The sequence below is a fragment of the Cryptotermes secundus genome, unplaced genomic scaffold (assembly GCF_002891405.2).
Source record: "Cryptotermes secundus unplaced genomic scaffold, Csec_1.0 scaffold251, whole genome shotgun sequence".
Taxonomy (NCBI): domain Eukaryota; kingdom Metazoa; phylum Arthropoda; class Insecta; order Blattodea; family Kalotermitidae; genus Cryptotermes; species Cryptotermes secundus.
Window position 1 is genome coordinate 265,371 of NW_019744108.1, and position 60,948 is coordinate 326,318.

Consider the following 60,948-nt stretch of genomic DNA (forward strand, 5'->3'; position numbering starts at 1 on the left):
ATTTGGACATTGCTTTTGTTAAGGTCGGTATGTTTTAATTTTTCACACATCATTACAAAGAAGATGAACAGCTTTTTTTGTTTTTAAAACTTGAACATATTCAATATTTTTATAAGCAGATCCTTGAAGCATTACATAAAAACAGATTTCCCATGTTCACAATATTTATGATTTACTTTCAGTCGTCTGAATATTTAGATGGGGACAATGTATATATCTNAAAGGTAATAATTTAGATTTGTTTAATTTCTTGTTTGGGCCTTGATTTACAAAATGAAAATTTGTAGTAAAACTGCCATTGCCTAATGAAAAATCTTTATTCTGTGAGATTTTAATAACTAGCAATGTGTATATATTAGAATGTCCTTGTTATAGTATAACTAAGTGTATATTTCCTTACTGTCATAAGAAGATTTAGCCAGAAATTTGGGAGTGGATTTCCTCAACATACAGTTCATAACTCGTCTTGCCCCTGAATTTTTGTTTCCATATAGCATATAAAACACAAAATTCCAAACCAACTATATCATCTCAAGCAGAAACATCTTTCTTTCTGAGGTGTTTTTAAAGCATTATTACTGTCTACTGCCAGCTTCCTGGACCTGTGACAGCTTCATTGGAGCTACATTAGCCATTCTCCTTAGGGTTCCTGTGGGGGTCTTCTGAAATTCCACGCATGACTTAACCAGGCAGACTTCTGCTTCATGGTATCCCTTCCCATGGCACAGTCTCTGAGGTCTGCTCTTGGTACTCTCAAATTATGAGAGGAACAGTATGAAGTAGATGAGAGATCTGAAAACAGTGCAGGAAGCAATCTTTAAAGTATAATTTAAGCCGACACCAACATTCAGCATCAGAACATGTGCTCTTAAAAACAGAAACAGGAGCAAAATCCAAGCAATGGAGATTATATCATAGCGTGTAGACCATTACTGGGTAATGACCTCGAAACAAACAACGAAGCAACATGCGACATCTGTTACTAGGCAAAATCTGTGTATAAGTAAATACACCTGAGCTGTTATTGGGTAATACGTTCGCAAACAACATGTTCCCGTGGAAATGCTGGAGTACAAAAATGAATGGTGTTTTCTATGCAATCCATGCCGGGATATTATAAAGGAGGCAAATCAGTTGTAAGTAGTCAGCTGTAAGTCAGTCTATGAAGTGAAGACTTGATCAGTGCAATTAAAGAATCTCCATTGTTGATATTCGTTACCGGAAAATGACTAGTGAAAGCAGACTGAAAAGACTTAGCATATGCTTTAGTGATTTTTAAAGTATAGAAATTACTGATGGCTCTATAATTAAGTGTAATCTTGAGTCATGCACTAAATTAATCAGTAAATCCAATTTCCAATCCAAACCTCATCAAGAGTCATTCTATTATGTGAAAATATTTTCGTAACACGTTGAGTGACAAACACAAGGGACAGAATAGAAATGAAATTTTTTGGGAAGTCAGAATTCAGAATTTCTTAGGAGAGTTAGAATACAAATGACTAAATAATTTGGCTATATAAAATTAATATATAGAACAAGGATACTAATGAGGAAGTTAGAATTCAGAACTATGGGAGGGAGACCTATGAGTGATCTAGAACAAGATATTCATTCAGTCAGGTAATAGAAGACATCAGGAAGAAAAGAAAGAGCTGGCAAGAAACTGAAAAGGAAAGATTATAGAAAGATAGAAGAGACTGAAGACTCTTCATCCTTCAACTGTATAAAACAGTAACAATGGAAGAAGAAATTATTCTTAATCGTTTTAAGGATGAGTGAATGACTTGAATATCATGCCAACTGGCAATTGTAATGGCATGCAAGTCATACTGGTGTCAATAACTGGGCCTTGCAGGCCTATAGTGAAATTGACTTGCATTTTGTTCACTACCCAGCACAGTCTTCCTCAGAAGTCCAGTCTTGTACGATCACAGGAGTTGGGAGTTATGTGTTAAGATTGTCCTCATATCCATTGCCCTTGATATGAATCGTGAAAGTGATAATAATTGGATAGATCAGCTGAGTTGAGAGCACAACATGGTTCTTGCATTCCCACATCTACAAAGAGTCATCAGTTGCATAGTTAATGATCTACACTGATTTGTTTCATATTGAAGTTTAATAAAATTGTGGTATAGTCTGCACTTGAACATCATTCCCAAGCAAATTACAGGAATTAATTTTCTTATTAAGGTAATATCACAATATTTCACAATCTGAAAATTATTCTTTTTCTCACCAATAGAATAGAAGTGCTCTTCTGGGGTCTCCGTGACTTAAAACGGGTACATCTGATGACTGTAGACAAACCAAGAGTAGACATTGAATGTGCAGGACACATCCTCTACTCATCTGTAATACAGAACGCCAAGAAGAACCCAAATTTCAGCACACCAGTCAAGTTTCTAGAACTGGTAAGACATTTATATTACTAGAAATATGATAATTAGAGAAGTAAGGTGATACTGAGCCCTTAGCCTAGGGCTCAGTTTGGATTATTGCATCAGTACCTGGAAATGAAAGCACAGACTACTGGAAAAATGTGACAGGCATAGGAGAATTGAATTCTTTGAGAGGAACCTACCCCAGCACTTAATTTTCCACCATAAATCCTACATGAATTACCTGAGATGAAACTCGGGCTTCTACAATGAATAGCCACCAACTATTCACCTTGCTTGTAGAGCAGCTTTGTGGGATATGTAACAACACATTAACCTTTAAACGCCGGACTTTTGAAATGGTGGTAAGCTTGAGCTTGCCAGATTTTATTTAATTACCCTATATGAATTTCTTTTCCCCATTTTGTAAAATGACTCTTCTTAGATTATCAGGTAACCATATTTATTTAAGAACTAAAGATATTTGAAATTGCCTATCTATCTATTTAATCCAATTTACTTATATTATTCACGTGTAATCTGATGCAGGAATTGCCAGAGCAGGAGCTATATAGGCCACCTCTTACAATACGAGCTGTGGACTGCCGCAGTTTTGGTAGATATACACTAGTTGGTACACACATGATAAATTCTATACATAAATATATGTACGTGCCAATGACAAAGCGAGAAAGGGAAGCTGAGGAACGAAAGAAACCTTTACAGCAACTACAGAGTAAGTAGATGTACATGCTTTTGTCATTCTTACAGATGAAATACCTAGCTCTAAAAATTTCATCAGAAAATTCATTAATTGGTTTGAAGATTACTGTCTACTAGGAGTCAGTCAAATATTTATAAGCCTTATATGTGTTAGAGTTTGGGTGTTTGTTAAAGCACTTTAATGTTCATAGACAGATGATGATTTATATATTTACTTTAATGGCCGTTGCAATACCATGAATTATATAGTATTGAATAACAGGCTGATTGGTGAATAATGAATTAGAAAGGATGTGAAAGAAAGCATTATGGATTTACTGGATATATTATCCCTAATTTGCACAAAGGGCTCAAGGAACAATGCAAAAGACTATGGTCTGGATATCCAGTCTTCAGGCTATTATTTGAACCAGGGACCTCTCACATATGAAGGAAGAGTGATACCCCCTCAACTGTGATGTTAAAATATGTTGCTAATAATAATGATGTTAGCAGTGAGACTGAATGAACAAGTTATTGTTTCGTTTTCAGACTCTGATCCCAATAATGCACATCAGATGACGCCTGGAAATTTTGTTGTTGTTGACAGCGATAATAGAGAAGCAAGTCCTTTGTTGCCAAAGAATACACCAATCACCTTGGACTACGTGAGTTATTGCTTGAATTCAAAGTACTCTGCATTCATATTGTGAGACTTATTACCTGTATCAATTTCCACACTGTCTTTCAGGATTTTAATTATTATTTAAATATAAAATTGAAAAAATCAAAGTCATATATACGCCCACTAAGGGTTTATTTTGGGTGCAGGAGATTTCAACAATAAAATGAGGAAGATCTTAAATGGAGATAATCTGACTCTGAGATTATTGACTTGAGATCATTAAACCTGAATGCTAAATGAGGGAAAACTTTAAATCAAGGAATTCTCTGTATACACGTATATAAAGCAGATGAGAGTAAAATAACACTTTCTTGCCATCCTATAAGTAATATGGAGAAGTGCTAAATATTCATTTCCATGAGATATTTTCCTATCTATCTGCTTATTTATGTGTAGAGAACATATATAATTTTGCTATGTATCTTTATTTGCAAATTACCATGGTACAGGAGAGGCTCAGTAGAAAATCTAGTACACTGGAAGCTAATACTTTCGATCAAGTTGGTTTTGCCACTTAATCAAAATAAGCTTTGATGCATGCATTATATTTAGTTACTGGACAATTTTTTTGTAGAATTATTTCTGTTGGTAGAACAAATATCCTGGACTATATTGTGTGTTGGGAATTTATGTACCATAACTGCCATTATCAGCAGTCCAAAGATACAAATGTTAGGTCCTTGGAGATCAAAGATGACCACCATGCCTTGTCAGGACATGTTTAGGCTAAGAATTTTCTTTTCCTCAAGACAGCCTGTGGATGTTTCCACTCTGTGCCCTTTTCTTCTGGTTCACTGCATTGGTTTTAAGGTTTGTCACCATCCACCTGGCAAATAAGCATAAATTGAATCTTGATCACCAATAATAATCTTTATATGGGTTTGTGGTATTTAAAATATTCTTGGTGTATTATATATATATAATATGAAATGCGATCATGTTCACCCACACACATACATCCACACGTGCCTGCACTCAGTCACTCTCTGTCTCTGTTTATTTGGCAGATGGAATTATGATGACCACAGTTAGTTTCTTAACCCTCTTTATGCTTAGATTTCCAGGAAGTTTCATTCATTTAATTTATTTATTCACCTTCCATAAATCCTGTCGAGAGTACATGTGGAAATGTGGATATTGTCCTCTGTTCCATGTTTCATGGTAATGCGAATTCAGTTTGCATGATGCTACATGGAGTTACCATAATGTGTCAGGAGATATCAGAACACATTTACTTTTATTGATAATGCAAACTCTAAACATGTACATGAAAGGAGGACCACTTTTAAAATGATATATTTCATGTATAGCAATGAAAAGAATTAAATGGTATTTGCTGATGCATCAGAAGAAAAATGTGGCCATCGAAAAAGCTTTGGAGAAGGAATTTCGGTAGAGTAATAAGAATTCTACATGTTACAGAACAGATTTAAAAATAATTGAATATAATTTTATATATAATTTAATTTAATTTAATTTAGAAGCAAAGACTCTCAAACCAGATTTGCATTTGACAGCAAGTTTTGTCTCTTCATCACAGAAATATTCACTTTTGACAGTCTAACAGTCAATTTTTATGCCATTACAACTATTTTAATGGTGGAGGTAGATTGCAACCCTGGATTATCTGGAGACCTATAAACATTCTGATCTTCACAAGCAAATCTGTATAACTGCAATAGCAATGTGTCCATGTATTATATTCATAATGTGCTTTTATGCATTTAGGGGACAGGACAACCTGCTACTAAGAAGGAACTAAAGACCGAAGCTAACAAGAAGCGGAAACAGAGCTTACCAGAGGAGGTAGACAATGATGAATCAAGTCGGGATTGGTGGACAAAGTATTTTGCATCCATAGAGGCAATGATTGAGGTAAATAAACATCTTTAAACTCTATTATTAAGTGCATTAATTGATCTTTGTGTAAGGTGCTGGATTTCTGTATAAAAATCTTAGACATGAGGTTTGACTGATCCAATGCAGAATTTTTCTCAGATATTACATTTTCTCACCTGGGCCAAAGAAATGTGAAAGTAAGGAATAACTGGTTATCATCATGGTTTAGAGTCAAGGTCCCATTTATAGATTTGAGGTTCTCACAGCAGTGACTATGAAGAATACTGTCTTGCCAGATATAATGCCATGTATTTCAGTTGATATTCGCTAATATTCTCCAAAAACATTTGTGAATTTCTATCACAATCCACGGTGGTAGATCTCAGATTATAACACTCTTCAACGTTCCCTTTGTTAGCCATTATCATTTTATCATTCATAGGTGTAAAACACAACAATAATTTTGCCAATACTCTTGCAATCCTCGATATTATGAGATAAAATATCTCAGTCAGCAAATGACTGGCCATTGGCTGAACAACTACAGTTTAACATTTGGCACAGGCAGATACTGTCTTTACCATCTCATGCAGAGTAGCTGTGGAGTTCCCCCAGCAACCTGTGAAATGTATACCAAGTGCCCTTCCTCAGGATGGAAAAGCAGTGGTAGCATAAAGCTGAGCATTTAACTTCATCTAGTGCAAAGAATATGTAGAATTTTACCATCCTCTCATGAATTCCCAATATGTCAGTGAATGGTACTTAAGGAAAGAGACAGCTTTGTCTTGTCTTTGACTTGTCCTATATGATGCATAATGATCCATGGATATGAAGTAAATAAATAAATAAATAAATAAATAAATACTTTCACTGCATACATTCTTATGTGATTATTCACAACATGGAAAACAGAATGACAAGTTATGACACACATTCATATCTGTACTTCTCAACTTCATTATGCTTGCTCCTTATTGTGCAACTTTCTCCATGTCCTTTCATGGGTTTACACATTGTCCCCAACATTTTATTCTCAGACATTCTAAATCTATGCTCCTTACTCAGAGTGAGAGATGAAGTTTTGAATTCATATGTAGACAACATTATTAAATTGTTATACATTGTAATCCATAGCTGTCTTAATAAGACATATAGAAACATAAGATTCTAAACAGAATAGCAGCAAGCAATTATAGATTAACGTTGATCTTTACTTCCAGGAAAGCAAAGAGGCACGCAAGGAAATGGCACAGATGCAGAACCAGCAAAATGGCATGTTGCCTATCTACCTGGAAGATAACTCAGTGGCCGCTGGTACAGCAGCACTGCAGGAAACAAAGCGTGAGCTCTCATGGACTGGGAGTGAAAAGAGCGTTGAGAAAAAGAAGCACACTCTGAAGGGTGTATCTACAACTGCTAAGTTGGTTGCTCGTCTCAGTCCAAAGAGCTTGCGCAGGAAGACAGAACAGAGAACTGCACTCATGAAGGTTATTTTGTTTCAGTGTTTGAATTATGATGATATTCCAGTTTACAAAAGGAAGTTTAGGCACGAGCTTACGCACAGTGTTTCCATAATGAGGTGTAATGATTGTAATGTTATAGACCAAACAGCTCATCACACTTAAACTTTAAGGACTGAGAATTTTGGTGCCAGAGATAGGCTACACAGTGTGCCCCATTCCTTCATACAGGGGTTACAACCAAAACTTCAATATCTATTGTTGTCGCACAGTTTGAAGAATGTGTACTTCGATGACGAAGTACTCACCATGTCATTCACATCAAATACTTGTTCTTCAGCCTACATCTTGTATGTATAGACTATCTCAAATTGTACTGCTGAGGAACCCATGGTCAAGGTGTGGTGTTTTGGAAACAAACATTTCTCTTTCTTCCAAAACATTTGTAAGAAGTCCCAGTAGTTCCAGAAGATACTGCTTTCTGAATGATATTTGGTTCTGGATCTCCCATATACAAATCAGGAGAAACAACTGCTCAACTGTGATGTTTGGTTGCAGCTCCCAAAATGCCATGTACATTAAAATACCTAAAATAATTAAGAATTTCCAGTATATTTATGATGAAATGATTCAGTGTGCCACAGACTTTACTGAATTATTATTCATAGCCTAGTAATATATTGGTACATTCATTTTAGGCTGAGAGATTTTTGTGAAGTCTGAAAATAAATGAGGAATATTACAAATGTTAAAAATATTGTGAATCCTGCTACAGATCTATCCTAATGAGTTGGAGATGCAGCAAGAATACAACGGATTCAAGGAGTGGCTCCAAACTTTTGAACTATACCGAGGCAAGAAAACTGGAGATGACTTGGAAGATGAGAGCAGAGTTGTAGGAATATTTAAGGCAAGCTTATGGCATACACCTCATTCAGTCATACATGTATATCGGTCATAACTTAATACTTTACCATGCTAACATGGTACAACATAATGAAATTGAATGCACCCCACTGCACTTAATATAGTGGAACATAGTCTGTATACTGTATGGGGCATTTAAATTGACTGATCTTTGGGTGAGTATTTGGCATTGTTTTCTTAATTAAACTTGGATCCTACTGTTAGCTATGGATAGTGTAATGATAAAATTAAGTTAAGTAATGTGGCAAAGGGTTATAATTTATGTTAATGTGCTTCAAATCTACAAACCCACTGTAAGCTGTTTTACTGCTGTGTATATATTCAATATATTCAGTCCTACCTGTCTCGTTTTGGTCTAAAAATTAGGTTTCTTGATCTCTACTGGCTCCACATTTTCATAACTGATCTCACCATCTCTGAAAAGGTCTTCCTATAACATCCGAAACTTTATTTCACTTATAATTATTCTCATCTTCCACATTTCAGAGCCGTAAAAGCCAGAGGAACTGCCACTGGTTTCTGTGTATCTTTTCTAGTATTCTTATTGAACGTTTCTCTTTGTGGTGACACATGGAGTTAAACCTTCATATTGTAACATGTTTTGCTACTGAAGACGCCGTTCAGATTGTTAATTGCTTTATTTAACAATCTACAAGTTGTAACTACAATTACTGATAACACAGTTGCTTGTTTACACAATTTATAACCCTACACCATAATCTGTTCACTCTATCTTCACTAGTCTTCACGTATTCACAGTACAATATGGGAGCTATACCAGTGTCACTGTATTACACACTCCCAATACCTTCTAATCACATGTTCTGGTATTCTTCTTTCCGTGTTAACGATTCGCTTGCTACAACTGAACTCGGCGACTGTTCCAATTCATCTGACTCCTAAGGCAATGCAGTTCTCTTATAGACCCTCAGCCAGACAACGGAAAGCACCTCGCTTCCCTGTTGCCATGTCGCCCATTTACAGGTGTTGCTGGGCAACACTGTCTAGAGTTGCTTCCTGCTGTGCAGTAACAGCGGCATCCCCCGCCACGTCACCACGGCAATGGTTGCCTGACACCCGCTCCTCTGCCACCTCACTGTAGGGGAGGGGAGCGGAGTGTTGACTGGCCTGTTACTAGTGGTAGTGACAGCGCTCCGATGCTGTTACATCACCACTGGCAGGGGAGGGAATGTCCTCCACAGAGCAATATGTCACAATATTTTAATTCTTGTTTATTTATTGTTTATTTAATGATTATCTGAGTAGCTCAGACTAATAGCACTAAATGATAGAATAATTAGTAAATAGTGAACTAGGAAGAATGTACTCGTACATAGCAGAGAATGGCCATGGACTAACTTGAGGTATTATACTGGCATTTGCCTGGAATGATTGAGAAAAACTACAAAAAAGTCTCAGTCAGAACAAGCAATCTCCCATCCAAAGCTCAGTCTTGGAACTTTCTGAAAATGAAGTGAGAATTTTACTCTCTAGTTCATGAAAGTTAGTGAGATTTTATTCACATTATTAATTTCATTCTTTTTTATACTGTAGCTCATAGTTTACATCACCATATTTCTTCTGATACAAGGTGCACAGTTTCCACATTTTTTTGCACTGAAAAATTTTAGTGCATCTTAAATTAGAATAATGTATACCTCTATTTTTCCCCCCAAACCACACATATAAAAAACTGTGTGCATCTTAAATTTGAAGTTATCTTATATTCAAAGTAATACAGTATTAACAGTTTGTTGAAAGTGTTTGAAACCCATGGCCGATCATATACACACAGTCCTCAGGCCAGTAAATAAAACTTTATTTTTTATCCTGTCTCAGTCATTTTGGGATATATTCACTTGTGTAATTCATTGAAATGTGACACTTGTAGAGTTCTCCAATTAATGTATTATTTTGTCTCATATGCAGGGTTCTATCAAAGTTTACAAATGGCCACTCCCTAAAGACATTGAGGACCATACAATTATGGGATTTGACCCACAGTACGGGTTTTTCCAAGGACTCCCATCCAATGATCCCATTCATGTCCTGGTTCGTGTGTATGTAGTAAAAGCAAATGACCTGCACCCAATGGACCTCAATGGCAAAGCAGATCCTTATGTTGTACTGCAGCTTGGCTCCAAGAGAATCAGTGACAAGGAACACTACATCTCTAAACAACTAAATCCTGTATTTGGCAGGTGAGTTACATTTAGGTAAAGCCGCATAAGAGCACTGGTAGTATCTAGAAACCTTGTTGGTTTTCAGTGTATTATTAAGGCTTAGTTTCCCCATTTTATGCCATTCACCCATGCAGCTGAGGAAATATCTTTAACCTTTAACAAAATTCACCTTCCGCTTCAGGCTAAATATCTTGATAAGTATTTTGTTTCAAATATATTTTAATTCAACAGCCAATAGCTGCATTTTATTTTGCTTTTATCAGTTAAACAATCAGAAAAATATGTTAACTGAAACATTACTATTGATATTGCATACTTATTACATGCAGTGCTGATTCATGAGTAACTGCAGAGATGGAGACTGTGACACTGTACATATACACGATGTTTCATGACTTTAGGGCATAACTGCAGGAGGTGATTTCCTAGGTCTTTGTGATCAAAAAAGTTCATGTAAACATGTGTCCAATTTTGGATGGTTATGGAGTTATGACCGTTTTTTCATTCCCATACACGCCCTCGTGTGAACCGCGTCTGCCATCTGGTGGGTCGCTATTTTTAGCCAGCTATAGACAGAGCATTCTCGTTATCGCGACACTTGAGAGTACCTAAGGAGGAGTGGGTTGGTATGTCCAGCGCGGTTCAAACCGAGCGGCAGCCTGTGTTGCGGCCGGCAGTGGCATTTTCGAAAATCAGCTTTAAGCACCAATAAATTCAAATTAAAGGTAATTTCACGAAGTTAACTTTACATTCATACTTTAAATGTATCATGTATTATGCTGGTTTATTATTTTGTTCCGTTTATTGTCAGTAATCGTTACCTTCTATTCTGAGTTTAAAACAGTCATAACTCCATAACCGTCCAAAATCGGACACATGTTTATATGAACTTTTTTGATCACAAAGACCTAAGAAATCACTTCCTGCAGTTATGCCCTAAAGTCGTGGAACATCCTGTATTATACTGCACTGATTATTGTGTTAGCATTCAAGGAAATGTGCGTAAATTTGCACTGTTCAAATCTCCCTTTATAACTTTTTCATTTGTCTTTAGTATCATGATAGATACTAGCAGAAATTTTCATTCATATTTTTGTAGGGTTGACCCTCCTAATAATAAATTGTTACTGTTTGTGATACTTATTCACTTTTCTGATCACATATTATTGTTTGCTCCCTTAAGCTTATGCATGGAGTTCATTTAGAAGTATCTTATACTACAGCATGCTTATGAAATAATGTGTCATTTTATTCTCTTTTGGCAGATGCTTCGAAATTGAAGCAACATTTCCTCAGGACTCCATGCTGACAGTACAGATTCTGGACTGGGATTTGGTTGGTTCAGATGATATGATAGGAGAGACTCGCATTGATCTGGAGAACCGGTTCTACAGTCGTCACAGGGCCACATGTGGCATTGCTCGCAAATATGAAGAGTAAGTCACACCTGGACTGGCCTGTAGGTGCAGAACCATTGTAACAGATAGATATAAGAGAAGCTGATGTAAGATTATTACTACTTGTTATAGCCTTTCTGATATTATGGATTGATTCTTGTATCATTTAACAATGCCATTTGTTGATTTTCTTTATTACCTTTATTGATATTGCAGTTTGATTAGTTGGTTATTCAGTAGTGCTGTTTATTGATTTTATGTTTATATTTTATTAGCATTACAGATTGATTTGTCAGTTACATAAAAATGCTGTTTGTTGATTTCTATATTTACTCTCATTTGCATTAGAGATTAAATCTTTGGTTATTTTACAATAATCTTTGTTGATTTTCGTAGTTACAACTGTCTGCATTATAGACTGATCCTTACATTTTAAAAATGCTTACATGATCTATACAGGCCGCCTAATATCATAGGAATAGTGAATTCTAGGTTATATTTAGCTGGGCATGTAAATAGGATGAAAAGCGACAAGGAATATGTGCACAATTTGGATAAGGAAACTTCTTGGAAAACGGAAGTATATAAAAGGAAGACAATATTAAGAAGGATCATTGGAAAACAGGTCGTTTGACTCAAATGTGGATGGAACTGAATAAGAATCATGTCCAACTCTAGACATTGGTGTCAGCTATGTTAAACCTGCTAGCTTTGTTATCAGAAACTCAATTAGTCTGTACAGTAACTCCAGTGGTTAGTCTGGTTTCTCAGCATGAAAGTCCGGTTTAAAAACAAGGTAGTCCATGTAGGATTTAAGGTGGATAAAATGGCAATGGGGAAATTTATTCTCTGAGCACTTCAGTTTCTCCTGCCACCTATCATTTCATCATTAAACCATCTCACTGGGGGCTGGTACAACATATCCATTTGAGGCTGTACTATCAAGGGACTCAGCCTCACCCACTCTTAAATTAAAAGAAGGCAGGCACTATACATCCAACGATATGTGAGATTTTCTGTATTATGTAAATATCTTCATTACAGAGGTTTGTAAAACGTGTTTTACTTTATGAATTAAATATTTTACAATAAATAAAGTTTTTATTTCATATTAGTATACATAAATGTATTTGCTGAATAAAAGATTTAAATTTAGTGTAATTCTGTATATTATATTATAAATTTCCTTCTCCCAGCTTTGGATATAACCAGTGGCGAGACCCAATGAAACCAACTCAGATACTTGCAAAGTTGTGTAAGGATGGAAAGATAGATAACCCCTCTTACAGCAATGGTAAAGTGAAAGTTGGACGTCAGACATTCTTCCTACAAGCAGATGATAGTGACTGCAATTTGAACACCAAAGGTAATTCAAGGCTCAACTTTTTTCACATTTGTAATTGTACTGTTTGACTCCAAGCAGTAGAAGTATAATCTTGTGGCAGAAAATTATATTTTACAAATGATTTGTTTCTTTTGACTGAATGTGATCTCTGGAATTGAACCATAAGGCTATTCTATCCCATATTTCTATTACATATATTTGTTGAATTTACTTTATTTTAAGAGGTCTGATTTTTTAGATATAATGTCGTATACACCTGTGAAATTCAGCAAGCTTATCAGAGGAACCTATGGGGTTGAAGAGTAAGCCAAGTGGGGGGAACAAGCAGAGGATTTACTTACACTTTTGTCGCTCAGTTTACTCTTCAACCCTGAAAGTGGCGATAACATATTCTTTGAAGAATCAGTTGGCTTTCACCAGACTGCATGGCACTGTAACCCAGTGCATAGATATGTTCATAACCACCACTTTGAGAACTTCAGAGTCTACAGGATTCTTTTGTATCCTAAATTTCTAATACAAGGGAGGTTCAGTATAAGCCCATCAGAAGACAGTTATTGGAATTATGTTTGATCCAGTTACACACAATCTCTATAAGCATTTATTGTTTGTAGAGCTTATTAGGTAAAAATCAATGTATTACTTCTACTTGTGTTTAATTTTATACGTATATGTACACACCATGTAAAAAGTATTTCAAATAAAAGTTTTGTACTACAATGAGATTTCTGTTTTATATCAAGAACAGCTTTTATGTGTTGAGTCAGTTTTAGACTCATTTGATTTAATCATCATATGAAGTATACATATTGTATATATGGGGGGCATGCAGTAGTGTAGTTGGTTGAGGTGCTATGCTACAAGCCAGAAGTTCACGGGTTCAAGTCCGGATGAGGTCACTGGATTTTTTTAGTTGACCTAATCCTTCCAGCCGCACTAGGCCCTGGGGTTTACGCAGCCTCTAACAGAAATGAGTACCAGGAATTAATTAAATAATTTTCCTGGNGCATATTCCCTTTATTTCAAATTTAACCCAAATCTTTTTGGTGATTTTTTAAGTGAAATGTAGATGGACAGACACAACCTCCTCATTATGTGTACATTTTATGCACTATAAAAAAGAAATTTATAAAAACTAGGTAGCACCAGAAGAAAATCAGTAACTCAGTGCTGTAAACAAATTGAAGAAAGATTACTGTACATCATTACTAGCTCACTTTTGTCACTAACATGAAATTTATATTTGTTTTCAGGTTGTGATTTTGCAGTTTCTTTATCAGAAAGCAAATGTGTTACTTATTTTTCCTGCAAATTATTCTACCTTTCCTTCCATTAACATGACAGAGACCGTCTTTCTACTTGTAACAATCCTATGTGCAGGTCTGGAAGAGCACATGGCGCTGGCTGTCCTCCATCGATGGCACGAGTTCCCACGAATTGGCTGCCAACTTGTCCCAGAGCATATTGAAACCCGACCACTTTACAACCCTGATAAGCCTGGCATAGAACAAGTCAGTTCCTTTACTTAAATGCATGTAAAATATAGCAAAGGATGCTAGCCTTCTGACCAATACATGATTCATACTAATCTATCAGTGTCATCAACATTCACACATATTTCCTCCAGGCTTGATCATTCACTGTCAAAGCCTTCTCCGTTCATTTCTGTCCACCTGTAAGTACTCTTATATCTGTGTCCACTGTACCTGTTCTCTCTTTTGAACATATTCCCTCACATAGCCTTCCTTCTTGTCCTTAACCTCCCCAGTGGCTGCTTCATGCTATCATTATTACTTAGGCCTCGAAGGGACAGTATTACATGTCCATGCTGCTTAATTTCATCAGTGCTTTCATAATGTTTTCCCTACCAGGTCTCAACTAATATTATTTTTCAGACTTTGTTCCTCTTGTTTGTTTCTTGATACTCACTAGAAAGTTAAATTCTACCATTCGTATTCCACTTATATCCATCTCAGTGCATGTTCACATTTAAATCGCCTCACTCATTATGCATATGGCCATCTTTATAACATGCAAGAAATCTGTAGTTCCTGTGGCTATGATATTATACTGATAGAACAGGGTTCATAATTTTATGTTCATCACATAATCACAAACTAAGATGGCAAAACTAATTTTACCCATACATACTTATAAAACGTGTAGGAAGCAATATTAGGTTTCTTGGCTTTAGCCCTCTGTTCTTCAGTATCATAAACAAAATCAAAGAAGTGAATCACTACTGCCTTCCTGTTTTGATCTTTTATGAATTTGCAACTTCACAAAGACATTGTTTCAAACTTTGTGTTCAAGTCTAAGTTCCTCTGTTTCATTGCTATAATTAGAGTTCTTAAAAATTTGTCAGTCAGCACCAACCAACATACAGCCAGATATTTAAAGTAACAAAACCTTAAACATGCACCTGCATAGTATTCTTTGACATCAGCATCCTACCTAGGTCAGTGGAAGCTCAGGGAAAGGAGAATCTTGTGTAACAAAAAGGGAAGAATGCTAGAGATAAAGTTCAGAGGACATCATGTAATTTACATTTCCCAGTGGTTAGAATTTGGAAGGAGCATATAAGCTAACATAATTAGATAAATGATACAAACTCCGTCCTAAGTGCAAACAATATACATTTATATGTCTTTGATCTTGTTCTTTCTACACTACATGTTTCGGCCTCTATCGGCCATCATCAGGTGTATACTCTTAACGTTGCTGCCACACTGAACCCAGTCTAAAACTTAACATTTAAAAACACAATGTCACGTTCTTCGTATTATCAACATCTACATCGTTGATATGTGTCTGGTATGTAGATTATGTTGCACANAAAAACATCATAACTAAAGATTTTTAGAGTGCTACTACAAGAATATCGGGTTTGACGTGTGCAACATAATCTACATACCAGACACATATCAACGATGTAGATGTTGATAATACGAAGAACGTGACATTGTGTTTTTAAATGTTAAGTTTTAGACTGGGTTCAGTGTGGCAGCAACGTTAAGAGTATACACCTGATGATGGCCGATAGAGGCCGAAACATGTAGTGTAGAAAGAACAAGATCAAAGACATATAAATGTATATTGTTTGCACTTAGGACGGAGTTTGTATCATTTATCGTGTAGAGTGCAACAGGATGCTTAAATATAATATTGTAACATAATTAGATTCTGGAATGTGAACTTCCTCCTAGATAGGGGTAAGATAGTGTGGGTTAACAGGACCTTCATACCTATAGGTAACTTAGAAGCAAAACTTCTAGTAGAGTTGGTGGAAAAGGTTATGAGAAAATAGTGACAGTTAGTTAGGAATCAGTCACAATGAAAGACACATTGTAAAAAAAGACTTCATTTTTCATGGTGGTTTTCCACACATGTAACGTTAAGAAATAGATGGTTTCATTAACTTTTGATGCAATAATGAAGTCTCCATTGTAAGTTACAAACAGAATTTGTTCTGTGGGGGTTTCATTGTATGTAGTAAAATAAAGTTAGCATACTGCCTTCTAGTATAAACTCCAAAATACTAATTTATATGAAGACATCTTCATTTGTTTTGGGGATGAAACCTGTAGACAGATTCATACATTACCCTCTGCAATATTCAACTGAAGTACATCTAATCTTCTATTCACTAGACTTTTATGACTCATCTTGAAATACTGAAGCTCCCATGTCCTTTGTAGTACATCTCATAGAGACATCTGTGTAACTTGGATCATGTTGGATAAAGATAGATCAGTAAATGTGCAATTTTTTTTGTACAGGGAAAACTAGAAATGTGGGTGGATATGTTTCCTATGGACATGCCCCTTCCTGGACCAGCTCTGGACATCTCTCCTAGGAAACCGAAGGCATATGAACTGCGCATAATTATATGGAACACAGATGAGGTGGTGCTGGAAGATGATGCATTCTTCACTGGAGAAAAGATGTCTGACATTTATGTGAAAGGGTGGGTGTTGGCAGATGTACATTTCAGTTTGATAAGAATGAAGTTTTATTGAAATGGGGCATTTGCAGATTTTGCACAGCTTTGCATCATCCAAAAGGTTAAATACCCTTCTAAAAGGGAATTAGTATTCTCCTTCCTCTTCTTTTCTTCTGCTTCTTTATCATAGTCTTCTTGCTCCTTCTTCTTATCTTTACAGGCTACCCAATTTAATACCTGTTCAGTTATCAATATCCTCTTCCCAGTGTCAGAAGCCAGATAGTGCGGTCAGTATAGAAACTGGCTATGGGCTGGATGATTGAGGGGTCGGAGTTCAAGTCCCAGGAGGATCAAGCATCTTCTCTTCTTCACATCGTCCAGGCTGGCTCTGGGGTCAACCCAACCTCCTATCCAATAGTTACCGGGGGCTCTTTCCCCAGGTGTAAAGCAACCAGGGCGTGAAGCTGACCATTCACCTCTAATTAATGCCAAAGTTAAGAAAATATGGATCTATACATACACTCCTCCATATACCTTCATGGTGTAGTACTTAATTAGTTAAGCACAGGGACAACTTTACCTTCCCAGTGTCTCCTTGTTTGTCCTCCTACACTTCTCCCTGTAGACTTACATTTCCATGCTATTTTTGGTCATGTAACTTCACCCATTCCACATGAATGGTAATTCATCTCTTCTTATGTATAGTAGTCTATTCAATTGCATGAGTATTATTGACCCTAAGTTTCTTTTACACATTCTTGTCTTGTGTAAGCTCATATATCTAGGTCCAAAATGTCTAGTTTTTGCTTCTATTTTTCTATTATCTCTGTCAGCCCATGCCAATATCTCATTACTTATAATGAAGTAATTCTTTGCTGTCCATGGTCTTGATAATCTAATGTGTCTGGAATGTGAAGACCATATTGCAGGATTAAATATTATGAAGTACTGAAACATTTCCACTTTAAGTTCTATTGTAGAATGTAAGAGGAATAACGCAGTTTATTATTAACATGTTGAGGAATGGCATCAGAGTAATGTAGTTGCTGCCATGAAGTCATCTTTACAATAAAGGCTTCTGATCTGCTTCAGGAATTTATAATTTTATAAACTATTTTTACCAGTAGGGACCCTTCCTTTTATGGGACCAATCTCTTCTAGAAGGTAGTATGGACTCTTAGTAATTTTAGTGTTTCCTATATAGGTAACACATAAGAACATAAATGTTATAATTTAACTAAAACAAACCCCTGACTTACAAGCCGAAAGAAGCTTATTATTTGTGTAACAAAGATGAAATTATAATCTGTAACTCCTGATAGCAATACCATATAAACTGAAGCGTCATAAGTCTTCCCAGAACTCATTGTTCATATAGGTGGCTCAAAGGACCGGAAGATTGTCAGTGCACTGATATCCACTATCGCTCACTGACGGGTGAGGGAAACTTCAATTGGCGGTTCATTTATCCCTTTGACTATCTAGTAGCTGAAGAGAAAATTGTAATCTCAAGAAAGGAGTCTCTCTTCTCTTGGGATGAAACAGAATGCAAGATTCCCGCTCGTCTGGAGCTTCAGGTATGGGATGCAGACCACTTCTCAGCTGATGACTTCTTAGGTATGTGTCATACTTCATAGCTCTGTCTTGTGTATGATCTTATTTGAATGTGACTTGCTCATTTTCTTGATTTTATGAAAAACAAAATATCTTAATGATATAATACAAAATTATAGGTAAAAATAAAGTAGGATAACAAAGTTCATTCATAAGTTAATTGATTCCTGATTTACTACTGGTACTTCTCCAGCTCTATAGACTCTATGGCGTAGGGTGTTTGGGTGATTTGTGAATGGTGAAACAAATGTAGAAAGAAGTGTCATGGTCTGTTAATTTTCTATCACAGTATTTACTGAAGACACTAAAGAAAACTACAAGAAATCTCAGCAAACATATTTAGTCTGGGCTAACACTAACAACCAGGATCTCTTGAATATGAAACAGAAATTCCAACTGCTCAATTCCAGTGTTCAGTTCAGATTACATGGCTCAACTCTGTTGAGTAGATTCCCTTAAAATAATCTACATAACTTCAGTTGTTTATGTATTTATGTTGCATAGTTCTACATAAACACAAGAGTGGATTGACTATTTAAAAAGCCATTTGTGCTAAAGAATACACCATATGTTAGAAGTTCTTGTTGTTTAATGCGGCATGATTTGAGTATTTCATGTTATTCAGAAGATGATTAAAGAAAATTTGTTCTGTTGTAACAGGTGATAGTTTGTAAGTTTTATATGTTAATTACTATTTTTCTGTTGCTAAGTTATATGAGTGTGCATTCTTCTTGATAGCATGTTCCACTGATTTTCACTATACTTCTTAGATGTACAAAATCACATTTACTGCCCTGAACCCCTTAAATACAGGACTAAAAGACTTAGTTTTTTCAACCTTACATATATAATACACAACTGCCCTATTTCGTGTTTTAAACAGCCTTTGACTCTCCTGGTCTAAATGTTCAAACACACTTCTGTGTAAATTGTCATCACAGGTCTTAGCGTTCAGAAGTGGGTGTGTTTCCTTATTGCCCCTTCATTATAGTATCTCTATATAGTTAACTAACCTTTGACTACTTGAATACATGCCAGGATACAGGGGGAGCAGATTTCATCTTTCATACTGGCTCCAGTGTCTGAAATATACAACTTGACATGAAATAATACATAATTTTTCTGAAATATTAGAGTAAGGTATGAGGTTATTGTCTGTCTGAATAAGGTGAGGGAGAAGTTGATGACTAATTTTTGGTATAAGAACCGCTAGGACAAAAGCTCATGATTGAATAATTCAGCCATCTTAATCTAAGTCATGCTATTAAAACTGTTGTCTTTCAGAGTTTTTCATATTTCCTTCTCATTTCCATCTCAATTTCAACCATCAAAGCAGCTGCTTTCCAACAGGTTTCCTCCCCATCAGAATTCTCTGTGTCTGTTAGTTTCCCCATTTGAGTTATGTACTAATTCAATATAACCTTCCTGATTAATTATAACACAAGTTCAAGGAAAGGAGTCCATATCATAAAGTTTCTTACACAGAGATTACAACTATAAATTACCCTAGTCTCAGAGAATTCTGAGAATTCCTAATTCCTCAGCCAATCGTCATTCTGCTGGTATTCCATATTCACATATTACTGCCCATGATATATGCATTAGGCCCAACAACTTATCATCTCTTCTGATGCTGCACTTGGTTGGATTTGGAGGGACAAATTTAGTCCCTCCCTGCAGAGGATGAGACAAGTATCAAAAAAAGAAAATGATAGAATTTTCATCAGAAATATTAGTCATACTTAATGTTCAAGAAGTGGAACTCTAATTAAGGACCACAGTTGGTAACATACTGACTGGTTAGACCTATTACACATTTCAAGGACAGAGATAGATGAGTATGAAGTATTGCTGGAATGATGATTGGCAAAGGAAAATGAAAGTACTTTGTGCTACTTAGTCCATCACAAGTCTTTGGACTAAACCCAGGCATCTTATTTTAAAAGCCAGCGCCTAACAGGCTTAACTGTGGCACAGACAGAAATTCTTATGATGTAACTAATGATTTAATGCAGGCGCCATCACACTAGACCTGAACCGTTTCCCTCGGGGTGCCAAGTCTTCCAAACTCTGCACCTTAGACATGCTCAGGACTGATGGATCTGTACCAATGGTGAGCATATTCAAGCAGAAGAGGGTGAAGGGATGGTGGCCATTCTATGTCAAGAAAGAAAATGAAGAAGTGGAGCTTACGGTTGGTATTTTTCATTACAGTAGTGTCCATTGTATATAATAAGTCTCAAATAAATTCAATATTATAAATGATATAAACTCAATATAATATATATAACTCAATATAAATTCAATATTATTTGGTAGTTGAATTTTGTTGATGGAGATAAATGTTTATGCCTTGCTTGTAGAGAGCACATCCATATTCAAAAGTTCTGAATTGATTTTGACGAAATTTAGTATTGGTGATCTATATTAAAAATTTTCAAGCAATTTGCTTTCCTTAAAAATAATTCTTACTTTACTCATGAAGTTGAACACAAACTGTCAGTTTGCTCAAGATAAAGGATTTGTACTTGATATATTATGTAGATCTAATTAAAATTTGTAACCTTTATGTGGATATTTTTATTGTGAATATTTATTGAAATACAAATAAAAATATTATTAACACTTTGCAGTAATGTGCCTGTTGTGCAATTAGCTGGGAAACAGATAAGCCTAATGGCCAGTCAGGCATGAAAATTATCAAGGAACACATTTAAAAAGTACATTTACTTCAATAAGTGAAGTCTTTTAATAGACAAATCCCTTTGTAATAGGGGGCATTCACATAACACAGAGGATTTTGTGTTCTATAAGACACTTGTATAGGCTATAAGTTCTACATAAGAACTCTGATATAATTAAATATAAAAATGTTGGTATATTTTGAATTTCACTGTATGAAGGTTTTCTATAACTATCATGAGGATATTAAATTCGGTGTTGGAAGACGTTTTGTTGCTATGATGCATACATTCATAATGTGAATTATATGTACTTACTTTGTTTCTTACACATGTCCATGTCAGCCAAGAACAAAGCTGCTGAATTCATAATTTTCACAATGGAATTACTGTCTGGAGCAGTTCTGAGGCATGGTTTAATAATAAGTTAATTTTTTAAATATAAGATAAAATATTTCACATTGAATGAAAGAAAAATCTCAGTATAGGTAGTTATTGAATACGACATTATTGGGCCAGGGGAAGGTAGAAGCTGAGCTTCATCTTCTAACACATGAGGAAGCAGAGAAGAACCCAGCAGGACTTGGTCGCAATGAACCTGATCCTCTTGACAAACCCAAGTAAGTATGGAAGCTTATGTCTGTTGTTTTTAATTCACATAGTAGGGGGTGGAGTCCAGTTGGGTTCACTCTGCATGTCGGCCACTGATTGGCCTATTGTACCTGCCCCAGGTGATTTATGATAATGGGGAATCTGGTGGAATTAAGAGTGGCAGGGGAAACCAAAGTACTCGGGGAAAACCTGCCCCAGCGCCACTTTGTCAACCACAAATCCCACTTAACCAGACCCGGGATCGAATCCGGGCCACAGCGATGGGAAGCCAGCGACTAACCGCTTGAGCTATTGTGCGGCCTCTGTTGTTTATATGTTCTATATGTTCGCTTTCTTTAATTAAAGGAAATAACAAATATACTACTACTAGTAGTGTTACTTCTGATGCTCTTTTGTTCACTCTCTCCCACTCTCTCTCTATTCTTGAACCTCTACCACTCCTTTCATTTCTTCTTTCTCTTCCACTCATTTTCTCTCCTCCTTGTTCATCCTTGTCATTTTCACTTATTTGTGTGAATATTGTGTACTTAATGATGCTTTTCCAACTGCAAAAGAATATATAGTGTCAAATGGTTAGATTTTTGTGAATGATAACTTGAAAAGACAGATATTAAAATAGACATGAGGGGGGGATGGATTAAGGACAAACACAAAAGTCTTGAGCAGGAAAGTCAGTATTCATATGAAACTTCAAAATCACAACTACTGTACTGTGATGTTTGGCCTTCCTCTCTTTTCCCCTTCCTCACCTTGTTTTTCATCATATTAATCAACCTTTTCCCTTGTTCCTTCTTAGGATAGTTGAACATTAAGATAACACTTCATCCTCATCCAGTCTTGCACAATTTTCTTTTATTTTCCCTTGTCATATCTGTACTCACTTCATCCATGCATTTCGCTCCTGGCCTTCCCACATATCTTTCCTTTCGTTTCAGTTGCCATTTTCTGCATCCAGTCTTTCTTCTCTTATGTCACATGGCCAAATCACTAATTTATATTTTATTCTAAACACTGTTTTGGTATACCAACGAACTTCTAGCTCTCCAGGCATACGTGAACAATTGTGTTGGAATTAGAATGAGCTACACTTATTGCAGACATATATTTATACAAAGGAGGGGCTCGACATTAGATGCTACTGCCTCATTTATTTTGGTTTCTTCATTATGGAACTGTAAAATTAACACTGTTGTGCATAACTAAACTGCATGATGCAGGGTCTCTCTTTAAATTTGTAATGGTTCCTACTCATTTCTTTGTTCACAGACATCTGTAAGTGGACCTTATCATGAGCCAGTTGAATCTGGTTCACATCTTCAAACCCCTATACTTTGAGATCCATGGACATATTATTCTCCAGTTTATGCCTAGATATCTCAAATCATCTTTTCCTTTTAAATGTTTTGATTAAAACTGTGTACACAAATCTTGTCTCTCCTCACGAATGCTATACATACTGCCTGTCCTTCCCATCTTGATTTAATTGTTTAAATGATTTTTGGTGAACAGTAAAAATCATGAAGATCTTCATCATATAATTTTCTCCATCCCATAACTCCAGCTTTTTAAATATTCTCCTCAGTCTGAACCTACAGAGATTACTGTCTTCTGAGTATGATAATATGTAGCTTGGTAATTTGGTACATATCTAGCAAACTTCATGGCATTAGATCCCAGAAGACAGTAACCTTCAATGTCGAGAGAACCTCGAACCTCACAGCTTCAATCTTTGTCAGTGCCTGTGCATATATATATACATTTTCTTTTTTACCATGTTTATCAGTCGGCCAGATGCATCCTTCATGTGGTTCCTGAACCCTCTGAAGTCAATCCGGTACATTGTGTGGCATAACTACAAGTGGGCCATCCTCAAAATCTTGGCTGTGCTAGCCTTGGCAGTTGTGTTGCTGCTCTTCTTCTATTCAGTTCCAGGTTACACCGTCAAAAAGCTACTGGGTGCTTGAAACTATGGCCCCAACATGCATATAGCAGTCATAGTGGCAAGTCAACAACTATTGCTAGCCATCACAAGGGCCACTGTAATATCAAGCTGGATCAAACAGTATGCCTATGTATGTCAGATACTCCCTCACAATATGCAAAAGCACTGTTTTAGCAACATAGGCTGTAAGTGACAACCAGTAATGAGGTCTGCTGTGTATTTCAGAGGGCTAATAGAAAAACTGGAAAGTTGTTGCACAATTCTGAAAGAAACTGGGCAACTTTCCAGAAGAAGGCTGTAGAAAAAGTAGCCCAACTCTTTATCAGCCATTAAGGTATATAACAAGCTTAATCTCATGGATCTCATTACTTTTTGAAGATTTTGACAAGGTTCTCGATATCAGGACCTGATCAAAAAATTCATATACTGTATCACACCTGAAGACAGTTGTCTGACCTCTAATGAGACTGGGCCATGTTTTCTGACCGTCACAATTTAGGGTCACCATCCTAATATGAGGTTGAAGTGAATTCATTCAAAGGTCATGAGTAAAAACCTGATGTACGTTCACATAGCTGCTGGCAGCAACAGACCTGCATACAATTGTGTGCTAAGTCAGGTCAGCATCATGACCTGGACCAGTCACTAATTAACTGAACCTCATATTATTGTACATAAAAGCAAGGTTAGACCATGGCTCTGTGATATGTTGAGCATTATGGATGGCAGTGTACATCCATGATTGATGTTTGTAATATGAACTGTAGTGCCCTTGGCCACAGTAAGGGGAAGTTAAACAGTTACTGGCAGCTAGAGAGAGGCAGTCAGAGGGCCAAATCAATGATGGCCGTGGTTCTGGATGTGTAATCTGCAAATAAGCATGCTGAGCCCCTTAGAGGCAATAATAAAAGCCTTCCAAATTTTTCAGATTTGGAAATATACTATAATCTAATGTTCTTGTGCTTTAAAGTCTTGCGGACCTGTTGGACTCAGTCCAGTATTCACAATATGATATTGCATTGCAATGCTGGACTCTGTTTAAGAAAACCAACAGTCTTAAAATTTGCAGAAAAGAACTGAAGCTGCCAGTAGTTGTTTGTCATGTGTTCATGCCAGTCAGACTCAAGGGGGATTCTTTGTTGTCAGTCACATATTTAAAAATCGTGTCCATGAATGAAGACTGGTGGAATGCACTGTATTTTTAAATTGTAACAAAATAAAACAATGCGGTTTTTTCTGTCAAAATTACTGCTAACAAAGCAGTAATTATTATTTCCCTTTTACTTAAATTATTATTATCATTAACTGTGCACCACAGGTTTAATTGGTCATTTCTGTAATTACATAACAATCCCACAAAATTAGATTTTTTGTAAATTGTTATGTGCTATTCCTTATTTCATGGACCATCATTACGCCCAAAGTAATAATCTTTACTGAAGTAAATCAAATCAGAACACTGATAATATTCTTAAATTTAGAGCACATATAATCTACATAGTTTTTTCCATTTTCTTTATTAAAACCGTCACAACACAACTATATTAAGGTCAGTGCCTAGTTTGGCTCTGTGATGTGACAGTTTTAATAAAGAAATTGTATATTTTAACACAACAGGATGAATGAAATGGAAAAAAAAAGAATTCCTTTTGTGAATGTTTCCTGGTGATCATTCCCAGGTGCTATAAACACAATTACAGATCAATGTTTTAAAGTACATCATTGTTAGCAACTCTTCTAATGATAATTCATGCACAATATCTATTGGAATACTTTGCATCTTTGTAGCAAGAAGTGAGAACATTAAGTTTAAGGTGCTGAAAGTCGCATCGCTTTCTCAAGGGAGTAACTTAAAAAATTGAGTGGAGAATTACTTTCTGGAAACCTACTTATTAAAACAAGGTAATAATAATTCAATACCTTTCTAATGAGATGTGTTCAGTAGTTGTTAGCTTATACTGGAAAACACTTTTGTTCTGACAACCAGTCTGTGTCCTGGTAACTATCATGAATTTGAGTAAATTAAAGTTGAATGTTTATAAAGGTCATCCACAATCCTAAAATTTTATTTCCAAATTGAGTACTCTTTAATTTCATAATAGTAATCAGTTAATTGCATTATAATTATGTCAGACACTGCCAATTACTAAAAGCATACCTGTAGAAGTGCAAGCATAAATTAATTCCTAAAATGACATAACAATTTTCTTTCTCAGGAAATACTAAGATGACAAAAAAGTAAGGGTATCTACAGTTGTACAGTTTGAAAACTTATTGCCATATGAAATTCATAGGATGTTCATGCCAGGGAACATTGTCAATTGTTCACATAAGGATAGCCTCAGATCAGCTGAAACTTATAAAAATGGGCATAAGTTATAGACATGCCAAAAACATCACTACTAACCTACTCATAATTTTTGTTGACGAGGAATTGTTGTCAGTTATAGGATGGTGATGTTTATGAAACGTATAATAAGCCATGAAAAAAAAAACAATCAGAATGCTGAACTTGATATTATAATATACTTGTGTGATGTATAATGAGATTTTATGAACACACACATACACAGATGCATTCATCTGTGTGAGCTCATTAATTTGTTGGTGGAGTATGTGAATGTTGTGAAGGGTAATGCAGAAATTCTCTTCCAGAATAAGAAATAAATTGGACTACAAGCAAACAGTTAAAAACTAAATAATAATGAATATAATACAAAGACAAAATAAGCAACAGAGTCTGTATATAACTATATGTAGGAATGATCTGAATAGATTTCAAAATTTGAATGTCTGGGAGCAGCAATGACAATCAGATCTGTGACAGGACAAGGAGAATAGTACACTGTTGATAAATCCTGGATATGTTTGCTACAATTTTCTTCAAGCCTGCAATCATCCAATATATTTTCCAAAAGTACCAAGGATCAAGATATATAAAATAATAATTTTACCAGAGAGAGAGAGAGACAACCTTTTGTCTTTGGATTGGATACCAGATCCAGACTGACCCTAGGGCCCATCCTACTTCCGGCCAAAGAGGTTCCAGATGTTCTTACCCTAGAAGTAAAACTGTCAGGGCATGAGCCTGAATATTCATCTCCTTTTAGTGCCAAGATTAAGAACACATGTGAGGAGTGGATGTATACTCCACTCACTTCTCATAGGTCCTCATGGTCTGGTACTTAATTAAACACAAGGAAAACTTTATACTTTCTACTGGGAACAAAATCTGATTATATCTATGCATAAGAGACAAAATCATTACAATATTTTAACGAGAAATAATACACAGTGTGAAAAACTGTGAGGCATTTAGGCAGATGGAAATCCTTATAGTGTGTAAATTTCTCACAGTATGGTCTCATTGCAATTCTCATCAGATTCCATATGTGATCACTTTTAACTGTTCTATAACTAGGTGATGATGTAAGCAGAGTTTATGTAGAAATTCATTATATATTTTAGTCCCTACTGTGAGATGTACTTCCATCATCTGTACATATAATACAGTCATTGTGATTTTTCTGTGTAAAAAGATATTAATAGAAATGACATTTATCACAACATATTTAAAGTGTGGGTTGTCTGAAGCAGTTTTTGACCATTGAAAGCAGGCCATCTCTTAGACTGTTTTTCGTGAATCTCTTTTTTCTTATTAATTCAAAGGTAATGGACGTACACAGACAATATTCAGGCCTGTTTCACTTAATGTGAAACTAATGTTACAAACTGGAGATTAATAATAGAGTTTAGAAAGAGTCAAAGAACTGGTTCCACATTTGCAATTGAAAAAATTTATCAATTAAATCAGAGTGTATTTCCTAATCATGATCAACTGCTCAGTGTTATGTTGCTGATGATTTCAATCAAAATTCTTGCTAAGAAAATCATTCTTATTAGTGTCTATATAATCAAATGTTATACACAGCCGCATTTGTGGCAGGTATGGGCAGCATCAGACATTTTGACCGAAAATAGATGAAAGTTAATGATGCACAGTTCATCATCTGTAAGAGGAAAAAAAAAAAAAAAAAGGAAAATGAAACAGGTTATGCCCAAAATAATCTGATGCATAGATGGTATGATGGAAATTTCTTAAAGAATAGAAGAGTTATGTTTCTGGACATTATCCATCATCCTGTTTTTCTCTGAAACACCACGACTGACTCTATTGATTGGGCCCTGCTTAATAGGTTTTACCTGAAGATAGAGACAGAATCCAGTCTCTGAAACGTTGTGTTATAAAATAAAAACAGGACAGTGTTTTAGATAAAATCAGGAAATTGATAGTGTCCATAAATATAATATTTGTATTAATGTACCATCATCACAAACTTTTAGGTCTTATAGAGGAGTCAGTTATTAAAAAGAATTTAAAAGAGTGCCTAAATAAGGAAATATCTGTAGTGCACACAGTATTCCTCTGAAACACAGAAATAGCTGAAGGTAGATAACTTTCAGCACTTCTTCATTTTTTATTTATAATGAGCACATGGTAATCCTTCCAACTGCTCTATGGCCCTGGGGTCGACTCCGCCTCTAACAGAAATGAGTGCCAGGAATTTTCCTGGGGGTGTAAAGTGCGGCCGGCACATAAGAATGACAACCTTACTGCCATCTTTGAACTGACTGTCTAGATAATGTTAGACCCTCAACATCTCACAACCCTATGACCTCCAAGGGCTGTTACAGGGATAGCTTTACCTTTACCTACAAGCACATAGTAATTTATATTCTAAATTTAATGAAAGAAGTATATTACAGGCATCCTGAATTAGAAAAATGTTTTGTCTTATGTTATTCTTCTGTCTGACATTTGAACTTGTTCTCACCTTGTCTGGTATTTAGAAACCAACTATGAGAACCAAGTTAGCTCAGTCAGTAAGGTGACTGTGTATGAGCTAAATGCTAGAGTTCAATTTCAGGGAGACTTCTGTCTTCCCCAATATGTTCAGACAGGTTATTATATATAATATGTACTGAGGTTCTATCTATAGAGGTAAAATGACTAGAATGTAAAACCAGCCAGTGACCTCCATATGGGACTGAGGTTAAGAAAGTCTGGTGTACGTGCTATAAACATGAAAATAATATCTTAATTAAGGGTCTGTTATGCACCAGCTTAAGCAAAGAATAGCCATTTTATAAAAATCATCTTAAAAATTATAATTACATTACACTCCTAAAATACTGTTGAAACCAGACTAATTAACTCTTGAGAAGTATATAAGCTTAACTTTTCAGAAAAACTTGGTCACCCAGATGGTGAAGACATTCCCCACCACTAAATTTCATAAAATTTAATTGGAGTGAGCCAGAACTTTCTCTTTTACTTCTCACAGATGCCATAAATGAGCATGCTTTTCTGAACATGTTTTTCAGTGTATAATACACCGAAATTGTTATGAGAGAAGCTAAACATCTAATTTAAACAAGCTAGTAATAACACAAAAGTTATATCATACAAACAGAAGCAGTATATAAAAAATTTCTAACCCTTTAATGTTTCAACTCATCAGGCTCGTTTGGTAAGGGTGCGACAAGGACATGAGCTCTAATGTAAATCCATCACAGTTAGGTCTATGGAATCATACTTCAGACAAAAATTTTTTCAGAATGCCTTCTTATCTGATGACTACTCACTTTTGGATGTGATCCACATAGTCAAGTAAGTTGTTAGCTTCAGAGGAACTTTCTGCCTTCCACATTTGATGCCTAAGCATCAACACTTACGATTAGTTCATCAGTCTGATAACTACATAAGGAATTGCTACAGATAACTTGCACCTGTACATCTATAATTCATTGTTTTCTCCCTTTTTTGTGTGAAAATTTGTCAGTGTGAACTTGTACAACATATCCACTTTAAATGACAATTACACATTGTGATATAAAAAGTATTGTGGATTAAAGCAATTATATATATATTATTGTACTCATATAGTTATTTTTCAAAACATATGAGAAATGAAATATGTAGTATTTATAACTATTGACTTGTTTATAAATAACTTACTATATAGCTTGTAAATATATATCCAAGACGTTATCTTAACAGTTAGTTTTATTTTCATATGCATTATATGTTACATAACAAGAATCTTTGCCTAAAACATCTTTCATAGAGCAGTCCATTCTGATCATGGTAAATAAATCATAAGAGTTTAGCTTCATAAGCTTTTATTCTGGATACAGTATATGAATAATTTATTGCTACTAATTCAAGTGTCTAACAGGGTCACATACATGTTTTTAAAATTAATCTGAAAATGATCATTGTGCAGAGTACTTATGATAAGGCTCCCTGATCTCCTTCTTACATGTGATGCTGTGTTCAAGAATGAATGTTGTATTTTCCATTTTCATTATCTTAAGACGGTAAATAGTATTCAGCTGGCTTTCCTAGTATATGAATATTGTCACTCAAAAAAATCTCCTAGAGACCATTGTTATGCAACATATGAACAGTGAATTAATTTAAATTTGCTTAGTGGGGGGTGGAGTCCAACTGGGTCCACTCGGCACGGAGGCCACTAATTGTTGTATTGTAGCCTGCACCGAGTAATTATGATGGAGAATTTGGTGGAATGAAAATTGGCAGGAGAAACTGAATTACTGGGGGGAAAAACCCGCCCCAGCGCCACTTTGTCCACCACAAATCCCACTTGACCAGACCCGGGATCGAACCCGGGCTGCCGCGGTGGGAAGCCAGCGACTAACTACTTGAGCTATGACATGGCCTACGAATAGTGAAAGTAATTTTCGTGTTCAATGTGTCACTTACATTGTCAAACAATTTGACTTTGTGGCATTTATTTCTCTGAAATAAAATTGCTTATTCTGTCTGATATAACATATCTTAGAAAGGAAGATGCCCTTTTAATGAAAACAGCAAAATGCTAGTGCAAGGAAATTCTAATGGTCAAAATTGTAATTCTGATATAATACTACTTAAACCAGCACTACTGAATCAATTGTGGAATTTAATTTTCTGGTGTTGTTTTGTATGCTGATTTAATTATCAATAAGATATATTTATAAGAATTTTTAAAGTTATATGTTTCATATTATTTAAAAACAGAAAGATGTTTTGGTATAGATTCTGGTTTGTGAGATTATGACTTATATGCATATTGTTGCACTATGTCTGTATATATGAGCTAAAACACCAACTTCTGTTAACTATGTGCCTGACCCCAAAATGGTAAGTGTTAAGAACAATAAAGTTTATAATAAAAATTCCGATTCCTTTAATTGTTTTATTTCTGTCACGGTATTTCATTTGTCACTGTTAATTACAGTCATGAGTAACAGAGAACGCATCACAGGAAGGTCCCATTTATTACAAGGTATTATCCCACCCCATTTTCATATTGATGTGAGGACACACCTAAATACTTCTTAGCTGGTCATTTATATTGTGACTTGAAGCCCGAAAGTCGGAATAGCGGATCTAGAGTAGACGTTAATTACTAGGCAACGGCTTGGTAATCACACATGCAACAACAGAAAAACTGCCATATCTATACAACGGCGAGATAAACCACACCTCTATAACAATACAGGAATTGTTAGGAAACGGTGTTTTCTCTTAGGCCTTGCCTGAGATTATATAACGAGGACACCAGACAAGCTGGAGGAGTTTCCCTGCGAGTTGTACAAGATGATTAAGAGGGAACCCAATGCCTGGGGTTATAATGGGACCACCCTTTTCCTGGTTGGATATAAATATGGGGACCTGGCCCTGCAGGTTGAGGGCAGCTAGAATCTGAGACAGTAATATGTGGTCATGAACCCTGCTGGACTCAGACCTCAGAATGACTGCGCTGGTGAGGACCAGCAGGAGTGATAGATGACAGACCCATCCTCTCATCAGAGAGGATGTTACTTAAGGCCCATAGCAACAAGTGTTCAGTTGGAAAATGAAATTACTGGTCGTCAGTACAATAAAATTAATCTGTTCATAAGTGTGGTTTAAAAAAATATTCTGCTAAAATTTTCAGAACCAAATTGGTTCTACATTTTAATTAAATCTTTTTTAAGCCACACTTATAAACAGATTAATTGAACTGTATTGTATTGTATTGTATTGTATTGATATATCCTTCTGAAGATGATCTCTAAGACCGAAACATGTCAAGGATGAAAGATTAAAAAGGAAAGAAAGAAAACATGTTATCAGTCACTCCGGATGGAGTTGTTTAACTTTTCATTACAAAATTCAGTGCTTGAAAATTAAGTTCAGCTTCGGAATTTTACAAATATTCTGTTTCTGGACATTATCCAACTCCCTGTTTTTATCTAAAACACCATTCTATTTATATTTCAAAACACAACGTTTCGAAGATAGGGAGTAGCTCTATCAATTGGGCCCAAATGAATAGGTTTCGCCTGTTAGGTGAGGACAGAATCCAGTCTCTGAAACGTTGTGTTTTGAAATGTAAACAGGATAGTGTTGTAGATAAAAACAGAACAATGGATAATATCCATAAATATATATTTGTATTAATGTATCACTGTCACATACTTTTAGATCTTATTTGAAATTTTTGATCTGAGAAAGAACATTTCTTTTCATGTGAAAAATGTGTGGGAACACCCACATACTAACACGCACTTCGTCTGTCTAACAGACAGCATTCAGCTTTTGCTCAAGCCAAGTCAATGTCACATTGCTGCCAGCACTCATATTTATAAAGCACTCAATGTCCAACCCACCTGTAGATCATCACATGTGCTAGCCAATCAGTGCTCACAATCGCAATTGCAACTGCAACTTTAGCTCAGCCCAACAAGCATGGTATAAAAGGTGGAGCTCAAAACTCGCTATCATCAGTTCTTCAATAGTCCTCATTATGACAAAGACAGCTAATGCAGCTACTCTGATGTCATGAAGCAGCAAAGGCTCTACAGCAACCGTGTCGAGACAATGGCTCCGTCATCATCCACAGCATAAGCAGCTGTTCCTACTGGCGCACGCAGCACCGCATCACTGGCCAGCCAGACCAGCTGAATGGCCATAAAGAAGACCTGGTCTGCTACAAAGCAGCTAATGCTACTAGCACAAGCACGGTCGAACAAATGGCCCTTTTCAGGGCCCGCAAACTTGTCAGCAACTATTCTGTACATTCGAGAATAACATATACAATTGTTATAGTTTTATATGGTTGTTTCTTAGAACATCGATTACCCACAAATGCAAACACGTGTAAACTTCTTTAAACTCAGTTTTGTAACTTGTTCATTTATTGAATAATATTTGCTTTAGTTTTATATTGATGTCACTGAAATCTTTCATTAGGAACCACTATTTCTAACATATTTTACATTCACAGCGGATGACTCCTTCAACTATCCTCCTTGAACCCCATTTAATATAACAATCTGCAACATTACTGTATGGTGGGGCCCTAGCATTTCAGTTTTGATCCATATCACTGGTCATCTTCCTTTTTATTCTGTCCTTCAAATGTTCAATTCGAGATTGAATAATGTATTCTGTTTCCTCATTGTCTTTTGTCCCATTTTCAGAAGATATAGAGCTATTGCCATGTTTATAATAGCTTGTGTCACCTTTTATCTTTGCTTGATTCAGATTTCTTTGCACCCCATCATCTTCCTGTTGATAAACTGCTTGCAGTCCTATGTTACTGCCACCACTCTTAAGACTTTCTTGAATTTTATGAGAATAATCATATGTGGTATCATAATTTTCATCACCACCATCCTTAACATACACGTGTCTATTATCATATGATTCTTCTTCATCTTCGAAATCTTGTGGCATATATCCATAAGCAAAAGGATTCTGTCAACCATGTGCGGTGTCATATGGATTACTTTCCTTTTCTTCATTATCTGCAACAGTGTCTTCAAATCCATGTTCCCAATCTCTGTTAACATCACTGAAGCCTGTCTCTTGATGAATTTCACTGATAAAATGATCATTGGCTTTGTTGAACATATCTTCACTGTTTGCAGAATTTATTTCATTTTCATTTTATTATGTATCCTTCTGCTAAATCTGTTATGTACTCGTAATCCTTCCTCCATTTGTTCTTTATTATATGTGACTTTACCATTGGAAGGTCTGTGTTTTGGGTAAGCAAAGTTTTGTTTCTGATTATAAATATGATTAGTGTCCTTCTGATGAAGCGTTTGGGCGTCACTGGTACTGCGGTAGAGTGATATGTATAGTGGTTCATCTTTTACTTGCTCATTTGCTGGAAAAGCAAGATTTACTGCAACTGAAGCAAAATTATTGTGTCTAAAGTGTTTGTTTTCAGTGTCCTCCTCTGATTCAGATTTTGACTGCTTCTCCAATCTAGAATCTATTCCTTTTGAATACAGTTCTTCCTTTGTTGAAGGTGACAGCTGTCTCTTATTGGCTGAGTTAACTTTTATATTGTTCAAAACCTGGCGTCTGGTCAATTCTGATGCATCATCTCCTTCTGAAACAAATAAAGTAGGCCTTTTATGAGTAGCTTCTCCAGAATTTAGTAGATTGGAAGTCATCAGTTTGTATCGTGATTGAAAAGAGTCAGTAATTTTGTGACCATGTAAAGGTTTCCGTGCATGTAATGAATATCCTTCCTCTTTGTATGTAATTCTGTGGTGGTTTGTACTAATTTGTTTATCAGGAGATACTGTACTTGTTATTCTTGGATCTTTTCTGACATCAAGAATTCCTAGTCTATTTGCAGGTTGCAATCTTTGGAATTTGTCAGAAAATAGCTGATTACCTGAAGAGAGATAAGGACCACGCTTCTGTCTAATTTCTGCATATTTTGTTGACAATTTTCTTTTCAAAGGTAAATTATAATGTGATAAAACTGAGGTTTTCTTTGGATTATAAAATCCACAGATCTCTGAGTATTTCTTCAGATTGCTGAAATTTATCCTTATGTGGGTCTTTAGTTTTGTGTTTGTTGTATGTTAACACATCTGAAGGCATGCTGTTCTGTAGAGCGCTGCCATATGAAGCATCCAGACCTTGATATTCACTACCTATACCTTTTTCAGCAACTGTAGATGACTTCAAATGGCCAACTTCTTGACTGTAAATGTATTTATTATTTTCCTCTTTAATGTCATCTTGCCTTCTAACTTCATAGTCTTGCCTTGAATGCTCTGCTTTGGACTGATCGAATGCGGTTAGCCTAAGAACAGAAACAACATTATCCCATTTTGGTATCATTACTTATTTACAGATGTGGAGGGCACAGTAGCAATGAGATGATAATACTAAACAATGCTCGATTAAGAAATAGCTGTCCTAGTTTTACCTCAGAACGAGCTACCTGAACATAAAGATTATATTCTTCTGGGATGTGGTACAGCACTGATTTGTACATGGGCTACCAAAATTTTGAAGGAATATGCTGCCTCCATCTTCTATGCTGAAGAGACAGCATGACATTCCAGAAGACCATCATCTTGATGCTCACCACCATAAGAACCTCAGATCTCACAGTCCAAAAATAGCTTTACGTTTTTCTCCAAATGTTACCTCACACTATGACAGATTAGTAAAAATATGTGTTTTGGGTTTCCCAAATGTTTTGATTGTTTATTATTTTTCATCTATTCTGAGAATTTTCTGCAGATAAAATCGGTTTTATAAAGATAATAAACAGCACAAATACTAGCAACAATAATTTATGCATCAGTATAATACTTTAATGTTTCATTCACCATTCAGTACAGTAGCAATTGTTTAAGATAAAAGTAGAGTTATTAATGAGATCTGCACTTTAAGTCAAGTCCCAGTATCTTTATAGTGTGCTGTTTTCAGAAAATGTATAGAATTCATTGAAAATGTTAATTTCTTTATGCTTTATTTAATGACATGGTCAGTAGATTATATTAACACTGAGTGGTAGTAAAATTAGCAAATAATATATAAAAAAGGACGTAGAATGAATCAATCATGCCTTAATTTGGAGTACTATCCCAACATTTGTCTGGAAGGACTATAGAAAATCACAAAAAGCATTGGCCAAGATCATCAGTGTCCAGTTCAGTTTTCATGTGACATGGAATCATTTGGACAGTGCACGTATGTGCAGTGAATACATCAGATGAAGGGTTTATCTTCTGGGATATAATTCTTTGTAGTCTGTTAAAAGTTAATCCATGTTTCAGAGAAGCCTCTCAACTCCATTTTCAACTTTCTATGGACTACACAGCATTATATCCCAGAAGACAAAACTCTGCCACTGAAACTTTCAACAAAACTATTAAATTTAACTTCCTAAAATTTGTGTGGATTGGTTAGAAACAGTGGTATGAGTACAGTGTATGTCTTCAGATCAATTCATTATGGGGCAGCCATCACATTTCTGTAGCACATCATTGCTATTACCCTACCATACAAGGGCAGAAAAGGTCTCTCAATTCAACACAATTTGCATTTTTTTCTTAAATATGTGTTTTATATTTTAATATTTTCCTTCAACTCTGAAGTAATCAGTGACTAATGTGATAATAAACATCCCACAACAAAGTCTTTGGTATGTACAATGAAAACATATTCTGTCATTGATAGAGAGCACATCATAATATGCTCTTTCAGATTTTAACAAAAACAAATTACAATTTCAGTTTTTTGGGAGGAGGGGGTTCAACCATAACTCAATTCTCTTTCCTGGAATCAGGAGATTGCTTTATGGAATCCTAGCACTTCGCGGACCGGTGATTTAAATATTTAAATCACCCTGGGGACCAGCGTTTTTAAACCTACTACCCTAACTTGTGCACTGTTCACTTTAAAAATTAATATAAAATCTCCTAATTAATTTTATGAACTGAAATTTTTGGAGAAGACTTAGCAGAGCTCCTAGAAGTGCTTCAGAGTGTGATATTTCTCGAAACATTCCCCTCTGTGAAGAGGCATAACGCAGAACTTGCAGACGTAGGAAGTCTTGCTTCACTTCTTGTGGACAGCGCACACACGGCACTGCCTAGAAGGATACTTCCCCGTTGATTGTTCACTCATCACAATTTTCGCGAGGGTATCTTTCCGCATATCACCTGAGAGTCGCCCAGGAGGGTCCTTATGAGGCCTCCGTTGGGTGGGAGTAGATGGTCCCGGTCGTACTACGTCTGTGTCTAACGCAGGTTCTGCCGCCAGCGCGAGGTCTGTAGCCCAGGCTTCTGCCACATTCATGTGAAATGCCTTGTATTTCAAAGTTGAATTTTCGTTTAGCTCTTTGAAAAACAAAAATGAATTGAAAAGGGCACAATTTATAAGCCACAAGGCAACTCCCTTCATCCATTTTACTGTTTTCCTAGGAAGGGAATAAGAGGCCAAGTATTGGTCGGCTGTATCAACTCCCTTCATGAACATATTGTACTGAGAAATACAAAGAGGCTTCTTCTTCACTTGCCCGTGTCGTCTTTGAACATCGATCATGCTCGAATTGTGAATAGTGGAAATCATATTCACAACGCGAGTATCCCTCCAGGACTGAAGAAGAATGTCCCCCTTCCTCCTGAATGTGGTGTCACCACGTTTCAGGGATTTACATTCCTCTTTCAGGTCTGGAGGAAGGCCTCTGTTCACCCTAATTGTACCACAAATACGTACTTTCCTTGACAGTAGGTATTCTGCAGTTGCCACACTGTTATAAAAATTATCTTGATAAACGTGATAATTTTGATCCAGATAGGGATCCAAAATGGAAACAATAGTTTCTTGCAATTTCTTGCTTTCACCGGAATAAATTTCTAAATTTCCAATATAGCATGAAGTGCTTTCCGTGACTACACGAACAAGTAGGCCATACTTTGAGTTTCCCAGGATTATACGTTCGAAAACGAAGCCTTCTCCTCCAAGGAATCGAAAAAACAGTTCAGCTACTTCAGACACTTGCGTAGGGTCCGATGGCATTTGTCTCACCCCTGGATCACCAGTAAACTTTCCCAAAGTGGGTGTTTTGTCCACTTTACCCCATGCGGCTGTCCCCGCAATGCTAGCTATCGAACTTTCATCCCAGCTCTGTCACTTTCACTTTCTCTTCTGGTCATAATATTTTGGGGGCCCCTGTCATTGCCACTGACACTGCCCTCACCATCAGAAGACGAAGCACTTGGAAAGTCAGATAACTCATCGGAGATCAAATCACAGATTTCTTATTCTCCGAGAGCTCGCCCTGCCTTCAACTACTTTCGTCTCTGAGCCATGTTGACACTGAGCATATCTGGCCTCACACATAGAAGCTTCGACTTGAAGAAAGGGACTTTTCTAAGAGTGAGAGGGGAATAGAGAGTGATCACGTTGCTGACTCCGAAAACAAACATTCCGAAGGCCAGCTACGCAGTACCTTTACAGACACGTGGCCACCAAAGCGAGGAATAGTGTGTTGCAACATAACGTGTCCTAAAAGCCTAAATCTAGGCGACCGGTCTGCCACGTTTAAAACCCAAACGCCTAGGCCTAGGCGTCCGGTCCGCGAAGTGCTAGGTTCCTGAATTACAGGCTAAGAACCATTGAGAACCATGTTTATCCATGTGTGCAGTTCAGTGGTACGAAGGAATAAGGGGGACATATTCCCATAAAATAGTATTTTTAAGTGGGTGTGTGGTCAGGCTTTTCTCTGCTTGTGATTCTGGTAACCTGGTACTGACTGATGTGAGGCGCCTGGTGACATTTTAACACTCTACGAACTAAATCCATCATACATCTTTATTTATGAACACCGCGACCACATTATTGTTTGGAAATGGCAAATGTTTATTTCTTTTTAAACAAAAGTTAACAAAGTTCGATTGCTGCAGGGAAAGCAGTCAAGAATGACACTATAGAAACTTGATTTCAGACAATTACATACACGCTATGAAATAATAGTAATACATGATGTTGCACCACTAGGTCGAATTGAATCTTGAGAACTACGATTATAATATATACGTGTAAAACTGGCATATTTCTAACATTTGGTACTTATCTGGCTAAGAAGAAAACATAAATTTTCCTTCATAAAAATGCACCAGAAAAGTGATCACATGCCGCCCTTCTCACCACATAATAATTTCGAAACAAAATATTTTTATTGGCTTAATTAGCAATTTACGAAATTATTTAATTGCTTGAGATAAATCATAGTGGGAGACTAAGTGCATTCCATAAGCTAACAAATTACATGTATTATTTATTATGTATAAAACGATTATAAATTAGAAGTAATCTAGAAAGGGGGCACGCGGTAGCGTAGTTGGTTGAAGCACTGTGCTACAATCCGGAAGGTCGCGGGTTCAAGTCCCGACGAGGTCATTTGATTTTTTTCACTTTACCTAATCCTTCCAGCCGCACTATGGCCCTGGGGTCGATTCAGCCTCTAACAGAAATGAGTACCAGGAATATTCTTGGAATATTCTTAGGGGTAAAGGGCGGCCGGCGCGTAGGGCTGACAACCTTGCCGCCATCTGTTAGCCGATTGTCTAGAAAATGTGGGAACCTCAACATCTCACAACCATATGGGCCTCCACGGACTGTTACAGGGATACCTTAACTTTTACTTTACTTGCTTTTAGTACCCTATAAAGTGAATACAAAAAGAATCGAATGTTTTCGTTTACATTTGTATCCCTACCTGTTTTCTTCTTGTCTGTGATAAGTGACATGGCGCGATTCAGCAGTCTGTTGCTGCAGGCACACCAGAATTCCAAGTAATGTATATACGAGACCTTTCTTCATATGTATAATTCGTTTGAAGTCAAATTCAAAGTCAGTCGCTATCTGGATGTCAAAGAGTAAAGAGGTGAGCCCAGAAGCCAGTGAATTTTCGTTTCAAGATTCGTTACGAGGTAACGTCTAGTTAATGCGTAGCAACCGAAACAATTGGCTATCTATTGTGATTACTATGAAATGGATTTTGTATTGAAACTGCATAAACGAGCTTTTCGCAAGTTTGACAGCATCCGTAAAACAAACAGTGAACAGTAAAGAACTGTCTCTATCTGGAGCTCAAAGAGCGAAGACGTCAACGCAAAAGCTGATGAACTTTCATTGTTAAAATTTGTTACCAGGTAACGTCTAGTTAATACGCAGCAACCAAAACAACTGACTATCTATTGCATTTACTATAAAATAGGTTTTGTATTGAAACTGCAGGAACGAGCTGTAACCGTCCAAACCTTTTAATACTCTTTAATGGACACTATGTTCCACTTTAGTCATTTCAACAGAGTGGCTGATTTATAAGGGAGACCCATCCATTAAGAAGTTTCGCATTTAGACAGGAACAACTGCCTTGTTTTGTTACCTGCAGCTTGGGTGACCACAAGAGGGTTGAGGCAATTATGAAAAGACATGTCTGTAGTTGCAGAACATGTAAATGTTGTTTTGCTAAAAGGGTAGCTGTTATTAAAGTGTCTTCGAAAGGGTGTAATTAGACCCTAAACTAAGAAATAAGCGCTTTCACATGTAGGGTTCCAGGTTCAATATATTTGGATCTCTTCATTCTAAAAGTTAGTAATGTGATTGTCTTGTACTGATGGTATGATGAATTGGCAGATAAAATCAGCCATTAGAAAACTATTCTTGTCTGGGGAGAAAGGCCGTCTTCAGATCCTATACGGTGATGAAGTGACGCTCCCGCAGAATAGAGTGGGCAGAAGCACTTGGCGTTCAGAATTCAACAAAGGCAGACGTATTGAGCTGTACTCTCCAAGTATATCTAAATTTAACACTCTTTATTTGGTTCGATTAATATTTGATAATATAAAAAGGGCACATTACTCCGCACTTGCCGATAAAGTTATAGTTTGATTCTGAAATAAACAATATTGTGATTAAGCAGAAAATAGAGTATTTATTTGTATCAGTGGACTAGTTTTAAATGTGCAGTCTCCGCGTTGCCCCAGTTATTACCGTGGCACAACCCTGAGAAGAGTCAAAAGTGTTCTACCGAAGCGGGCAAACAAATAAATAAACATAAAGATAGATAGGCAACGGTCACGAGAAGTGGTGAACAACGGTTGTAAGAAGTGACGGCCGTGTGCGGTTGTAGAGCTTTTCGTAAATTTGGTAGCATCTGTAAAACAAAATAGTTAACAACAAGGAACTATTTCCGTGCACAAATGTATTAGTCAATATATTCATATCCGCGTACTTCCATAAAGAAAAGACTGATCATCGCTCAGACCAACACACGCAAGGCACAAGGAGAGTGACCAACGGACAAATTCCTCAGACAGAAAAACGAAGTAGAGTATCTGGGCGTGCAACTCGATAGAAGACTGATACGGGCAAAGCACATCAAAGGTAAAGAAAATAGCTGAACCAAAAATCGAAACAAATGCACCAGTTACTTGGAAAAAACTCAACACTCTCATTAGAAAGTAAACTCCTCCTATACAAAGCAGTACTCAAACCCATACTGACCTATGGAATTCAGCTATGGGGGACAGCTTCCAGTTTCAACATCGAAATCCTTCAGAGCTTTCAATCCAAAACACTCCGATCCATTCTGAATGAACCTTAGTACATAAACAACCGCAGGATCCACGAAGATCTACAAATGAACACAGTGCTCAGTGAAGTAAAAAGTGGAATACTTCAGAAAATTATAATACCACACAGATGCACTAGCAGTGAACCTACTAGACAATAGCAAAATTAGACATAGACTGAAAATATACACCGTCCTAACTCTACCAGACAGACCTGAGTAAAACCCCAATACAATAATTAAAATTATACCTAAGTGAACAAAAAAGAAACGAGTATATGAGTTACGCCACTGGGCATAACTCATTTACGAGCCAGTACTTATTGAACATATACATTTTTTTGCATAATCTGAAGATTGTGTAATAAATGTGTGAAAGAAATAACCCGAATCACGACGAAATGATGCAGGTACCATCCAATGGATACCAGAGTCAGAGTTACTTTACGGCTGGCAGTTTACCGCTTCGGAAGACTCGGGTACAATAATTTTTTTCTAGCTGAACACTTGCGGTCATAGTCCTTGTGTAACATCCTCTCTGACGAAAGGGTGGGTCAGTCGTTTACAATTTCTGCTGGCCCTCACCAGTGCAGACATTCTCAGGTCCGAGTCCCGAGGGGCTGCGCTGATGAGGACCGGCAGCAATTGTAAACGACAGACTCACCTTCTCGTCAGAGAGGATGTTAAATAGGGACTATGACCGCAAGTGTTCAGTTGAAGAAAATGTTGGTTGTGAGTCTCAAGGGGCTTGTCACCAAACCCAACTGTTCGGCGGTAAACCGCCAGTTGCGAAGTAATTCTGACTCCGACTGAGACTCCCCAAACCTGGAGGACCAGGTCCCCGAATTTATATCCCCCAGGAACAGAAGCTGCCCGGTTATATTCCCAGGCACTCGGTTCCATTTTCGTCGCCTCCTACGGCTCATAGGGCTACGATGGGGCTATTCGAGCCCTCTACACGGAGGTGTGTACCAGACACTCGGCAACAAGCTTCATACGTGGTATATACACCAGACACCGCAACAAGCCACATTGCGACTGACGGTCAGTCAGTCATTCTTGGTGTCGAGCCCAATCTGGAGCTTATGACCAGATATTTATTACTGTTTGACAGTTTCGGTCTTGTTTTTGTGGGGAGCCCTCTCTGACGAGAGGACGGGTCTGACTTTTGTCAGCCATTGTCTATAGTAGTAAGTCATTTATAATAACGTAAAGGATATTTACATTTTACATGTTAAACATGATAATGAATGTATTAAATGTATAAAGGGCCTCTGTCAGTCCAGGCTCAGTACAGCAGATTATGCCCTATTTCTAGCAGCTTTCGCTACAATGGCAGTCTAGTCACCTGAACTGTTTTTGGTAAAGTCAAAGTTACATTACGACTGACGGCCAGTCAGTCAGTAAGTCTTGGTGTCATATTAATTATTACTGTTTGACCGTTACGGGCTTATTTTTGTGGGGCGCCATCACTGACGAGAGTTCTTTTGTATATGCTGCTGGCCCTTTCCAGCACGGTCTTTCTCGGGTCCGAGTCCCTTGGGACTCGCGACCATATTTTACTGTCTCAGACTGGAGAATTCCCTTTTCGTTACCTCCTACGACTCGCGGGGTCACGGTGGAGGTATTCGACCCCGCCTCCACACGGGGGAAACTCAACTGTCAAAGTCAAAGTCACATTGCGACTGACGGTTAGTCAGTCAGTCAGTAAGTCTTGTTTCCGAGCCTCATATGGGGCTCATGACCAGATATTTATTACTGTTTGACAGTTACGGTCTTGTTTCTCTGGGGCGCCCTCTCTGACGAGAGGACGGGTCTGTCTTTTGTATATGCTGCTGGTCTTTACCAGCGCAGTCCTTCTCGGGTCCGAGTTCCCTGGTACTCGCGACCATATTTTACTGTCTCAGATTTTTTACTTCCCTTTTCGTCGCCTCCTACGACTCAGAGGGTCACGATGGAGGTATTCGACCCCGACTCCACACGGTTGAAACTCAGTCAAAAGTTATTCTATTGTTGTGTCACATAGCTATCACACGAGCCGTGTAGATAACACTTTTCCCAAGTTACTCCACTGTTGCAACGGGTGTTTGCTAAACTCTTCCCTAGCAACGGCTATCTCTGCTGACTTCACAGTCCTTGACTTCAGAAAATATACCACAATATTTTTATACGAGACATCCTGGGCTGATGCACTTCTTATTACATGAATATGTGGTAAGGTTCATCAAGTGTAACATGCTCAATAGGAGAATGTGGCAGAATAGAGGATATTATGAAAAAAGACCGCGCAAGAAGAGGTCAGATTATTAATATAAAATTGGGCTTTTACATTTCTTCAGATTGTGGCACACAGACCCATTGCTATGAAACGACCGTAAAACAAAAAACGAGACAACGGCCATTACTAGGCAGCATCCAGAGAGGAAAAATGGTAGGCACAGCAGACGGTGAACAGTGAGTACGTGCTAAAGTGAACTGCAGTGCGTGTGAATTAGCAATACCGCTATAGTTGCGTGTAGTTACGATCTGAAAGCGTTCAATAAATCTAATTACCAATCCAAACAGCGTCTATAATTACTCATACACGTGATAATATACGTGTAAACGTAAAAGCAAGTTAAGAGATGAACAAAAAGTCGATGAAAAATAAGTATAAAAACTTTCTCCTCTATGTCAACTTACATCATGTTTGCATATTGAAGATCCTTGATGACCCTGACGACCACGGAATACAAGACACGTGCGGACCGCGCGACCAAGAAACTTTGTGCTCCACAGAATCAAATACCCATGGTAACACGCGTTCTGCGGTGATCCGTGGCCGAAAGGTGAAGGGTGGTAGGTGGAGGTGCTTGCCGGTGGTAACGACTGTAACGACCATTGGAAAGATGTGTTACAAAATTTTGTTTTAGATGGAAGATTAATGCAATATCAGCAGTAGTAATGGCTGATGATTGTGACAGTGAAGGTGGAGTTACGGATTCACCTAAGAAAGGTATAAAATGTTAGAAAAGTTTCATTCTCAAACTGTTTATGTCACTAACCTGACTGTAGAGTAGAATTTCGTGATGACAGGATACTTGTTTTAAGAAAATCACGACGATTATTGTAACAAGCGACATGGCAACAACAACGACCAGATTTTGAACGTTACATGCGTAAGTGCAAGGGATTGATTACAAAATAATAAGTTACAGTCTCTGTTTATATCCCCTTGTGTATCATAAGGGTGCCAGAGTGGGTGTCATTATTGTGTCGACGGCTGCGTTAATACACCTAATAAGTTATAGATCAAAATTCAGTTAATCAGAACCGGAATTTATATTTCATTATAAATGAAGTATCTAGCACATGAGTTGTTTCTTAGGATTATTTTAAAATCTCTGATACTGGTTGTAATAGCAGTAGGAGCAGTTACTTTGTCATTGCAATGGGCAGGAAGGTTGACCCTGCAAAAATATTCCTATATACATGGTCAAGAAGTATTTGAGAGGCAATATTTCGTGATAACAGAATGGGCATAAGTTAAAGGTAAGTATGCATAAGATAGGTAAAGGTAAAGTAAAGTTTTCCATGTGTGTAACTAAGCACTGCGCCATGAAGGCACATGGGCCAGTGAATGTACAGATGATATTTGAGCTTTCTTAGTGGTGTTATGAAATAGCATTTAGGATCAGAAACTGCATGGAAGTGTGGCATGGTGGAAGACCAAACTACGTTCAGTACTGTAATCATCCAAGATTTTTACTACCATTTAAAGACAATAACGTATTTATACTTTCCATGAAAGTTGAGTGATGTGATAATTGAAATAGTACTTAGAGATATTGGGTTTTCAGACTTTATCCATCGTCCTGGTTTTAAGATAACTAAGAAAAACACGACGTTTCGGAAAGTGGATCCAGTCTGAAAACCCAATATCTCTATGTGTTATACACCATTGTCAGAATCCCATAGTAACTACTTGAAATAGTACTGTCTTCAGGGTTGCAATGCTATGTAGTTCAGAGACAGCCTGCATCTTCAGGTTCAGAGTAAGGAAAACAAGAAACCAGTAGAAGCAGTTGGTGCTTGCACTATGTCAGTCAAAAGTATCTGGCTGCCTATGAAGTACACTTCATTACAACCAAGAAGACTCTCTTCATAGTCAGAGCTGTGAGAACCTCAGATCCAAATTATAACCTGTGTTATATGTTTTCATTTCTTATTGATTTTTATTTGGTAATGTAACTTATGTGCAATTGCTTCAGAAAGTTCTGGGATGTAGTTGCCTTCAAAATTATGTCCTTCAGCAGCTATGCACTTTTGCCAGCATTCATACAGTTACTTTGAACATCTCTGGAAGCCACTACATCTGTTCTCCTACAGTGCAGTCTTTGATGCCATTTTAACTTCTGCTGCATCCTCAAGGTGACAGCCTTGTAGCAGGATCTTCATCAGTGACAAGAGATAGAAATCATATTGTCTTGAGACTGGTAGAGTTTAGTGGAGGGAAGCATGTGCTTGGTGAGTAGTTACTGTAGAAGCAGTGACTGATATACTGGGGCATCATCTGTAATAATATAGTACTTTTGGCTGTCTAAATTTCAAGATGTTTCAGGATATTTGTCACCCACAGATGGATGCAGTTAAAGCATATGAGAATGTTTTGTTACAATAGTGTCCCAAACCAGACTATTGGAGCTCAGACAGTATGCGGCTAGTGTCATGTGAAAGAATTTCTTTATGTATATTTGTTGCGTGAATATGACATGATTTACACCAGTGGTGCCATTCCCAGTTTGAAATATGTTTGGGGAATATCTGTACCATTTTACACATTTTAGGGCCGACACTCTCCACAAGTACAAGCAGTTTTGAAGCCCTTGATCCCCATGATCCAAATCTAAGTCGTCTGGCAACCACCATGTTTCAGAAAACAGCTGATTATTTATTTGGTGAACTGACAGCAACACAGGTATGACTAATAAGCTACTGAATGTCCGGTTGTAGAACTGAGAGTTCAACACCACAAATTCCAATTTCCGCCATTGGATATGGTCCTGCGCTAGTGGCATCCACCTCCTGTCCTCATAACATATTATCTAGATACCCCTTAATATTAAACTGCCAGTTCCTCTTCAGTCTTCCAAATGATCACTTTTAAAACCTTTTTTTTCCCACCTACTTTCTGTATGCATTCTATGCCTAATAGTCTTCTAGATACTTTGCTCAAAGAAGACTAGGTTTAGAATCTACTAAGTGACTTGTATTTATCTTGGAATTCTTTTGTACATTATATCATAAACTGCCCACGTCATTCCCCTTTGGAGCAAATATTGCCCTCAGCAAATTGTATTTGGCTACTTTCAACTTATGTTTATCTTTTAAAATAAGACATCAGCCATACAGAACAGGTGATTTGTAGAGCCATGGAACCAGTCAACAAAGTAAAAATCCTCCCTGTATAAGCAAAATAATGATGAAACCTTTTGTATACTTAAATCTTTGATTGTTCCAATGTTTGTTGTAAGATGTAAATGTAGTGGTGAAGTAAGGAGCGCATAGACACTTGTCTCAACTATCCTCTTGGCATGGTGGTTACAGCAGGGACACTTAGTTCTTATTACTACTTACAGCTGCTTTACTTGGTATTTAATGTATTAACAGATGATCTGAGTAACTTTGAAATTTACCCCCTTCTTGTCCACCATGTTAGCTTAGGGATAGTTGATGCTTGCACCATTTGATGACAGTTTGTTTGTAAACCCACCTCTGTGTAAAACAGACAGCCGTATCGAGAAGAGTTGGCCATTCTTAACGTGCCTGTTCACATTTCTGGAAGACTTTATGGTGCATACCAGACAGCTCAGTCACTTGACAAAATTCCACATATTTGAAAGAAATTGATCATCTTCCTATTTCTCAGCAAGTTGCACAAATTCATCTTTTCCAAATGAATTCACCACATGAAATAATTCTACATCAGGCTTACAGTTGTGGACGTAGTGTTGGTGGCAAGGTAGAGATTGACTGTATGCATGCAGTAACGTAGCTGTAAATTTCAAATTTGGGATGCTTATTCTTATTATTATAATTTTTTTCTCTTATTTCTTCAGGAAGATTATAGGTTGCTGGAATCAATGAATAGAGTGACGATCACTAAGTATTCAGACATGAAACAGATTGCTGGCAATGTGGCTCGCACCATGATTGATTTAAATGAGAAGTGTAAGTAACACACTTTCTCTAGTAATAGAAGCCAAGGTATCATGAATACCAAAGTCTGCTAGCAGGCTTTGATTCCAGGATAAACCTGTCCACTTCTCACGCCCACAGTCTCCCTGATAATCCATCTTAATATTGTTATATTTCCTATGATGTTTGTATGTGAGTGCTAGATCAGCAGAAACATAAGCCTCACATGCTTTGAATGAGGATTTATGAAGGTTGAAACATTAATAGTGGCAACACTGCTGTAGAGGCGTCATGCCATGGAACCAAATAATGTCGTTTATACCACACGTTACTTACATACCTACCTTACCTCAGAGCAAATGGACTCTCTCTTCCCACATCATGTGCATGCGGAGTGACAAGAAGAACAGAGCCTTGTGTTAGCTGGCGGTCTAATGTAGTGTTGTCATGATATTTTCGAAACAAGAACAACGGAGTTGGATAAAGATTGAATGTGCCAGAGGCCATACAGCACAACAGTGTGATCAAGGTGAACCATGTTTCACGGTTCTGTGGATTAGGATCTTTGACCCCCTTGCCCGGTGAGTGTTCCGCAGAGACAGTGTTCCCTTCATTCCTTATATGTTCTTTGATGATGTACATGATACATGCTTTCCCCCTCCTTGTTTCTCTTCTCTACCTTAGGGAGTGTCTGTGATTGCTCGCTCTCTTTTCCTGGGTGACCATCAGGTGGGACAGTTTGTCCCTGCACTGCAAAATTCTGTTCAATTTTCTTCAGTGTTCCAAATTGCTGTTTTGGCCGCATGGCATGGCACCATGAGGAACTGAGCCCTCGCGGCAATAGCAGGAAGGTGTTTGGCTTGCGCGAGGTAATATGATTTGGTTTACTTACTTGGTATTACCTATAGGTAAATGACTGCATTTTTGTGTCACGTGTGTGACTTGTAATTCTGTTTCACGAGTGTAGCATTTCTTTGGGCACGGGCTGTGCTAATCAGTTGTTTCTTTGTATTGTGTTATTTTTCTAATGCCAAATGGCATATCTTTACATTATGTTATAATATATATATTTTTGTTACCAACTTGTGTGAGCTGTGCTTACTGATGATGTCATTCCATCACAGTCTGACTAGTAATCAAACTGCCTGATTGCTGTCTGGATTGGTGTTCCCACATTAAGCAGTTGATCCCAAGGCATATTTTCTTTTGATCCCTGCGCCAACTTAGGGAGGCCTATAACCCAACGTCCATGAGCAAGCTGTTCCTGTGGCCTCCCCTCCTGTCGCTTCCCTACATAACCCTATGAGGAGGAGAAGGGCAGCTCAAAGGTCTTCAAGAGGCTTGCGGGGACTCTGCATTGCCTTACAGAACAGTGGCAAGATGGGTGAAAGCCTTCAACGAATGATGCCATAATGTGGCAGACATGCGTCAGCCAGGTCATCCTAGTGTCAATGAAGGAGACATGTGCTCTTTCCATGTTACTGGAGAGTGATCGACACCATACTATTCGTGACCTGGCCCGAGAGACAAGATTAGCGCATACGACTGTGCTTCACATTCTGAAGGAATGCCTGGGCATGAGAAAAATTGCATCACGATGGGTTCTGCATGATGTAGCGGAAATGCAGAAATGGCTACAATATGACGCTGCTCGTAACCACTAGGACCAGTATGAGCGCGAAGGAGAGGCTTTCTTACGCCGTATGAGACATGAGCCAAATTGTACGAGCCACAAATAAAATGCCAATCGGAACAAATGGCGTCATTACGGGTCACCACGAAAATCGAAAGTTCATCAGAACCCCAGCAATATGAAAGTTATGGTGATGTTCATGTATGACTTTGATGGTGTTATTCTATTGCATACCGTTCCCCGACTGCAGACCGTCAGTGCGCAGTATTACTGTTCATTTTTGGAACACAACCTGCGACCAGCTTTGAGAAAGAAGGGGCGACACTTTCTGCAGAACCCACCCATCAATTTTCAGGACAGTGGTCGGCCGCATGCAGTGCAAACTGGCTGATGTGTTCGATTGATGGGCCTGGGAAGTGCTGTACCATCCACCATACTCCCCGAACTTAAGCCCTTGTGACTTCGACTTAAGTTCTAAGATGAAGGAACCACTCTGTGGCATTCGCTTCAGAACTGTTCCAGAGATTCTTCAGGCAGTAGACCATTCCACTCGAACTATCAACACAACAGGCACTGCTAAAGGTATCCTACGACTTCCACATCGCTGGCAACTACATTGAAGGACAGTAAAACTTCGAAACATGCATCTATTTTATATCAGTTGTAAATAAATAGTTTCCACTATTAAAGTTCCAACCCTTGTATTTACATGCAGGACTGAGTGACCTAGAAAATAAGCCCAACTCTGTATCTTGAATAGTTGTAATATATTCTAATCACTTTTTAATTCACAAGAAACGCACTGATGTAAAGGAATACTGTGGATATACCAATATTGTATGCATCCTTTTGTGTATCACTATATAGTACTGTTATACAAGCATCAACACACCAAATTTGCAATAAACAAATACTCATATTGTTGTATTATTAGAGTGCGAACTGAATCACAGAAGGGGAACAACAACTATCTAATAGCAAGAAAATGTGGTACACTGTAAACAGAGAGCATTGTTTTCTGGACAGCCTTCATAGGCCTCTCAAACATCCAGCTTCAGCATGTTGCATCATAGACGCCATTTTCGATTCCTTTTATAACTATTGAAATTGAAGTGAACATTAATAAATACCTCACTCTCTTTTAGATAAGAATCTGCAGCCATATCTGGAACAGATTGACCAAATTGAAGATAGCGTCACAAAGCTTGAGCAAGCAGCATACAAGCTTGATGCATATTCTAAACGTCTTGAGGCAAGGCTGAAGAATCTTGAGAAGAGATAGACACATCTGAATTCTTTACAGAATACCAGACAACCTTGGTGTTCTTGTGTGACCATCTTGAGTTGCTTTTAAGTTGGTCATTGCACACGTGCAAAACGTATGTTATAATTGTTCAACCATTTTCTTTTATATATCAGCAATGTATGTTTGAAAGTAGAAGAGTAAGTTATATGTGAATATGGTTCTGTAATAAAATATTGTAATGCATAATTCTTCCATGTGCATGTACAAGCCTCTGTGTTGTGTCAGATGTACCCTGAAGCCGGTCACGTGGAGGCTGCTTTGTAAATGATGCCTTCATACAAAAGCATTCAGGGAGATATTTCCTCAGTCCCCGCAGCAAATGCTGGGATCCTACCTGGATTAGGCCATGACTGCTTCCTCCAGTCCTTTCCAATTCATTATTCACCAGTCATTCATGATTTGACACTATATATATAGTCTGAGATACCAACATCATCATGAAATAATCCCCGCCTCCCAAAATATGTTTCAGTCAGACCTCATAGCACGTAACTGATGGTGTTTCAATAACACCTGATGAGGTAGTTTCTCTGCTGATTTTTTGTCTTTTTAATACTGTGATAGTCTCTTTCTGCTAAGTGATGATGGAATTGGACCGATGATGGGTAAATTTTTTTCCTTTTTCACCAAATAATGAATTGTTTGTTTGGCCCTGCAAAGGAAATAAATGTTAACTCTTTCTCTGTGATCTTAATGCTCCATTTTGTGAGGCTGGGTGGTGAGCACTAATAGGTTGGCATGTTAACAGCCTAGGAATTAAGTGCTGTGTACATGTGTTATCAATGAAGTGGGGTAACTAACTCAGTAATGTGAGACTGCAGTGCTGAGCAGTAGACTTCAGTACTTAGCAGGGTTACAGATTTTTCTCTTGGCCACCAAGGCTAGTGATAGTCATGACGGCTTCAGGCACTGGAAATAGCTTCTTTAAAATTAAGTGCTCTGAAACTAACTATATGGCAACTGTTCTTTCTGGCCAAATATTCCACCCTGTTAATGTATTGTTTACACAATATATAAAAATTACTTTCTGAAATTCAGGCCTTTATAATACTCTTATGCCTAGTTTCACTGGCAAACACTGAGAAGAGAATTAGTGCGTTTATTATGAATTCATTAAAAGTAAGCTAGCACAGCTCTTAGTAAATGTCTGGAAATGTAAAAAAAGTTGTTTTCTGAAATGTGGACCTGTGTAATTCCATAGTTTCACTAACAAAGAGTTAGTGCATATATTATAAATTTAGGACAATTAAGCCAGGATACCACTTCATAAGAACTCTTTTAAATTTGTTAATAATGCTGCCAGTGTCAAGATTTTATAGCATCAGTGTTAGAATAATTACTGCATGTGGAAGTTGGTAGAATGAGAACTGAAGAGGGAAATTGAAGCACTCCCAGAAAACCTGCTCCAGTACTGCTTTGTCCACCACATGTCCCTCATGACCTGAGTTTTGATCAAGCCCTGGCTACCGCGGTGGGAAGCTGGCGAATAACCGCCTGAGCTGTGGCATGGCCCGTCTTAGCAAAGTGTCTGGATATGTAAGAAACTTGTTTTCTGAAATTCAAACCTGTATATTACACTTGTCTCGCTAACAAACACTAATAGCTAATGCATGTATTATAAATATAATACAATAGCTCAGAGGGAAGAGTATGCATATGAGTTTAATGACCAAGGTTTGATAGCTCTGGGGCCAGCCATCCTTCTGTTCAGTGGATGACAGAGGCACTGGGTAGTAGTGAAGTGGCCAGAATGTATATCAAGTCCTGTTGCCATTTAATGCAGATACCTAGGTGCATGGAATCTTATTTTTGCATTCCCTGTATGCCTTAGACACATTTGCAACGTTGCTTTTGCTTTCTTACATGGTCATGGTGTTCTTGATCTCTTCATATTTTTCGTAATGTGTGCTCTACTATTGGACTTACCGATAGCCAAGCTTATCAGCTGTGTATTCAGTGATCCTCAAAAGTCCCCTTGGATCTATGAAACCAAACTTTCCTTTGATTCTTCCAGTAGGATCTCGAACCTCCTCTCGGAAGGACTGATACCGCATTAGCCCTAGAACACAGTAGTCTTACACTGAATTCAAATACTCTTAAGTAGTTTTCTGGCTCCAAACATCACCTTAAATGGGTAATATTCCTGCTTTGTATTTGGGAGGTCACAGATTCAAAGCTCGGTCTGGAGAATGGCTGTGCTGATTGAAGTTTGTATGGTTTTTCTCAGCCCTTAGGAAAATTTGGTGATGATACCTAAAATTATCCCACAACTACCTCCTTTCACAGCTTTTCAATTTCATTATTTACTGAACACCAAATCACTCAACACTACATGAAAAGATTTTTGGACATTGAACATCGCCTTAATTTATGAGATGACCTTTTGGAACCTGGATACTGTCACAAATAAAAATTAGGACAATTGATAATGAAAATATTTAACATATTGGGAGTATATACCAATTGAAACTATGCATGGAAATACATTAGTGAATTATATAATTAATAATTTATAGTTGTCAGGATCATGGATTGAAACATTTTAAATATAGTTGGTGACTCATTCTATTCCAGAATTGTGTTTTAAATAAGGTAATGACCATAAAATCACAAAGTCCACATAGATTAACTGGGTGTTATGTAATTGTTGATTCACCGTAGACAAATTTCCTGATTTAAATATTACTTATTTATAATTACATTAGCTCATTAAATATAAATGAATTTATTTACATGTATAATTTATAATTTTAATACTTTAATTTTGGCACCGAATTTTAAATATATTGGACTATTACCATATTTCGTTTTGAGGCTTAAGGCTTTCATTGTCGCTCGTATGCCCCTCTGAATATGGCACCATTTTTAGAGGGTAAAAGTTTGACATTCAGTGCCTCTACTTCAGCCCTAAAAGTGGCAGGAAGTTCCTTCGAAGTATCCATAATTATTACCGTTTTGGCACTGTTTGATCCCCAACAGACTATAATGAATATTTATTTTTAGTGCTTTATTAAAATCATTTTATAAATTCGCTGAGATTCTCATTCTTATGATGATATGAAAATTCATACTTATTCTCACCAGTGTCATAACCAAAATGGTAGGAACCATCGATAGTATTAAGGGTCTTGAAGTGCACCTCAGCATTTGCTGGAATCGGTACTGGAGTTCGGTAGCGATGCTGAAGAGTTAGGCAGCATATGCTTGATCCTCCAAGTATCTGTAAGAATGTAACAGTGCATTAAAATGGAAGCTCTATTTCCGGATTTTCTCAAATGCTTATTGTATTTTTGAAATCGTTCGTGGTTCAAGAACCGCAGTTTGACACGTATCATGAACGTTGAACAGGACCCTTGCTCATAATGCAACATCCTGGTGAAGAAGTGGCGTGTTCCTCCTTCGAGATGGTCGCATTTTTGGAAAGTATATTTCTCAGTCCATCGGAGTGTTGCTGAAGTCGCTCAAACTGGTCTGTTGACTGAACTCCCATGAATATGCTACTGACCTATGACTTTTGATAGGTCGACAGAAAATGTACTGTAACTTCGTTACCGTTACCGAAATGGATCTCAAATATTCATTACCGGATTCACAAGAGCCCACCAATGGTCGTATACGTAGTTAGTCGAATACTATTCATTCTAAAAAAAAAAACTTCGACATCCTTTTTAATATTACCCTCTCACATACGAATCGGTCTCCCATGAGTGTGTAACGAGGGGACAGGAGCGATGGCACCAGCGCCTTCTCCCTTTTTTGTTTTCTGATATAAAGGCTTATGTGTCTTATTTGCACCATGCATGCTATGTTGACCTCCCATCCAGTTATTCTTAATTTTGTCACTGTAATAGCATTCAGTGAAGATTTCAAATTACGAATTCGTTCAGTGGTCTCCATAATCTTGTAACGTCCACTCTCTTAGGAACAAACATCTTCCTCTGCAGTTCATCCTCGACTGCCCTCAATTCGTAGAGCCGGGATAGCGTAGTCGGTATAGCGACTGGCTACGGGCTGGACGGCCGAGGGGTGGGAGTTCGAGTCCCGGTAGGGTCAAGAATTTTCTCTTCACCTCGTCCAGGCCGGCTCTGGTGCCCACCCAGCCTCCTATCCAGTGGGTACCGGGGGCCTTTCCCCGTGGGCAAAGCGGCCTGGACGTGAATCTGACCACTCACCTCCAACTAGTGCCGCGGTCAAGAAAATATGGATCTATACATCCATTTGCCTATACGCCTTCATGTCGTAGTGCTTAATTAGTTAAGTTTTTTTTCCTTGGCACTACAGCCCCAGTGGGCCATGAACTTCTCCGTTCACTTCGGTTTTTCTAGATCTTACACATTCGGTAGGACTCCTTGGGCGGGTGATCAGCTCGTCGCAAGGTCTCTACCTGTACACAAACAGAAAAACGCACCCACACAAACTAAACATCCATGCCCTGAGTGGGATTCGAACCCACGATCCCGGTTTCCAAGCGAGCGAAGACAGTACATGCCTTAGACCGCTCAGCTACCGTGACCGGCAATTAATTACTCGTAAGTACAGGGACAAATTTGTCTTTCACCCTCCATCAATGTTCCTCCGTTACGGTTAGAGGCCAAATAATCTAGCCGGTTCCTCATTAAACGAACCGCAAAATAAATAAATAGTTGACATTCATGTTCACTTATTATAGCTACAAGTCTTTCCTGCAATGCTCATCGAACTACAGTTAGCTACAGGACAGAATCATAAATACTGGTAGATCACCTTTGATTTTGTTAAGTGTGCACAACTTTCTGTGATTTTAAGTTCTCATGGTGAGCCTTCGAAGGATACTGTCTCCTAGGATTTGATGCCATGTAGTATGGTACAAGTTTACGGATGTTTCGGAAGAAGGTACTGCTTCCATCTTCAATATCGAACTTGTAAGCCGAGCAAACAAGCTAAGTATTGCTGTTTTCTATTTGCTTGTTTGCTCTTCGGCGATGAAGCTGGACACAGTATGTTCCTCCGAAACGTCGGTAAGCTTCTATGAGAATATACGAGATCTGATACCAGAATACAGTACTTCGCTGTTTCTTTGAGAGACAGAGAAATGTCGAGAACTGCATTCAGGACAGTTTGCTTTCTGGCCGGAGTTCTAGCTACTCTTACCTCCGGAATACAAGTTCGTTGCACTACCTCTAAAAGAACCTGGTCAGCTGAACTAATTTTGTTTTTGAATGTGTACGTCATTCAATATATGCATATTTCTTAAGTAACGAGATTAACTAACTAGCTAAGTAACCTCCTAGCAGCCTAGCTAATGCCACTGCATAAGGATCTAGAATATTTGATAGTTGTTTAACTGGTTTTTGAAGCTGAAAACTTCCTCAGTGTTTTAACAACACCCCGCTATTTTAAGCCAACCTGGACCAACACAGTTCAACTCCAATGTCTTATTTATCAAAATCTATCTTAATGTTATCCTCCCGTATGCACCTCGGCTCTTCATGTCGTCTTGAGGTTCTCCGAACAAATTCTGTATATATTTCTGATTTTCTTTATTCTTTCTACATGTCACAGCAATTTCATCCTTCTTGAATTATTCATTCAAACAGTGACAGGCCAACAGTAATCTTTGCATGGCTCCTCATTATGAACTTTTGTAATCTCATTTTAGTTAATGATTAATATAATAACCCTTAGAATATACTGCTTAGGGTAACTGTATGCCATAAGCCAAAATGTACAGCAAAACAAAAGAAAACTGGAAATTAGCAGGCCTTCAATAATAATATGTTAGCAACAAATTATGTATCACATTGCATTACTTACGCTGTAATAGGCCTGTGGGAATTGAATCCTGTGGAATAATTTGAATATATCATGTTTAAATCACTAATTTATTTGATAAATATTACATGTTACATGTTCTTTGCACCAAGCAAGCGCATGTTAAGCACATAGCATACTATCATCCGTCTGTCTGCCCGCTTATTTGATATCCGAAACTACTACAGGCTTTCATCAAATTTTGTATTTGGGGCTCAACGTTAAAACACGTAGAGCAAATTTAATACGGATTCATATCGACCTACTCTGACCCATATAAAGTTCAGTTCCCTGAAAAACCATCAGTGGCACAGATATGGATTCATTACGTAAAGTATATGTTTGATTAGTTATAAATAATATCTATACGTTTTATATGAATCGTTTCTTGCTATTTTAAATATTTAACGAAATACCAGGAAAAATAATATGTAAATCCATACATTAAAGTTTTTGTAGTGTTAATGGATACTGCAGCTAAAAACATATTAAGGAACGCCTGTACACCACTGAAATAGGCCTTATACCTTAAGATTCCTACTTATTTATAGAAATATTTACCACTAAGAGAGTTGTAAGTACTTTCTATACGTACAAGTATCAGTAGCCTTAATGCAGCCATTGACGTGTTCCTGTTGATGCCGAGTATTCCCAGCGAGATGTGACCAGTTGCTAAGATTACGTTACATTCTGCATAACAACGCATTACTTCGTAAACACACGCGTAGTAAATATGCCATATAGGGACATCAAGAATTCGACAGCTCTTCAGTGATGTTAGTATGCTCTTCACTTCAAAATAAGGAATGAGAGATAAAGTGAGTTTCAGTCCTTGAGGGCATTTTTCATTCCTATCCCCACTTCTTCTCCACGACCCTGGATATAATTTCCTTCCCACTCTCCCTGTTTAAATAATGCTACCCTTAATTTTAGTCTTTAGAAATACATTGATTTTAAACACGTTTTGGTGTGAACATTCTGCTGATCTAGTTATAAACGTGTCCATTTGTGCTGAAAACCCACAATTCCCTTTTGTTAACTTCTCAGATATGTGCCTCTAACTCCGAATATACAACCTCCGCTCCTTTAAGAGAATTATCACTTTAATTCTTATTTAGACAGATTAACAAAGAGAGTGATATACCCCTTGGGGCCACTTCGTATAGCTTCAAGCAGCGTTAAAACTGGAGGGATATACGACGGACAGGTTAAATACACAGACCAAACGTGTTTCTTGTTACGTGGACGACCATGAAAACCGAATAGAGCGGATGTTTTAAGTTGACATTGATGGTTCTTCAGTGTACCGCTACGATATGATTATGATTCTTGAGAACGAAATGTAAAATATTTATTTTGAATATTCCTTTGGAAGACCGGTCCCAGTACACAGACACCGAGCTTCTGCATAAGGTACACCAGCCGTCGTGATTGGCTGCTTCAAGTAATCACAAAGTACTGTTACATATTTTTTTTTTTAATTGAAGACGATTGGAAATATATAATCCGTTTTGGAGCACACTCTTAAATATTTTCCGAACGCGTCTTTTTCGTTTTTTGAAGTTCTGGAGTCCGCATTTTTCTTTACGTCCTTGTAGGTGCAAACTTATTGCTGCAAAGCTAATCACACTGCAAATATGCATAGCCCAGTCGTCTCCATATATTTCATTAAATACACATAGTATCAAAATATGATTGAAAGCAGAGTTTCATATTTTAACATGCTCTCTTAAAATTGGCACTATTATTTTTTATTGCTAGTGGGGTGGGACTAAGTCCCCTGTACTGGGACCGCTTCTGGCCTATTGTACGAGCCCCAGATGATAGGTGAGGGTGATTGTGGAGCAACTGGTGCAATGAAGATTGGCAGGGGAAACCGAAGTACTCGGAGAAAACCTGCCCCAGCGCCACTTTGTCCACCACAAATCCCACTTGACCAAACCCGGGCAGTTAGGGTGGTCCGCAATTCGAGTCTTCTCCATCTATCCCGACAGAATTTCCGTGGTATCCTGAGCATCATCTACGTGTAATATTGCCCTCGAGTGGTTAGCACATTTCCTGGTTTATGGGAGATACCTGGTTCGAATCTCGGCCGGAATATAAATTAACTTGACTGAAAATTTTCTCGACTCTCCTTAGTCCACTTAGGAAATTTGTGAAGTAATGCCTTAAAATAGTCATGACTAGCTTCTTTTAGTTCCTCACAGTTAGCACTCATGACAATCTTTCAAGTTCGTTAGTGATTCTTGGTTTATCTGATTACCCTTTTTCATCTGCACAGCTATGTAGTGTCAAATGGGAAGATGTCCCAGAATGATACTATGATAATAAGGATGGAATCGATGGTGTCATAACGTAAGATACCCTTTAAACTAGTTCTTCGTTAAACTAATGTCTTTTCACAGCCTCCTAATTAGCTCACATACAGACGTTCCGAAGCCGTTAAACATGAAAGTGGTTTAAATATCCCAAGAATCGTGTAAATCATTCGGCAAGACCGAATCACTAGACCTTACAGAGAGAGAGAGGGAACAGTGAGTGTGAAATTGAACTTCTCCATCAGATCCCCTCATTTGCTATGTTTTTATGACGTCAGTCTCCAAAATGTGAGTTGAGAATTCCCTGAGGTCTTGGCAGACAAGTTGGCAATTAAACTCGTCTAGCTGCTAACCCTCGGGTCACAGGTAAGACATCATGGCCACGTAGTAAACACGCACATTGTTTTAAAGAACTGAAATTGTTTCTGCAGGAACCATAATGTTAACTTACTGATTGACTAAATACGTGGCTAACTAACCAAACAACAATCAACCAAATTTCTGACGTGAAGCTGACACTATGTTGGAAATGAACTTCCGGGTTGCATGAAAGGCTGGAGATTGGTCGAAAAGCTGAGCAAATAACAGCTTTTCATTAAGGTCTCAGTTATAGAAGAATTGTTTAATTACTCGTACTTAGTTAATCACCTTCAAAGGAATGTCCTGTTTTTTTTTGTAGTTCGAAGACAATCCCTATGTTCACAAAATTCATCTTTGGCATCTGTTTTCTTATCAGTTGAATCCGTTCCCCTTTTACTTTCTCCGTCTTAAATCCAAATAAAATTGTCTGGCCCTAAATATTAAGTAAAACAAACTGGTTTATTTACGGAATGAAAGCGGACGTCATATTGCAAACATTTTAAAACTCTCGGAAGTACTCTTCCTTCTTGGTCAATTCACCTTTGCGCTTACGCGTTTGGAGCATCTCCGTGCCTTCGCCTTTGGGTTCAGTTGAAGATGAAATGTGCTCCGTGCAGCACACATTTACAGATCTCTGATGCACTGGGATGAGAGTCTGAAAGTGAGAGGAAGAGTCTTGAGGCAAAATGGACGTCAATGCTGCACGGTGTCCCAGTAATGCAGACGCCAAATATTTTAGAGTAATCCTCGAAAATCTGTTCGCCGAGCAAGTTTAGAATTAGCCCTGCCTCTCTGGATTATGCAGGACGTTTTGCACAAGAGATTGAAATTGCCTGCTTATCGAGCTTCGCTTGATCCAGAAGGTAATGCACAGAGACAGGGATTCACGAAAACAGTTTGCTTTAGGAATGCACATTGAAGAGGACAAGGCCTACCAGAAGAAAATTTATCGATCTGATGAAGAAATGTTTCGTTTGTGCCGGACAGAGAAAAGGCAAATTACCCTTGGTAATCTGCCCTCAACGTGAAACACAGCATTCAATTCTTGGAAGAGTGGACTATACCTCTGAAGAAACGTCGTTAAGAAACCTGAAACAAACCACACAAGAACATGAAGATGTTTTCTAATGGTTTATCCTTCGTTTCAAATAGAATAATATTGAAAAAGATAAAAATTGTATGAAGAAATTGTGACGTCTTCTTCCCCTGACATGATTCAGTGTATATATGAAGACTAGTAGGAGTTATGAATTAATATGCATAAAATTCATTGATGAATTTCTGTACAAAATTTACACTACTTCATTCAGACTATGTTACGTAAATCTGCCACTTATTACTTCCAAGTTTCGTAAGACTGCGGTCACATTTGTAATTGTTTAATAATAAAGGATGTTTTATGCAGATTTTATAGCTTTATTTGAATGTATCTCTTTTAAAATTTTCACGTGTTTTTCTACAATCATTTATCGCTGTTCTACGTGTAAGTAGCTAAGTATAAATTTCGCTCAGTACCAATAAGTTATTTTATATTATGTAGTAAAAATAACAGACTCTATAAAAGAGAGTCTTCTTGAGCAGCTGATCTTCTTAGATCAATTGTCTAAAATATTCCGCTCCTTTGATCTGACGTGAAGGTTAATTACGTTGTTTAAAGGCCAGACACTGGATCCCACTCTGAGACATGTAAATCAAGTCCATCTGTTCACAACCGAATTTCTTCTATAACCGTATTAATATTGTCCTCCCATCTACATCTAAGTTTTCCTAAGCGATCTCTTCAGGTTTTCGGACTAAAATCTTATAGTCATTCGTCATTTCTCCCGTTGGTGATCATGTCCACTTCAATCTTATCCACTTTGGTTTCATCATCCTGATAAAATTTTGTGAAAGGTGTCCACAAAAATTTACATCACCAAAATGTATATGATTTCAACTATCTATCTATCTATCTATCTATCTATCTATCTATCTATCTATCTATCTATTTATCTATCTATCTATCTTCCTATCTATCTAGCTGTCTATCTATCTATCTATCTACCTATCTATCTACCTACTTATCTATCTATCTATCTATCTATCCGTGACTGTACAGCCCTTTCTTGAACCTTGGCCAATTTTTCAGGTTCTTGATGTATTACACAGTCGGTATGACTCCTTAGACGGGGATCAGCACGTCACAAGGCCGCTG

General features: G+C 37.5%; 4 protein-coding genes across 7 annotated transcripts in view; 2 read left to right on the forward strand and 2 right to left on the reverse strand.

Annotated features, from left to right (window-relative positions):
- The window catches only part of LOC111874417 (otoferlin), a 222,554-nt gene extending 197,265 nt beyond the window's left edge, over nt 1-25,289 (forward strand). Inside the window, exons 22-36 of one of the 2 annotated variants that reach the window (XM_023869914.2) lie at nt 2,249-2,417; nt 2,934-3,120; nt 3,639-3,754; nt 5,500-5,646; nt 6,831-7,097; nt 7,846-7,980; nt 9,927-10,198; nt 11,446-11,616; nt 12,774-12,943; nt 14,303-14,433; nt 16,702-16,889; nt 18,244-18,482; nt 20,495-20,673; nt 21,680-21,780; nt 23,556-25,289. In XM_023869914.2, coding sequence (XP_023725682.1) covers nt 2,249-2,417; nt 2,934-3,120; nt 3,639-3,754; nt 5,500-5,646; nt 6,831-7,097; nt 7,846-7,980; nt 9,927-10,198; nt 11,446-11,616; nt 12,774-12,943; nt 14,303-14,433; nt 16,702-16,889; nt 18,244-18,482; nt 20,495-20,673; nt 21,680-21,780; nt 23,556-23,736 — 2,653 coding nt within the window. In that variant the 3' untranslated portion in view covers nt 23,737-25,289. Of the gene's footprint in view, nt 1-2,248; nt 2,418-2,933; nt 3,121-3,638; nt 3,755-5,499; nt 5,647-6,830; nt 7,098-7,845; nt 7,981-9,926; nt 10,199-11,445; nt 11,617-12,773; nt 12,944-14,302; nt 14,434-16,701; nt 16,890-18,243; nt 18,483-20,494; nt 20,674-21,679; nt 21,781-23,555 lie in introns of those variants that run through there. The other variant, XM_033755444.1, reaches the window with a different exon arrangement.
- Nucleotides 25,290-31,690: 6,401 nt separating this feature from the next.
- Nucleotides 31,691-43,925, reverse strand: LOC111874419. 3 transcript variants are annotated; one of them, XR_002844560.2, is made up of 3 exons: nt 43,853-43,925; nt 41,104-41,233; nt 31,691-34,876 (listed from the first exon to the last, which is right to left on the reverse strand). XR_002844560.2 is itself a non-coding variant. In XM_023869915.2 (3 exons), exons 1-3 carry the CDS (start codon nt 43,855-43,857, stop codon nt 33,702-33,704), a joined length of 618 nt encoding a protein of 205 aa, XP_023725683.1. In that variant the 5' UTR covers nt 43,858-43,925; the 3' UTR covers nt 31,691-33,701. The 3 variants fall into 3 exon arrangements, 2 of the variants coding, with proteins under 2 accessions (XP_023725683.1, XP_033611337.1); XM_023869915.2 differs by lacking the exon at nt 41,104-41,233 and having other exon boundaries at nt 31,691-34,168; nt 34,731-34,876; XM_033755446.1 differs by lacking the exons at nt 41,104-41,233; nt 43,853-43,925 and adding an exon at nt 37,505-37,609 and having other exon boundaries at nt 31,691-34,168; nt 34,731-34,876.
- Nucleotides 43,926-44,014: 89 nt separating this feature from the next.
- Nucleotides 44,015-50,472, forward strand: LOC111874420 (biogenesis of lysosome-related organelles complex 1 subunit 2). The gene is made up of 4 exons (XM_023869916.2): nt 44,015-44,165; nt 45,997-46,127; nt 47,269-47,380; nt 50,126-50,472. The coding sequence occupies exons 1-4, from the start codon at nt 44,114-44,116 to the stop codon at nt 50,260-50,262; spliced, it is 432 nt and encodes a 143-aa protein (XP_023725684.1). The 5' UTR covers nt 44,015-44,113; the 3' UTR covers nt 50,263-50,472.
- Nucleotides 50,473-50,581: 109 nt separating this feature from the next.
- LOC111874421 lies at nt 50,582-56,875 on the reverse strand. Its single transcript, XM_023869918.2, has 4 exons — nt 56,672-56,875; nt 53,368-53,506; nt 52,213-52,345; nt 50,582-50,938 (listed from the first exon to the last, which is right to left on the reverse strand). Exons 1-4 carry the CDS (start codon nt 56,780-56,782, stop codon nt 50,836-50,838), a joined length of 486 nt encoding a protein of 161 aa, XP_023725686.2. The 5' UTR covers nt 56,783-56,875; the 3' UTR covers nt 50,582-50,835.
- Between the last annotated feature and the right edge of the window lie 4,073 nt (nt 56,876-60,948).

What these genes read in the sequence shown, in the direction of transcription:
- LOC111874419 (XM_033755446.1), bottom strand. Translation starts at nt 37,608, where the DNA reads ATGCCATCGGACCCTACGCAAGTGTCTGAAGTAGCTGAACTGTTTTTT. An exon ending in ATAATCCTGGGAAACTCAAA is followed by an intron (nt 34,877 to 37,504) that starts GTATGGCCTACT and finishes TTCTGTTCTTAG; the next exon opens with GCTAACCGCATTCGATCAGT. An exon ending in ATCTACAGTTGCTGAAAAAG is followed by an intron (nt 34,169 to 34,730) that starts GTATAGGTAGTG and finishes TATTTGTTTCAG; the next exon opens with AAGGAGATGATGCATCAGAA.
- LOC111874420 (XM_023869916.2), top strand. Translation starts at nt 44,114, where the DNA reads ATGGCTGATGATTGTGACAGTGAAGGTGGAGTTACGGATTCACCTAAG. An exon ending in GTGAACTGACAGCAACACAG is followed by an intron (nt 46,128 to 47,268) that starts GTATGACTAATA and finishes TTATTTCTTCAG; the next exon opens with GAAGATTATAGGTTGCTGGA. An exon ending in GATTGATTTAAATGAGAAGT is followed by an intron (nt 47,381 to 50,125) that starts GTAAGTAACACA and finishes ACTCTCTTTTAG; the next exon opens with ATAAGAATCTGCAGCCATAT.
- LOC111874421 (XM_023869918.2), bottom strand. Translation starts at nt 56,782, where the DNA reads ATGCGTTGTTATGCAGAATGTAACGTAATCTTAGCAACTGGTCACATC. An exon ending in CATTAAGGCTACTGATACTT is followed by an intron (nt 53,507 to 56,671) that starts GTACGTATAGAA and finishes ACATTCTTACAG; the next exon opens with ATACTTGGAGGATCAAGCAT. An exon ending in CCATTTTGGTTATGACACTG is followed by an intron (nt 52,346 to 53,367) that starts GTGAGAATAAGT and finishes ACTGTGTTCTAG; the next exon opens with GGCTAATGCGGTATCAGTCC.